The sequence below is a fragment of the Bactrocera tryoni genome, chromosome 4 (genome assembly GCF_016617805.1).
Source record: "Bactrocera tryoni isolate S06 chromosome 4, CSIRO_BtryS06_freeze2, whole genome shotgun sequence".
Classification (NCBI taxonomy): domain Eukaryota; kingdom Metazoa; phylum Arthropoda; class Insecta; order Diptera; family Tephritidae; genus Bactrocera; species Bactrocera tryoni.
Window position 1 is genome coordinate 67,672,516 of NC_052502.1, and position 72,089 is coordinate 67,744,604.

At 35.8% G+C, this 72,089-nt stretch overlaps 2 protein-coding genes across 2 annotated transcripts in view; both read right to left on the bottom strand.

The window, feature by feature from the left end:
- The window catches only part of LOC120775076 (sodium-coupled monocarboxylate transporter 1), a 13,150-nt gene extending 12,030 nt beyond the window's left edge, over positions 1–1,120 (bottom strand). Inside the window, exon 1 of the mRNA XM_040105067.1 lies at positions 879–1,120. Within this exon, the coding sequence (XP_039961001.1) occupies positions 879–1,120 (242 nt within the window). The remainder of the gene's footprint in view (positions 1–878) is intronic.
- Positions 1,121–6,047: 4,927 nt separating this feature from the next.
- Positions 6,048–18,875, bottom strand: LOC120775402 (probable multidrug resistance-associated protein lethal(2)03659). The gene is made up of 7 exons (XM_040105565.1): positions 18,796–18,875; positions 10,488–10,718; positions 8,514–10,415; positions 7,815–8,130; positions 7,605–7,755; positions 6,595–7,546; positions 6,048–6,527 (listed from the first exon to the last, which is right to left on the bottom strand). Exons 1-7 carry the CDS (start codon positions 18,873–18,875, stop codon positions 6,254–6,256), a joined length of 3,906 nt encoding a protein of 1,301 aa, XP_039961499.1. The 3' UTR covers positions 6,048–6,253.
- Between the last annotated feature and the right edge of the window lie 53,214 nt (positions 18,876–72,089).

Sequence of the window (72,089 nt, forward strand, 5' to 3'; positions counted from 1 at the left end):
TAGCTGCAATATAATTCAATCGTTTAAGCGGATTTATGATGGGTTAAATTCACTTCGACCATATAAAATATGAGGTTAAAGATTGAATTAGGACGGACGGATTTGTCCAGAGCTACCTAAGTGCGAATTTGTGGGATCGAGAACCACATTTACAATCCGAACTAAGCAAATCTTATCAAATTTATGAGGGCTTAGATGGATCAAAAGAAGTTTTCAGAAATACAACGGATTTGTTTAGAGCTGTCTAAGGTCTAAGTGTGAATATGTGTGATTGAGGAGCAGATTTGGAACCTGAACTAATCGAATCTTACCTAAGTAAACACTGTGTTTTAAACAAAAAAAGTCAAAAGTTTTCAGGCTTCGAATCCCAGCCTGACTTCACTTCGGTACCGTCAAAGAAATAATTATTTTATATTTAAAAAGAACAAAAATTCTTGTTGAGGGATGTAACTATGAACTGTCTAAGAAAGTTAGAGGCCAAAATGTTTATAGAAAAAAATAATTTTTAGAGGTTTCACATCATATCGATACCAATATTCTATCCATAAGCGGTAAAGATAATACCTAAGGAGATCACGCTTGAATTAGTTTGGATCGTGCAGAGAGAGACTTCAGCTAAATATATTTATTTGATAAGGTCTCATAAATCAGTGTCTTCTTTTTCAAACCTCCAATTTGTGATTAGAGGTCAACGTTTTTTGCTTCTTGGACCATTAGTTTTTTTCTTGTTACATTTTTTTATAGGGCAATATGTCTTTTTTTGTTTAAGGCGCACTCACCACAATATGATATTGTAAGGACCAATTCTCAGAACCAAGTGCGTTAAGTTTGTGGTTAAAAGCCTGTAGCTTTCATTCATTTCATAATTTACCACTAACCTCGCTATCAACGACATGGCGATAGGGAAAATCTTCATATTTCTGCCGCCCACCAGATAAGCATCCTCGGCATCCTCTGTCGTTAGCGATTTGCGTGCCTTCGCCTCACGACGCATTTGCAGCGCAAAATAAATACCGATCACCGCACAGCTTGTTAACATTAAAACGAACACCACATAATCGGGCCAGCCGAAGCGCTGCAGGCTAACGCGCACTTCGTCCACATTCATTTTAGGCAGCATGCTGAATGGCTTACAAAAGTTGAAATAGCATCTATTTTTGATTAGAAAAAGAACATAAAAGTTTCTTTAATTCCCGTTACAAAGCACTACACAAACACTTTTTAGTGTAATTTGCTGGTAGAGTCCTTCGAGAATGTCCTTTTTCCAGTTTTGGCACACTTCCACTTTATTCAGCACACGATCACTATATTAACCACGAGCGCGACCGTTGGACCGTTGCTTACGCGTTCGCACGCGAATTATAACTGATTTAACTGAGACCGTTACTTTGCATCTTATTACCCGTTAGTTCTAAATTTATACTAAATAAACACATATGCTGCGACATCATACGTAGTTCTCGTCGAACGTCGTCTAGATTGTTGTTGCAGTTTTTTATACATATATTTTTTATTTTTTGGTTTTTGCGAAGTATTACGAACACAAATTAGCCGCTAAACACGGTTGCATATTACTAAGTGGCTCGTCAAATGCTGATCAACGTACTTGCAGCATGTTGTTGACAGCAAGTTGAACCTGAGGGTGTCAATTTACGGTAATTTTACAGCTATTACGTTGTATTATCTCTAGACAGCAAGTCTTGCAGAGCTACTTGGCATTTCTAAATAGTTTTATACTAATAAGAATTAGCTTTGCTTTGATCGTATGCGTTCTTTAGGGGGTTTGTGAGATTTGCTCATATTTGAAGATATGGCACTCATACGAATAAATTTTGTTCATTCGGTCCAGTGTTGCTTACTAGCGCATGATCACCCTCAAACAGAGCGCACAAGCTTCATATGCTCTTTAAAGTAATAAACTCTCTCGCGCATAGGCATATATAACAGTTTGCGTGCGCTCTCTGCTTGGCGCTCAGCAGTTACTACAAGCTGATTGGTCATTCGTTTGTTTACAGTGCGCGTCAAACTGTTGTTTAATGGAAAGCAGTAGATAAGTGAGTGTTTCTGCAGACTTTGAACTCTTGGCTATTCTTGACGTATCTGCAAATTACCAGTAGCCACTTATAGACTCTTATGGATGTAGGAATTTATATACACCCATATGTAGGTTTAATAGATATACTTATGTACATAGCTAGTAACAGTCTAACTCATTTATTGCAAGGAAATGCTTTGAAGCCTGCTTGCTAAGTTCGCAGTTTGTGCGCTAGCGTTCATTTAAGTAAATTAAGTTTTATTCCAGACTTGATATACATACATAGGTATTAATAAGCGTGTTTACAGTTACATGTGCTAAAGAGATAAAAAAAAACAACTTTGAAGATGCAATTCATAATCATATGGTATCTGGAATTGCATTACGCAATGTGACAAACTGAGCGTCAGAAGGCAAAGTGGATGAGATTAGCGGTTTATACGAGTCAGTCTTGAGCCGCGTCATATTAAAAAATTACAAAAACGGTATGCTAGGTCCAAGGAATGACGACATGTGTTAAGAAAAAAGATGCAAAGGTTAGCTTGAGGGCTGTGCCAGTCGTCTGTATGGAATCTATACTGAAAGTGACCCGTTTTAATTGTTTTTTACTGACTAATTCTCACAAGGTTAGATCCTAAAAGTAGCAGCCCTTGGTTGAACAAATTCGAGTAACGTAGTATCGACTGTTGCGGGAATTGCTGATTTTCTTCAAAGATTCAAACTTCAGAGCTAAATTGTATACCAATATTATACCAGACAGAGGCCGGACTGGCCCAATGGCTGAAGACCTGACTTTGTCAGTTGAATGTGGAGTTGCTTTGCAACCGGGTGCCGGACCCAAAGCACGGCAGAGGTTTTAGATGGGCCTCGAACTCTACCAAGGTGGTTAGTGTGTCCATTCCACACTGCCAATTGGTACTGAAAATGCTTTGCATTCTCAGGGCGCTGATCAACGCATTGATTTGATCCGCTGTGCTTTTGAGCGCCGTGGAGTAAGGCTGTCGTCAGCAGGTGCCCACGTAAAACACACCGGACGTTGGCCCAATGGCTATTGGAGCTTTCCGAACTACTCCAATAGTAAACATATTAGTCAAAGCCGGATCACCTGCCTTAGAAAGCAGGTTACTCTTGTTGTTGCCATTACATCTCCCTTAAAACTTATAATTATGTATGTATGTATACCTACCGTTGCCACAACTCGAACTGACGTATGGCGCATTTAACGTCGAGATCTTAAATTGAAAGCATACAAAACACAGCTTGTGCAAGAACTGAAGCCGCTAGACCTTCCCAAGCGATATTGCTTCGATCTATTCGCTTATGAAAAGTTCCAAGAAGATCCGAAGTCCCATTTCTGACTCTTACCCGTTGCGCAAGCAAGCAAAATTGCCGCATTTGGGATGAAGAGTAAGCTGAAAAGATTAAAGAGCTGCCATTTTATCCAGAAAAACTAAAGGTTTGGTGTGGCTTATGGACCGTTGGAATCATCGGTCCATATTTATACAAAAAAGATGTCGGTGAGACCGTAACCGTCATAATAACCGACTATTTGAACATGAAATTAAAGTTCGCGATCTTGGTGACATTTGGTTTCCACAAGACGATGCCACTTTTCACACATCGCATCAATTAATGAATTTGTTGAGAGAAAGCCTCGATGAGAAGATAATTTCAGGTTTGGGCCGATCTATTGGCGACAATGATCATGTGATATCACAACGTTAGACTTTTTCCTCGGGGACATGCGGACAAAAACAAACATTACTCGTATCATTCGCTCATTATTCGGATAAAATTTTGCACTGATAATTCTTTTACAGTATGCCAAAAAATGTCCAAATTCAATTAAAATTGCGCAAGCCTCTAGATCCCGAATATGTGAACCCCAGTATCCATAGTTAACTTTTGACCGAAAATATCGGGTATACAATTGATATTCAGACAGAATCCTTTTCTGACAATATTAACTCTGTGTATCCAAAATGGATGGAATCAAGTCAATTTTCCCTTAGCCCCATATACCTAATACAGAGACTTTCGAACTTCCAAGTGACTTTATGCCGAATTTATCCTCCAATATTTGAGTTATCTCAATGAAAATGAGAGAGCGTTTTTTGCTTATAATTGTGAATATTTTGCCTCAAATTAGGCGAAAACTTGACCTGGTGCCGATATAACTAATAACAGGATTTTCGAACAACCGGCTGACTTTACTCCATGTGATTAATGATTGTACGTGTGGTACCTAAATGAAACTCAGGGAACATTGTTTAAGTATAGGATTGCTTGGATTTTGATCCTCTGGTTAACAGTTTACACCTTAAGATATTTCTCAGGCTTTAGTTCCTGCCAGATGCGAGAGTATATAATGTTCGGTTGTAACCGAACTTAGTTTTTCTTACTTGTTCTTTTTATCGCTAAATCTTTGGTTGTATATCTAGTTGTTTTTGTCTTTGGAAAAAAGTTTATCAAGTTGAAAAAGCTAATTTCTAGGATAGATTGAACCCTTTGATGTAGAATAACCTGCCTACATTGACTGACAGTAGCACTGTTAAAAGCGTTATGACTTTTTGTGGTTGTGCGACTAAGATCCGATTGGTTGCTTGCCTTGTTTTTAAATTATAAACATATTTGAAATCTCTTAAGAGTAGATATGTTAGTGTCTCAGTTCGCATACTAACTTCCTATATACATATTTCTAAGAAAGCTTTAGATTTTCAGAGATTTCTATGAAAAACTGCCGTTGAACTCACGTGTAACTATTTGTATACCTTTAAAAATGCTTTGTTTTCTTTATTCCCGGTAAAAAAATAAATCATAGAAAAATTACTTTGCAGTTTCGTAACAATTGTAAATTTAAAACTGAGAGAATCCACGTCGCGTGTACGCCAATTATTTAATAATATAGGCCATTTTGACAATTGTTTTGGTGCTTAATTTATGAATTCAGATTTATCGAGAAACTCGCTTACTCGTTGCTAGATTTTGTAATGCTTTCGCTTTGCTGAGTAAGAGCTTATAAAAGGTGCACCATTTCGAGGTTTCCTACTTTCTTAAAAAAACCACAGAAACCTCAAATTTTATGTTGAATGTTTATTATCATTCGAAAGAACATTCTTTGGCATTTATTTATCTTAAAGTTAATCGCATTCAAATGTTGGTCGCGGCTACGTCTCAGATGGTTCATCCGTTGAGTCCAACTTTCGATGACTCATTCGTGCATTTCTACCGGTAACTGGCGAATGATATGCATGATCCTTTGATCCAATGCCTGCACCGAAGCGGGATTGTCCGCATAGGCTTTAGACTTTAGATGTCTTCAAAGAAAAAAGTTTAACGGTGTGATATCACACGATCTTGGAAGACAATCGACTGGTCCAAAACGTGAAATTATCTGCTCGTCAAAGTGTTCTCTCAATAAATCTATTGATTGATGCGATGTGTGTGGCGTCGTTTTGTTAAAAGCACATATCGCCGAGATCACGAGCTTCAATTTTAGGCATCAAATAGTCGGTTATCATGGCTCGATAAAGGTCGATATTGATAGCTACGTTCTTACCGGCAAAATTCTTACAAAAATATTGATAGGCGATTCCACCAGCTTAGAACACACTCAAACCGTTGATTTCCGGATAAATTGGCAGCTCTTGAATCCTTTCAGGTTGCTCTTCGTCCCAAAGAACGAAGGACTATTGAGTCAGAAATGGGCTTCATTGCTAAACAAAATTTTGCTCGAAAACGTCGGATCTTCTTGGAACTTTTCAAAGGCCATAAAGCGAAGCGCTCTCGCTTGGAATGGTCGAGCAGCTTCAGTACTTGTATAAGTTGTATTTTGTATGCTTTCAATCTCGACGCAAAATGCGCCAAGTCGTTTTATACGTCAGTCCGAGTTGCAGCGAATGGCGCCGACTCCCTACGCTCCTCGTGTACACTCTCGGCGATGGCTGTTTATATAAAAAAAGTCCAGCCTTCAACTTTACTACACCTCACCTATCAATCAAACAACTAAAACTACTCGAAAGTCGTATTTTATTTTTTTCTTTGTAGAAATTCAATTACAAAAATTCGCAATTCTTAAATCTAAGTTTTTCCGCTTAATACCAAATACGAATATTATTGCATAAATAATAAAAAGTTAAAATAAATTCAAAGCTTCGTAAGCTTTTTACCATCGCAAAGCTTAGACGCTTCAAAAGCCCCCTATCACTCTAGTTACGTTCACTCGCTTTTACCCACACGCTTTATATAGCTTTTCTCCGCCACACGATGCAGAATTTCCGCCGAGAGTCTACCGGTATTCTGCACTAGTTTGTAGAGAAAACCATTTGTATCACGTAATAAATCATATGGATGACCGAATTCGACCAGGTGACCGGCATCAATAACCATCACTTTATCATTATCCATAACGGTATTAAGGCGATGGGCAATAGTTAGGACCGTACAATGTTCGAAATTTGTGTGAATAGTCTCCTGGATGAGCATATCAGTTCTGTGAAAGAGATTGAGAAAGTATATTAGTATTACTGTTAAGAGCTGCTTTAAGGGCGCGAACTTACTCTGGATCCACATTGGCTGTCGCTTCGTCCATGATTAGCAATTTGTTATGCCTCAGTATGGCTCTCGCCATGCAGACCAGCTGCCTTTGACCCATACTAAAGTTCGTACCACCATCATGCAGCCGACAATTTAAGCCACCCTCCAAAGTTGACACATAATCCTTCAGTTTGACGTCTTCCAAAGCGCGCCATAACTCTGCGTCCGCCTTCTCCTCCAGCGGATCGAGATTGTAACGCAGTGTGCCGGAGAAGAGCACCGGATCTTGCGGTATAATCGACACACGACTGCGCAAATCGTGCAAACCCAAGACGCCGATGTCAACACCATCAATAGTTATGACGCCTTCATTCAGCGCTAAGCGAAAGATAGCTTGTATAATGGAGGATTTACCAGCGCCGGTGCGACCCACAATGCCGATCTTTTCCTTCGAATTGATGGAGAAGTTCAAGCCCTTAAGTACTGGCTCGCTTTGCTCCGTGTAGCGCAAGTAAAGATCCTTAAACTGTATTGCACCACTGCTCGGCCATGTTTCAGGCAAGGCTATGACTTTCGTATCGGTCTTCAAAGCGGGTTCTGGCGGTAGCTCAGCATACTCGATCACACGCTCTACGCTCGTCATATTATTTTCCATTTCGGCAGTCTGACGCATACCCCACTGACACATGATTATCAGTGTCATGGACTGGGTAATCGCGAGACCGACGTCACCGCTGTAGAAGTCGCTATTGATTACCAAAAAGCTGAAAGTAACCGCGAGTATATAAAGCACGCAAATGAGATCGGTCCAAAAGGCAAAAGCGCGATTAACGCTGACATAGAGAAATAATGCTGAAGTGTTGGTGTTCTGATGGTTGTGGTACTCCTTATCCAAATTGTTGGTGGCATTGAGTGCGCGTATTGTAGTGAGACCTTGGAAGGTCTGATTTGTGTGCGAATATATGGGACTGCGTGCTGTAAAGCAGAAAAAAGGTGAGATCCAAAGCAAACCCAAGTCATTATTTGAACTTACTCAAGCTCTCAATGCGTTTGAGACTGCGACTTGCGTTGATGTAGAGTGCTCGACAGAGGAATAGCAGCGCGATCACTACGAACGCTGGCACTAGCAGCCAATAATTGGCAAAGGCCACGATCGACAAAACCGCAATGGTGTTTATATAAAACTGTAAGAAATGGTTAAAGATGACGAACTTAATTACAAATTAAACTGAATTGTGCTCACCGAGTACGAGTCCAGCATGGCCTGCGGCAGTGCTATATCAATGTTACTAATATCACTCGAGAAGCGATTGAGTATGCGGCCGGAGGCATTTGTGTTGAAGAAACGCATGCGCGCTCGTATAATACCGTTGAAAAGATAATCGTGCAGGCGTAATGATATCGCCAGACAAATGTAAAAGAAACCGAAGGTGCGTACCACGTATAGCAAAAGTGTTGCCAACATGAGTATCGTATAGATGATTACGATTTCCATGCGCTTCGAAGTGAACTCTTCATTTGATTCGTACAGCTGCGGTTGAGATTCCTCCCAGGTGGCCCTGTAGGATGAAAAGAGTTAAATTATTGTTTGGCTGAAAACATTGAGATATTTAAGGACTAATTGCGTATAAGTATGAGGAATGAAAGCGATGCTGTCTAAAGTTACTAAATTGCTAACTAAGTGATGGAAGGAAGCCTGTTTTCTTGAGATCACATCGAATAAAAATAGTCTTATATTGTGTTCTTCAGGTTCTGCCACATAATATTCAATTTATAGGGCGGAATAAAGTCCTTTCAAGAATATATTGAGCTCAATTCAATACATACCAAATTTAGTGTTCCCGTGAATAAAAAAGGAGAGTCAGTATCAGGGTTCTAAGAGTGCTTACCATCACGGGTTAAAATGTACCTTAATTTTTTTCAAAATTATCACCTTACTCACCATCTCGCTATGAATACATCCATGCCGGCTTGACAAGCCCGCGCTGAGATGAACAACATAAATATCACAACTATCAGCCAAGGCATGCGGAGTGCATGGAAGTAGGCCATATATGTGTGAAACCGCACCGAACCTTTCATTTGTTGTTCCTTGCGTTCCGAACCTGTGTCGTTAGGCAATTGGACGCTCTCATGTTTTTCCTCCGTCGGCTTCACCAACATGCTCTCGGCATGCAATAACTTGGGACGGTTATTCACTTGTTCTTGCGTTAAGCTTAAGCGCTTGCTGATTTTCTGCTCAAGCACTTCATAGGTACCTTGCACTTCGATAACACCCGCTTCCATTAGTATAACCCAATCGGCCTCTTTCAGGTTATGCACACGATGTGTAACCATTAAACGTATTTTGGTACTCAGATATTGTTGGAAACAATTACGTAATAGACGTTTAGCTACCTGTGCATCGACCGCGGAGAGCGGATCGTCGAATACGTAGATATCGGCTTGGCGGTAGACAGCGCGAGCCAAGCTAATACGCGCCTTCTGACCGCCACTCAGACTAATACCACGTTCGCCGACTATCGTGGAATCGCCATAGGGTAGTAGCTGCAGGTCGCGCTCGAGTTCGCAGGCATGTATGACATCCTTGTAACGCTGTGCGTCGTAAGGTTCAACGAAGCAGATGTTGTCGCGTATGCTAGCTTCGAAGATCCACGCCGCTTGTGGCGCGTAACTGATGCGTCCATTTATTTCGACATTGCCTTTGATGATCTCCAGCTCACCGATTATGGCATTCAGCAGTGTGGTCTTTCCTGCGCCAACATTGCCAACAATACCGACGAATTGCCCTGGACGTATGTTGAAACTGATGTCGGAAATGTGATGCTTACGTTTCTCAAGTTTCGGCGAGTCCCAGCTGACGGTTAGATGGTGTGCCAATACAGACTTTTCAATTGCGCGTGGGTTATGTATACGTCCCGAGAAGTTACCTTTTTCTTCCTTATCCACAACGGCGCCAAAGTTTTCAACGCCACCATCTGCAGGATTTTCATTTTGCATTAAGAATTTGACTATGCGACGCGCACACACAAAGGTCTCCGCCCAGGTGGTGACAGAGAGTGGCCAGAAGTGCAGCAGCGAGTCGTTGAGTGCATCGTAATACGAAGAAATTATGAAAACCTTACGCGCCGAGATGAAATCGCCGGTGTATACGTAAGCCACCAGACTGACAAAAAGCGCAAACTTCGAGATCATGTTCGTGCATTGCATGCCCGCATAAATATTCATTGAACCCTTTATGGCGCGTATTTCCTTTTTTCGCGTGTTTGCTATCAGCTTTGCGAAGGACTTCTCCCATGCATACATCTTGATCACCTGGATCGCCGTGATTATCTCGTTCATCAATTTCACGCGATCATCACCGAACTCAGCGAAACGATGCCGATACTTAGCGGCCGCCTTTGCTGCCCAGGCTTGTAACGGTATGAATATCGCAATCGCCGCAATACCCACAATAGCCGGCCAGCCGATCTCCCTGTACATTATATAACCGAAAACAATCGCCTCGCACGGTCCCTTCCATAGATCGTGAAAGAAGTAAAAAGTCGTATCAAACTGCGGCAGATCTGTGGAAAGCACTGATATCGCAAAACCGCTCATACCGCCATTGTCCGCGGTCAACGAAGAACGCAGACATTTACGATAAATTAGACCACCACAAGCGACTCGTATGGCTGTGCCGGTTTTGAAGAGATAGAACATAAACGGATGAAAGCATAATGAGGCGATGAGTGCGCATAGCACAATACCGGTGGCGGAGAGATAGGCTTGCTTCTTGGTAATGTCAGTTTGACCCTCAGCGAAATAGGCAACGAGTTCGCCGAGAAAGAGGGGCTGGAAGGTGCTGTGGATTGCAAGGAAACGCAGTTATATATTGTTAGTGTAAGTGGTATATTATGTCGATATTTTTACTCACTGCAATGTGATCTCCAATAACGAATACACTATGCACATCGGCACGAAACGCCAGCCGTATGCTCTGAAGATCATATGCAAGAGACTGGGCTTCTTTCGACGCACTTCCTCTTCCCAGTACTTAACGAGTGAGCTTGTTAATAGCTTGCTATCTAAATAAGGCACATGGTCGTAGATATCATCTGGTCCCAACTTTTCTTGGTAGCCTTTCTTGAAAACACCGCGTGTCCAACTGCAAAGAGAATGAGAGACAAATAAAAAATTCGTATAAAGTTAGAGCTTTCAGAGGCATATTAAATCAACTACAATATGGCACGGCAACATTTTGTACTGTGCTTGTGGATTAAAATTTTTTCACCAGACTCCTAATTGTTGATCTGACGGAATGACTATGGCGTCCATAAATTGGACGTAGCGCTCTTAAAGTTGAGGCCACTGACTGCGAATTTCGGTAGTAAATGTTACTAATTTCGACTCGTTGTTGGATTGTCTATCTTTCCATGATGAAATGGCAAACCTCATTAAAGAGAAATGCCAAAGAAAAGCCGCTATTAATTTTACTATATTAATAACCTGCTTCATGTGTGGTCAAATGAGAATGGTCATCACAAACCGGTGTTCTCGAAAAAAGGGCTTGAAGAACGCATACTAATTTTGGTCTTTTATGATGTTTAAGGGTTCCAACGTAGGTAATGTACACAATTTCAGATATAATGGCTGGGTTTAGTAATGATTCTTGGTTTTCTTTATTGTCGTAGACAACACTTATGCGGTTTTGGTGGAGTATTAATTACCAGCATCATATTTCTGACAGGACTTCTAAAATTTGTTGTAAGAATTGAGATATTGTCTGAATAGTGCAGCCAAGATTTCCGATAGTGCAGCTAAATTCCGAAGTAAGGCAAGCTTGTTTCACAATAAGCACTCAAAGAGTGGTAATAAATTTAATGAAAACAATTTGGTATTCGGTACTCCGCGGTTATAAGGAATGTTAATTGCTAGACAACAAGAGTTGTCTATAAACTCGAGTTTTTTTTTTCAGAAAAGAAAACCGAAAACTTTAGTTATATATCCATAAACTCGAAAAATTTAGTGTTTAAGGTGATTTTATGGATAAATTGTTATATTGTTTACCCAATGTTGGTCAGTATTGTGCCTTGGGACCAAAATTTGTCGGTAGTGCTTACTGTTAAACCCTGAAAATTATCAATAAACTAGAGTTTGTGTCAGAAAGTTAAAAACACCATTTTCGGTCAACTCGTGTTGGTATCAGGAAGGTAGGAACACCATTTTTGGTACGAAACTGAGTTTTACCTTCATAAACTTGAAATATGGAAAGTAGGTTTTAAGGTGAGATTATGGAACATTTTTTGTATTGTTTACTCAATTATTATGAGTAGTGCTTATTGTTAAGGACCGAAGATTATCTTAAAACTAGAGTTTGTGGAATGTAACAGTAGTGCGACAGTATTAGTTACGATTCAATTGGGTTAGTCGAGAAAGTGGGCGATGTGTACTCATAACAAGTGAATAACATACAAGTTGAAGAGCTTTGGGCCACCCTGTAGATTAAAACTCGAGCCTTCTTAAGTGTTCTTTAGCTTATGGAAAATATATTTTTAGATTATTATTATTTACACATGCGCCAAAATAAACACACTTAAGTGCCTCTTATATTATATAAATAGAACAAGAGGCATAGATGTACATATGTATACGTAGTATATACATATGTTTAACCTCTTAGTGCTTGATTTTTTAAAATGCTTAGCGCTTAAATATAGCATGGAAATTATTTTTCAGCTCATATAATCTTAATTGCTGTTTAAACATTAATAAAAGCTCAATTGATTATGCATTGAAAGCTCGATTAAATATACTTAATTCACAATAATCAGTAATAACTAATATTTATACGCAATAGAGGAATATTATTTATTATCTATTAATATTTTTTTTATATTTTTAATTTTATCAGTCAAAACAAAGATTTATGCATAATCACCCAAACAAATACAAAAAGCTCTAACATATACTTTACTATGTAAATAGCCCATAGGTAATTTATATAACAGAAGTGTGCTCAAGATAAATATGCGTTTATATATCTGGCCACAAAAATACGAGTACCACACACAGTTGTAGGCATTAGGGTGGTACTAAAAAGGGGGATACAACTTCTAGAATAATTTTTGGCATTACTTAAATGTGAAATAAAGCTTCTATAACCATTTCAGACCACAAAAATACGAGTACCATACACAATCGTGAGCACTAGGGTGGTACTTAAATGTGAAAAAAGCTGTTATATCAAATATCTAAACTCCAGCGTATATTTTAATGATAGTAGAGACCTAGAAAATCACTTGAAAGGTTGTTTAAGACTAACTCACACCGGCGAGGTGGTACGGGGCTCTAAACCTGATTTTTCCATGAAATTCGCATTTTTTTGTATATATCTCGTAAATGACAAGAGCTATAGAAAAATGTTCATCACAAACTTGTAGGAATTTTTATTTGCTACAAAAAAGGTCCGAGGTCAAAATCGCTATCATTAATAATTCTCGAGATATTCGCCTTTTTAAGTAAGGCTGTATGGAATTTTCATAGATTTTTTATTACATACCATCTATGAAAATACTATAAAGTTACGACACTGTTGCACTGGGTACTTTTGTAGAGTGAACAATTCTGAGAAATATGCGTCAAAAATCAAAGCGATGTCATAAAATACCTCTGATCTGTAGGAGTTTAAAGGCAAAAAATCACGATTGTAGTGTATTTTCTATGGAAAGTTTTTACAGGCCTTGGTCCAGTTCTTAATGTTAATATTGAGGGCTAAAATTTTCAGGAAATTTTTTTAGGGTATTTCCAAGGAAATTTCGTGCTGGTACTGAAAAAAATTAATAGTTCAAACAAAAAAAACACCCTAATGTACATACTTAAATGGTAATTTTGATCATCATTTCACTGCAGTGCGGCGAAAAATTTAAGAAATTTTTTCATTAAATGTTTTGAAGACCACCTTAATACATTTTATAATTTTTGCAGTCATTTTGATAATATGATGAAATAAAATTAAACATTATTTTTTCGAGAATTTTAATTATCACCCTAATATATTTTTTGCAGTCATTTTGAAAAATAAAGTTAAAAATTTGTTTTCGAGAATTTTAATAAACGCCCTGATATTTAAATACATTTTCTGATCAACTCTCTAATATGCTTTATATATTTTTTTTTATTATTTCTTTGAAAAATAAAACTTAAAAAAAATATGGAATTTTTTTGAAATTTTTAAGTACCAACCCAATATGCTAATAGTACAAACATTTTAGTTAGAATAACCGAGCAAAACGTCATCAACTGACAACAAAATTTTCTATATTTGTGATATCTTCGATCATTATATTACGGTAATGTGGTTCTTAGAACAAGCCTAATGTACATATTACTTTGTAATAAAATCACTGAGTACTTCCCGAAGTAATCTCTGCTGTGCTATCATAAATAAAAATTTAATTTTAAACTGTTATAGTATATTACTGTCGATGGACATTTAAAATTCCCTTCAAAAATGTTTAATCCCTTCAAATAAATTGACTTGTGACAGCTGACAGTTTGAGACAATAAGCCAACTGTCGAATAATTGCTGTGACATAGCACAGTTGTTATCATTTTGTCACTACAAACTTGGTAAACCAGTTAATTTGTTTCTATTATTTAATATGATGAAATTATAGGGAAACACATAAAAAGAAATTTTGTTAAGAACTTTGGTATTTCATTATCGGTTTCAAAATCGAGAATTGAAAGAAACCCAGATATTCGAGTTTACACCATAGTTTGAGAGAGCTAACCATACTTACTAATTTAATACTAAATACTCGTTCATAATTGAGGGTTCTAGACCGCCCTTGAATGGCTCATGATCAACAAACTTGCTGACATTTCGCGGCTTCTCATTTAGCAGCTCACTGCTAGAGGTATAATTTAGATGACTAGCAAAAAGTTGCTTTAAGTACTTTAAAAGGAATAAATTTTCATAAAAAAAAACTAGAAAAGAAAGAAGGAACTATAGTTAAAACTTGGAAAATACACAGCTCTTACTAAAATGATATAATCCCTGACTCGGCTAAGTGTGCGCAGCTTATCTCAAGATCTGAGTATGACAGAAGGGAAGAAAATAGAAGTTTTCAATAATTAGTCATTGATATAAACATATTCCCAGTAACTGGTGTCTAGGGACTCTAGTGCATTTGTTTTAAAGAATTTTCACAAGTAATGAAGAATAGTCCATACTCTCATAAACTTCCGTTCCCTCGATTCTACATAAACTAAAAGTACTTAAATTCTTAACCAACAAAGAACTGCTAACATTTTAATATAATTCCATTTATGGATTATTTTATGCCGCCCTTCAAAAAAATCTCAAAAATTCATATATCGAGTATTTCTGAATCTACAAAATATACGATATAAATCCATAAACTTCATTAGCGACCCAAGGTACCAAAGAACTGATCAGTCTGCCATAAAAGATCACAAGGAAAGAAGAATACTTAGAAAAAACGAATATCAATCCTAGCATGTTGTTGTTGTAATGGAAAACATTCCTCAATTTCCTTCGTTGAGATAAACATAAAATATTCCTCATTTGTTTTTTTTTTTTTGGAACTTGGTTGAGGTAAAGGTCTCTCACCGTTTGAAAGGATGCAATTGCTTCGGCAATACATTTCCTACGACACCGTTCATATCAATTAATTTCTTTTCAAACTTGTGTATTACTTCTACTAGACAATACAGAGGAAGATTTCTGTTAAAGTTACGATCTGATACAGTTCTTTATAAGACCATAGTTCTGATATTGAGATTCGAGTAAAGGCAAGAGATGTAAGAATTTGTTGTAGAATTTGAATAAGACACTTTAGAGGATCTATGTAAAACGATATTAGAAAGATTTTGACAGCTGAAATCTAAAACAAAAGTGTACAGCAACCAACTTAAATGGTTGGTTAAAAGAGTTGAGAGGTTCTGTGTGCCTATATATCAAGACTATCACTGGAGGGAGAGAGCTTTAGGCGGCAAACATAAATTTGAAACTGGTTTTCTAGCTTTTGTTTTAGACCTTTGAATGTTCAAACTAAAGCACTTTTTCAAAAAGTAACTTTACAATAATCTGCATAAATTTTGGTGAGAATTCAAACGCTCTAATTTGAACCGTATATAAGCCAGTTCGTTTCCTTAGAACATCCAGAATGAGCGATAGGCCACTAAAGTAGGCAACTAGTTGAAATTCCTTAAATGATATCTCGTTAGACATGCTGAATTTATCCCCTATTTCTATGAATTTGACTCCATAAGGTAACTGCTATTGAGAAGATTGTATAAAATGAAGACAATTTCTAGAGTTTATGTTTGAGATAGCTTTTTAAAGGTGTCTCCAAAGAAGCAATGAGTGCGGTATTGGCATGAATTTTCAGAGCGATTTTATGATGTATCGAAAAGTTAAAGAGGCACATGCGTTATACCTGAAGCCGACCGTTATTGAATGCGACTGCTTTGCAGATGCTTATATTTCAAGTGATAACAGCTAGTCTCTTTAGAAAATCTTTCAATTTTGCAATACCTCTAACATTATCGAAAACTCCAACTCAATATTCAGGCACAAGTGGATACTTATGTTTAGGTCGCCTCCGCTTTAAAGCCAATGTTTATATACGCACTGAGTGCATTCGATAGTGGCACTTACCGGTGTCTATAAGCTAATTATGCAATAAAAGAGAGCGGTAAATATAGATAATGCAGTGTATTAAACTAAAGTGCGTGCTTTGTTTACCACTACTGATTCATGCCACTTGAGGCTGCCATACAATTTTTATTACCTAAGTATAAAATAGCTCACTGCACCACAAAAATTTGAACAAAAACGTTTATGACGTATTATCAAGACGTCATTTTCATTTCTTATCGGCATTCTTCAATCTCATTTCTGATTTCGCAAGTATAGTACGTCTACGTGAAGGTTATTATCGCTGCTGTTGAGTCTTTGTGACTTAGTTCCTAAACAAATTCGTGCATGTATCACGTATGTTTACCTAGGAATTTCTAACTTCGACATTAGAAGCTTATTGCATTCTCTCGGGGTGTTCTGTGGCAATGAAAAATGCAATTTTGATTTATTTGGTTTTATATACAACGACATTTTTAGATAAAGAATGTGATAAATTCGATTGGGGTTATAAATTTTAAACAATCTTTATTGCGTCCACAGATGGTTATGAGTGTAGACATCGAAGAAGCATTTCTTGGTCGAAAGCGTTTGGTGGAAGAGCTTGACAGTTTGAGTAAACCATGATAGTAGTTCGATTTTATGAAAAACTACGCTAGATATATTTGTGTTTTCAATCTATTAACTACTTTCGGTTCAAACAAGTACCTCAAAGTGCAAAATAATAAAGAAAATAATGTAAATACTTCTGAAATGTTGGAAACCTCTAAAACCTATACGTATCTGGCTTATTAGACACCTCTAAAGAGCACCTACAAATCTCTAAGCGAGTTGCCCAGCTTAAGACCCACCCTTTTATCTGAAGGTTCTGTTCTCTTTCTGTGTTTTCTTTTTCCGATAGTGTATAGTGGTTGACACAAAATATCCAAATCAGATATAGTTACTGATACTTCATGCAATCGACTTTGTATTCTGTCGTGAAGTACATATATTTTCTTTGCTGGAGCCAACAATAATGATTCATAAGAGAGCTTAATTATCTAATATTGGGTGAAAATTGAGAAGACTTTATCCAATCTTCAAACACATTTTTCTCAGAATGTTGTTTTTCAAAACGGTTTCCACTCTCAAAGGAGAAATTTTGAAGATATCTAGTTCCAATTTCTATAGCGCTATGGAAGCTTTTACTATTATTTTTTTTTAATCTTCCTATTTTTTTCTACGAAAAACTGTCGAAAAAAGGACCAAATTCGTTACATTTCGTTCAAAGAACCGCCATTCGCCGCAGGAAATGACATAAAGGTATCGTTTTCATTTCTATGCGAGGCGCACACAGCACAGCTGCAAAAAATTTTGCGAGCAATTGATAAAAGTTTTATACAAGTTAAGGAAAACTGAAGTCAAGCACCATGAAATTCGTGCTAGAGAGTTGGCAAGCGAGTTCGACATCTTTCGCGTGTCCGTTCGAATTATTTTGGTGCATATTTTGAGTACGAAACACGTTCTTGCTTGACTTGTTCCGAAGAAGCTGATTTTTTTTCAAAGAAAGTACCGTAACAAGGTCTCTTTTGACATGTTTGATAGTGCAAATTCTGATTCCACATTCATGGCAAACATTATAAATGCCGATGAGACATGAGTTTATGAGTTTGACCTGCAATCAAGTCAACAATCATCGGAATGGAAAGAAACAAACGAGCCGAAACCCAAGCAATCACGCCAAAGCCGCTCAAATATCAAGGCTATGCTCATTGTTTTTTTATGATATTCGTGGTTTGGTGCATCATGATTTTGTGCTGGAGAGACAGGTGGTCAATAAAGAGTTCTATTTGGTCGTGTTGTAGGATTTGCGTGAGAACATCCGTCGGAAACGGCCGGAATTGTGGAAGAACAACACATTGATTTCACACTACTTGTATGATAATGCATTTATGGGTCGCATCGAGCTACGATTGTGACCGAATTTAAAGCCTAAAATGCAAAGATACGATCAACCTCCGTATTCACCAGATTCACCACCAGGCTTCGTGTGATTCTTTCTTGTTCCTCAAACTGAAATTGCCGTTCTATGGAGGGTTTTCACTTGTCCAAAGAGATAAAACAAAAATCCGGAATTGGAAGGAGCTGAAGGTCGTCCCAAACAGTGCGTATGAAAAGTGTTCTGAGGACTTGAAAAATCGTTGGCATAAACATATTACAACTGGTAGGGATTAAATAATTAAATATTTTACGTTTTATTTGCAATTTCCGCTACTTTTTTGTCACAATGTATATATCCCAGCCACAGTAACGCGCGGTCGGAACTACCAGCATTTGTATATGCATTTATTAGTATATAAACACCAGAGCAGCAAATCAAGTTGATAATTTCATTAATATCATATATGTACCGTTATAACGTATGATTGTAATAACAGTATTGACCGAACGCTTTTAGTTCATTATTGGTGAGCTTGCGCCTACCCAGGATGATATTTATTGTTGCTTCTGCTAGGTTTTTACATATATGGATATTTTTTTTTTTACATATTCACTGCATATATTATTGCAATCACACTTTTTACCTAAATATACTCACATAAAAAACCATTTCGTTAGAAAATTCGATGAAAGTATAGGATTCGGTTTGCGTTTCACACTCTCTTTGGATGAATTCATGATACCTCGTCAGAACATTAAGGCGAAGCCGAGTTTTTCTTTCTCTTTTTCTTTTGATTATTTTTTTTTTTTGAATTTAAAAAAAATCCTGTCTTTTTGGTTTGGCTTGATTTTTTTGTTTTAATTATTTGAAGTTTTTTGAATTATCACCAATCTTTTATAAATAATTATCGAAATTTGTTTCGAGAATTGTGTTGAATTGTTAAGAACATATATTTTTTTAATATTTTATTTATTTTACAATTTTTTTATTTTGCATTTTTTCTGAAATAATTTTTCCAATTTTTCTAAATTTTTAAATTTTTGTAAATTTTCAAAATTTTTTCTTGTATATCCCAGCAATATATTTTGGCCTTAAACTTTGAAATTACACATAACACAGTTAATTTTTCGAGTAAACTGCGCACGTTGACCACTTTAGCCGAATCGTACTGCCCGTTATGACTAGCGCCCACTAAATGTTCATTTATACATTTTCAATACGCGTCTTAAATTGAACTGAATGGGTTTTTACATGCTATCGAATTTATAGTACTAGACAAAAACTTCATATGAAGTACTGTTATGAGTGCATACCCGATATTCCTCTTGATATGATACCATGGCACTCGTATAACATATTTTATCTAAATCCTTGCTGACAGCTACGCGTCAAGCGGTTAGACAAGCAAGCGAGTGCTAAAATATAACAAAATAGAAAATATATAAAAAATTAATAAACGACGTGTACAAAATGCTAATAATATTAATAAATAAACAAATAATTATCTTAATATATTTATTTCTTGAACTTTCATTGCATAATTTCAACATTTTCAAACAAAAATGCGCACACATCGCTTACTTGCTACCACTATCTCTCTCACTCTCTGGCTCATTATGGCTAACAGTTATTAAAAAAAATTTAAAATTTAAAAATTACTTGATTCATCCTTTGCTATGAATTAGCGCGCTCTTAACCGCCATTCTTCACCGGTCAAATACGCTTCTTTGCCAGAACTGTGTGGGCCATGCGCAAAATATGGCAAGCATTGACGAGCTGATGTATTTGTTTAGTAGCAGTTGATAGCGCGCTGATAGGAGTATCTTATCGCAGGCTCTCTATGATTATAATTAAAATAATTCGAACGAGTTTGTTTTACACGCATTACTTGGTCGCTTACTAAGGTAGCGTACACTTATATATACATATATATGTACATATATATGTATTATCAGGTGAAGTTGTCGATAGAAACCTATATACCATATATACATTATATATGTCAATATGTAAGTGATTCTTCCAAATTGCCGTTCAATATTACTACAAAAACATATTATGAATGAATTTGCGATTAAAGAAATGCCCAGTAGGAAAATCGTCAGGTAATAAACTAAACGTTTACTGGCGTATTGCTCTACTTACAGCAGCCTTTGCTTATTTGGACAATCTACTATACATTGTGGCAAAAATATTTAATTACACTGTGATAGTCAAAAAAAAAAAGACAAGCCCAAATTCGACGGTTCCCCCCTATTTCGGGTCCTACGAATCGAACTGCATCATTACTTTTTTGAGTTACAATGATGGTTTCATACAAAAATTTTTGTTGAAGTTTTTCATCAAAGTGGCCCATTGTAAGAGAAAGGCACATTTTTTTTTTTTTATTATTCATTAATATTTATTTTGTCGCCTTCTCTTCAGCGAATTTTGTTTTATCTCTTAGATCAACTGAAATCGGGTTCCATGGAGCGGCAATTTCAGTTTGGGGAACAAGAAAGAAGCACTCGGCACCAAATCCGGTGGTTGATCAATGGTATTCATTGCGTTTTTAGCTTTACATTCGGTCACAATCGTTGCTCGATGCGATCCATAAATCCATAAATTTTTCTCCCACAATTCCGGCCGTTTCCGACGGATGTTTTCACGCAAATGCTTCAATACGGTCAAATATCAATCCTTATTGACCGTCTGTAACTCCTTAACAAACTCATGATGCAGCAAACTACGATTATCTTATAAAACAAAGAACATCATCTTCATTTTTGAGCGGCTTTGACGTCGTTTTTAGGTTTCGTTTAGTTGTTTCCTCCATTCCGATGATCCGATTCATAAACCCATGTCTCATTCGCAGTTATAATGCTCTCCATGAAAGTGGGATCGGAATTCACAAGATCAAGCATGTCGAAAGAGACCTTTTTACGGTACTCTTTTTGAAAACAGTCAGCTTTTTCGGAACAAGTCGAGCAAGAACGCGTTTCATAACCAAAATATCCACCAAGATCATTCGAACGGACTCGCGAGAGGTGTCGAACTCACTACACTAGTCTGACGATTTTCAAGCACTATATCCTTCGCTGTTTTAATATTTGCATCAGTTGAAAAGGTCAAAGGTCGACCAGAACGACGTATGTCTTCAACAATGTCTCGGCCATCTTTGAAGTCTTTGTACCAGGTACAAGGGTTTATGTTTTTGATAAAAGTGAAACACCGGAGACCTTCCTCAACATTCGTTAAGACTCCGCACATTAAATTTCATTAGAAATACAAAATTTCAGACATATTCTTTGTTGGACATTGTTATCTATTGTAAAATCGCAATGGACTGCTGAGGTGTACCGTTAATAGTATAGACTAGAGCAGAAACCTCTGAAAATAGTAAAAAGTGAAAAAGTCATAGATAGAAAGATACAAATAAAAACCCCATTTTAGTCGAAAAGTTCAGTCACAAAGGTTGAAGGTCTTTAAATTACCCAAAACTTTTGTAATAGAACTTTTTTTCTATAGGACTCGTCGCTTTACCGGAAATCGAATTGAACCGTTTTTAACCCTTAAACATTCATTTCTTCTTTACTAGTTTATCTTTCGTTTTCTTTGGGGGTCATCCAACTACGATTTTTGTGTGCTTTCAAAAATATTCTATGCAGACAACGTCACCGCATGTGAGACTTCGGTCTGTCAGACCGAAAATTTTGTGAGAAATTCGAGAAATGATAAATAAAATATATAGAAATGAGCTAATTTAAAAATCTCTCTCCTCTTAAAAAAAAATTGTAGTGGTGGTATTAAGAAATTGTACTCATAACATCACTCACTTCCGACTAAAGCAAGACATGGGATATATATCAACCAGTAAGATGAACTTGTCTTCCGGTCTTTCTCAATATATAAAACCACCCGCTACTATTATATTTAAGCACAGTAGGGCAACAATCCTCACTCTTTCTAGCTGTCTTTCTCTCTCCCTAACTATCTCTTTCAATGTTTTTCCGTCCTTATCGCTATACCTGTTGTTGTTGGCCGTATAAAAACAACAATCTACGTAACTGGAACGGACCCGACCGTCGTGTCTTTCTCTCCGCATATTTCAATATTTTCCTTTCCAGGATATTCTAGTCTATAATTACCATAGAACACCTTTAAGAAAGAGGGGGAGAGTTCATAACAAATTCATTATCATTATTTGTAATACATTTTTCTGATATTTCTAGACCAAATTTCGTGGTCTTCCTGGGGTGTGTCACCAAAATAGTTGACTGGGTCATATTTTACGAAAATTCAACGTCTCTTCGAAGCAGAATAACTGCGTACTGAGCTAACTTGAAAGCAAAATCAGAGAAAGTACACTTAAGGGAATAATCTTGCAAATAATAACTGGATTTCTGAGGCTTTGATCGCCGAACACGGCAGCCGAAAATTGTGAGCGAATTCCGAGTCCAACGATAAGCTATACTCAAATCCAAAATTCTATTATTATCAGCAGGTTAGATAGAGATGTGGTGTCTCTGAAATTAAGAGTGTTTGTGGGGTTTTGTTTTCAATCCGAAAATAACTGAGATAGAAAAAGTTTTGAAATTAAAAAAAAGCTGGAAAATTTTAAAACTATTCGATATATAGTAGATATTAAACTATAAAAATAAGTTGGAAGGGATGTATTCAAGTTCACAGCTTAAAATCCCAGATAAACTCCATCACGGAATAAAGCACCCAACTATGACCATTTCATTACTATTAATACCATTAAGTACTAATATTTCATGTTTAAGTTATATACTGCTTGCCAATATTGACTAAGTATCTGAGCTCTTTCGAAGGTGTTCCCTATCTACAACCGATTTTTTTCCAAATCAAATAAATTACATATACCAAACAATTTGTTAATGCCACAAAGCGTTCTGTATTATAATAAATACCTGATTTGTAATTACTCGTTGGTGACATTATATTCACTTAACTGTGATTAATGGGGTCTTAGCAGGTGTTATATCTACTGTTGTTGCGACATGAGTGAGTGCTTTATCATTGTTCGATAGATTGAGTAGTTTCATTAGAGGTGAGTAAAGATCACCTTTGGTTTAGCATGATTTTAGGCTTATAATAGAAAGCGCTGATTCCAGATGCTAGTTATTTCAAGATAATAATATTCCGTAAAGCTAAACAACTTGATATATTTAAATTGAAAACATAAGCAAAGTTTGGGGACATAATAACAGTAATGATAAAAAGTATAGGGTGGTTCGTTTTAAGTTTTTATAGAAAAAATTGGTTTGTTATAATTTGGGGACAGGTTTACGAAGCAAATTTTGAACCCAGTCCTATCCAACACAACTTATTGAATGCCATCCATGTTCAAAAATTAGGAAGGCTTTTCGTTACTTAGTTCATTGATATCTATGGGTATATTTCCGGTATTTGCAGCACCAGTTTAACATAGACTTTCACGCCTGTGGATAGAATTTCTTCCTTTACTTAACTGACTGGCTTACAGATCAGAGATCTTAAATCATAATTTATTGTTCGGATTGGATCGAACCTACGTAAGGCACCAGAAAAAATATCTGCCATCCTCTCTTTACTGTTTCGTAGTGGACAATAATTGTTCCGAGGAAAGTTAATTGATAATACAATTATCAAACTTTTTATATGAAATTCCGAATGTGGCCTTGATCACCATTCCGCTAAAACAGAATATCTGTTTAATTAAAAATAAATTTTTGATGCCTTATAGAGTTCATAAATAACTATGATAAGGATTTCTGGTAGATTTGAAAATATAATGTTCCGGCCGCTTCAAGCAGTTGTCAGTCGTTTCAATGATTTTAGGTTTTCTCATTCTTAAATCCATCAGTGAGGGAAAATCTGTGTTTTTTCATTCCTAAATCGGGCAGTTAAACAAAATTGTCTTCTAATACAATGTTTTCGTGAATGTCTGACATCTAAACCTTGTTTGGTGACATGTAAGCTAAGTAATGTCAGCTGCGCAGCTGACTCATAATGAGAGACTTCAGAAAGAACTGTTTCGATGAGATTTGATGGTAGCGAGAGAGCTGTTGATGAGTTGGTTAATATCAAGCATGTTATCATCGCATACTGTACTTATGTTTAAGGTTGGTCCACTTCTATCGAAGCAACAGATTGTCTGTCATCAGTAGCTGAGCTTCTGACGCTTTCTAAATGCTAAGTATTTCAGAAAAATTGCCATTTGGCATCTTTGAAAACTTTGGAAGTTCCATATTCTTGTCTGCTGCATTCAATCTATTCCATTTAATAGCGTGAACATTGGGTGTTTCCAACTAGTTTACCAATCTCTCAAGCTTTTCCACAAATTTCGCTAAACTACTCAAATTTAAGCTATAAATTTAGACATCTACTTTTACTTTACGTTATAGAATTCACTAAACTCTCGATAAACAATGTAGCCTAGATGTAACGAGTGATCCAAGTAGAGCTCCTTTTTTCAAAAACCTTTTTTTGACATATCACGAGTTAGTTGTGCCAAGTTGTCATGTTATTTTTGTTCAGTATTGTTTGGCATTTCATCATGGACAACGTGTACAAATCGTTTAAATTTATTACGAATATTCGGGTTCCGCAAAGAATGTGTTTCGAGATTCGCTCACATTATGGTCAACATAAATGGCCTATTGAGCGTAATATTTACAACACCATCTTGACACCCAGCATTCATTATTGGATAACATTCGACCTAATTGACCACGTCCAACACGCAGTGATGAAAATAATAGCAGCCGTAGCTGAAAATATACACGAAGACCTTGGAGACTCAATTCGGCGCCGTTTGCAGCAACTCCGACTGGCGTATGGAGCGGCTTGTCGCATTTTACGTCGAGTTCTTAAATTGAAAATATAGCTTGTGCAAGAACAGAAGCCGCTTGATCTTCCTAACCGATATTGCTTCGCTCTAAGGTCACTTGAAAAGTTCCAAGAAAATTGGATGTTTTCGAGCCAAATTGTGTTCAGCGATGAGACCCATTTCTGGCTCAATAAATGATTAGTGAAAGTGCTTTCAACAGCGAGCTAAAACTTTAGCATAATGAGTATTCTTTTTTACTTCGATACATAAACCCAATCTCGAAATCCTTTTATAAAATTTAAAAGCACAACTCGATTTTCTTAAAATCATAATTTATTTGATTTTTCATTTTAATAAAAATATTCTTCAGTTCATTAGTTTCAACGAAAACACATATATGTAGCTACAGTTTCTGAGATTCTAACAAGGCAAAACGATCGTTTTCAATAATTGTACAGTTTGATAGACGCTGTACTTCTTTTAAGTAGTTTGAGTAGTATACTTTTAGACTGCTTTTAAAATATATTGGGCTTTTATTTACACTTCAAAATTTATCCAGTATGCACATAATTTGAAGATTGGCTAGGCGGGTAGGAGATTTTATTGAAGACTTATTTTTGTAAAGATTAGTTTTTAAAATAGAATGTATAATTTTGAATATTTTTTTCACAATTTATCCCTTTTAAACCCTGTATGTCCGTCTATCTACCTGTATATATGCAAACTTGTCTCTTAGTTTTGGAGATATCGATCTGAAACATTCTTTTCTCCTCAAAAAGGTGTTCATTGATTGAAATCGTCTATACTAGGTAGCCGCCATACGAACTGAACGTCGGAATAAAGTAATTATGAAATACGAAATTTGGCATGTTTAGGTCTACGGCGCAATCTCTGTTATACAAACTGACCGATCAAAATCAAAATAAATATTCTTTTACACCCTTTATGCTAAAAAATATTAAGCTGTAAAGGATATTATACATCCTTATTTATTTTTTCTTGTTTCTAAACATATTATTTCTGTATTTACTTATATTTGTTGGAATACAGTAGGGGCTGCACAAAAGTGCCATGAGCCACTCAATTCGCGTTTGAGCACCTAAAATAGGGCAACTCATCGCAGTTGGCTTTGTATATGTGCAAATAGACTTAAACACATTCATACATATATATACATATATATACATATGTATGTATATCTTCATAAATCGTGTATATACATACATATGTACATATGTACATATGTAGACATATAATCACTCAAGTCTAAGTGCCTGCAATACTTCAGCAATAGTCGAAGCATAAAATGAGCAATGAATCGCTGGGCTTGCACTTGTGGCAGGTGCAAAGTGCACTGCTTGTTGCAAATGCGTGCACATACAACGCCATCGGAGGTGACAAATCAAAAATTACACTTTTGCAATATGTTGCAAAGGAATAACTGTACATATTATACTTATAGTGCATATATGTATAATGAGCGTGTGAGTTATGTAGCAGAGCAAATTAATTACTTTCGGTATGTTGCGTTTTCAAGGAATGCATGCAGCTTTTTGAGTGATTTTCATTTAGTAATTCAAAGAAAAATATAATAACGGCATATGTACATATGTATGTATGCATATATATATGTAGGTATATATTTATATTATTTTTTTTTTATGTAAGCTGGCGGCGGAATTCATTGCAAAACTGAAGTACGCTCATTAATTTCAGCAAAATTATGCGCTTGTATATATGTAAATATATTTGAATAAGCTTATTATTTTACTAAGCATAAATTTTTTTCAGAAATTTTTATGTTTTATAAAAGCTCAAAGCGATTTTATTCAAAGCATATAAAGCGTTTATGCGTATATTTGCAGTCTGAGGCATATAAATAAGCGCAGATGCGAAGGTACATATGTGTATGTAATTAAATGTAAATATATTGCTACGATTTCTAGTTTACTTATACATAGCTATATAAACATATATAATACACACACATAGTTTCTTCCATATGAAAACTCCCTACCATGTTGCTCCACAGCTTCGAGTGCACTGAGCTAACTTAACAGTTGGGCAGGCACTGTAGTACCTTCAAGAATGCATACATTAACTGCTATGTGCATGTATACCCAGTTATATATAATTATATGCATATATTCATATAAATGTTAAAATAACCATTAATATTCAGCAAATATTCAAACATTCCAACACATTCTCAAATGCTGCACTTAGCTGGTGTCAAAGTGGTCATTAGGGTGGGGCAAATATGGTTCTCAAACGTTGCTGGTGAAGGTGTTAGAGAAGGATTACCGCTGATTTATGTCCCTGTGAAAAAAGTTTAACTATTACAAGAAAGTTATAGACTATGTAAAGTAAAAAAGCATCGAAAATCGTAAAGGGAGTAAGAGAGGAACGCTATATAGTTTGTATAGAATTAAGCTTCTGTTTAAACATTTTATTTTTTGGTACTTTTGACTATGACAACTAAATCATTTGCCCTTCTTAAGCCCTTATTGCAATAGCTAAAGTCAAAGCTAAATCAGCTGAGGGAGTATGTTTTTTGCCTGATTATGTCCAACGCTTACTCAAAAGAAACCTCTTTCCATTAATTTTCCAGAGTTTCCGTATCTTTTTCTACTTTTATGGCGTTCGGACGACATGACCTAGCCAGCGCAGCCCCTGGCTCTTAATTCGCTGAACTATGTCAATGTCGTCGTATATCTCGTACGCGCATCTTTCCAAGGACTGCGATATTCGCCGTTGCCAATGCGCAAAGGACCCTAAATTGTTCGTAGTATCTTTCTCTCGAAAACTTTTGACTTAGATACCTTTGCGAACATCTTCGAATGCTCCCACAATTGTTTAGGAGTTCTTTCTATACTTAACGGTGTCATAAAAGCAGTTGTATATCCATCTATCCGTATTTTTTTAGTTTCACGATCATCCTGACTTAATTTTCCTAAGAAACTATGGGACTAAGCAGGATCGGATCTGGTCAGAGAACTTTCAGTCAATTGAAAACGGCTTCTAAATAGCTTTCCCTAAGGTGTACCAAATATATTTATATCGACGGTAAAAAAGTAGAAAAAGATCGATAGAAAATCTGAGCTCAGATTAGATATTTCAACTAATGTCCCCAAATTAATCCTTATCCAAGGTTGGGAATATAATGAATAAGATCAAATTTTCATCTAAACGCAGATTATTTTAGCAAATTGATCATTGAGCTTTGTGGTCGAAGCTTTTATCTCACTCCTTTTTAAAATGAATACAAATATTTTTTTTATTTTGTCGTCTTTAAAGGGAAACTGAGTTTGGAGATGTGAAAATTTACCTTTCCACCTCAAATCTCAACCGAACTTTCACGCGGTATCACCTGTTTATTAAGGAGGAAACTCCTACGCCTCTGCCAGTTAAGGGACCATACCGGGGACTCCGAACCTAGATTCGGATACTAGGAACTAATCACCTATCCATCTTTAAGGGGGTATTCTGGTCTATAAGCATGAATTTCAGGTAATTTTTAAAGTGTCGTAAAAAAAGGCAGTTAATATTTTTACTATCCATTTTTTTATTAGTTATTTGTTAATTTTAGAAGAGTACAGAAAAAAATTTAAAAAAAAGTAAAAAATTTCAAAAATTATGAGCTGACGAAGTGGAGGTCTCTAAAAATTTCCACGTGACCATACCCATGATTTTAACCCTCCTAGTTATCTGAAACCAAAGAATAAAAAGATTATTAATCTAGAACAATGTCGCAATGGCCGGAACTACGGAAAAGTGAGAAATTTTTTTTTCACAAAATGGCGACTGCCTGAAAAAAAAAGTTTTTTTGGATTACTTTTTCTGACTATTTCGAATTTTTTGAAAATAATAAAAATAAAAATTTGGGGATGTGGTTAGTTCCAACCATAGCCTATAAAGAAGACTCTATACAAATTTCAAGTAAATCGGTCTAGTAGAACCTGAGAAATCGTGGGTATCGTTCCGAAAAAGTCAGTTTTGAGAAAAACGCGTTTAAAGTTTCGCGTAAAGTCTTTTGTTCGATTAGTTCCGGCCGAACCAGTTTGGATGCCGGGTCAGAAAAATGCCTATATCTCCGAAAATAATTTGAATTTTGAAAAATCCTGTTGTACACATATTCTTGAATAGTTAAACTTTGAAAATTTAAAAAAAAAATCGATTTTTTTAAATTTGTAGACCAGAATACCCCTTTAAACTTCTGATTACCGAAATCGAAATGAGCAAAGTAACTATTAAAATGACATTAACAGTTCCGATTAGTAAAAGTTCAGTTGGAGTCCTCCCAAAACCTGTTCTGCTTGTCTTTAAAACAATCAAGTAATACAGATTCGCAGCTTTTATACCTCTTAGTCGGAAAACTTTATCCAACCCTTGAATATTTCAACCTTCATAACATTTGAATTTTAGAAAGAAAAGCTGGTAAAGGTGAAGGTTTGTACAGAAATACATATATGGATTGCATACTCTCGTCAAAAAAACCTGCCTGTATGGCTTGTGAACTATTTTCTTTCCTAAAAAGCCTATCCTATGTTTTCTTGCTGAATATAAGGCAGTTAAAACCTGACGATAAATATAGGGAATACTACATAGATATTTTTCTGAACTATTTACTTGATTTATGAGCCGATTCTTCGTCTGCGAGTGATTCAAACACCCGAGTAAATTTTTTTTCCACATAAATTTGAGTGTGCTGTAAGAGATAGAAAGAAAGCTAACTAACAGCTGTCGGTCTGATTGAAAGAGAGTAGTATTTGCAACTCTCAAAGCTTCAACCTCAATACGCGCTAGTAATTATATTGTTTTTCCGCTCTTAACCAAGTGACGTGATAGCTTGATATATCTATAATCGCAAAACAAATCGTATGAAACCGTTTAACCTTGGACCTGAAACGACAGAGCTGAAACCTGTTAAATGAGCTGTGAAATAGTACGAAGTAAAATAAATAAATGTTATATTGTTTTGGTGATTGCAGTTAATATTCTGGCTAATAATATTTTAATGCACAAACAAATTTTGTTTCAAAATCCGCTGACTATTTAAGGAAAACAAGCTTAGATTTTTTTACAGTGAGTAACCGCAGCTGTTTTTATAGTCAACCCATTCTCGAGGCATACAAAATGTGGAAGGAGTATAAAATTGTCATTTGTTTCGCAATGTTTGCACTTTTTGGAGTTACAGTTAAGCGTGAAAATTTTGAAAATTGTGGATTTTTAAAATACATTTTTTTTTAATAGTTAGCGCGCTCGGAGCCACAGATTCAAGCAAAATTCATTGAGCTGCAACATACGTTGAGAGAGTTAACTACTTCTGTACTGAAACTGAACCCGAGTGGCGGTGAGTGGGTAGTTGGTGGGGTTTAACGGGATTTCAATTAATAAAAAATAAAAAAAATATATATTTCCTTTTAGTGACGCTTACGAGATTAACTTTCCATTAATATGCTCTTTTGTTTACAGAAAATACATCAGAAAATGATAATAAAAATCCGATGGACTTTGAAGACTTTAAACATATAACAAATTTCTAAAGTTTAAAATCAAAGTAAAAACTTTTTGAAGACTTTAAACATATAACAAATTTCTAAAGTTTAAAATCAAAGTAAAAACTTTTTGAAGACTTTAAACATATAACAAATTTCTAAAGTTTAAAATCAAAGTAAAAACTTTTTGTTAATGTAAAGATATTTATAAAAAAAAGTTGGAATGAAAGTGAATGTAAACAAAATGTTTTTTCTTGCTAGAAACTGCCGTTTAGTCAATTCAGCAAACAAAAATTACCATAAATTCTAGCTGAATTACAACCAGCACATTAAATTGTATTACATTTTACATAAATAAGCAAAAGTATTTATTTTTTCTTAGCTGAATTGTATTCAGCACGTTAAATATCCTTCACAATAAACTTATGTAGATAAGCAAAACATTACCTTGCTTGGAACTGTCTTATTGTTTGGCTGAATAATAAATTTATAACATGCTTTTATTTATTTTTTATTTGATAAACCTTACATCGTATATATGAAATTTAATGAAATCAATACTTTTATTAGCTGAATTATATTCAGCGAACCAAAAATGATAATAAGTTTTAGCTGAATTATAGCCAGCACATTTAGTAGTCTTTACAATTTACATAAATATGCAAAACTAATTATTTTTTCTTAGCTGAATTGTATTCAGCACATTAAATGTAAATAAGCAAAGCATTAACACTGTTATAATTGAACTCAATTGAGCGCTTTGAATACAATATTAATTTTATATGAATTAGTAAATAATATATAATAGTTTAGCTGAATAGTATTCAGCACAAGAAATAGTTTTCAAATCTTACTTAAATATGCATATTAATAATATTTCTTATAAATCGAATATTGTATTTTGTTCGGCACGATAAATGGCCTACACATTCAACGTAAATAGGCAAAGCAGAAATTTTAGTTTAGCTGAATTTTATTCAGCGTGTTAAATAGTACAAATATTTCCCAATGTAAGTAAATGATGAACTTTGTTTTAGTTGAATGGTGTGCAGCACATTAAAATGCTCTCAGATTTTACATATGTAAATAATTAATTTCTGTGTTATTATTGCATGTTCATTTGATATTAAAGCAACAAAATGCTGTGTAGACCAATTCAGTCGTGACTAATTGATATTTTCTTAGAAATTGTAAATGTTTTAAATGAAATATGGCTGCTGCAATCCCTTTTCTAAATCACAAAAAATGCGCTTTTATTTTTAATTACCTACTATTATTATTGTATTCAGCGCAGATTAATTATAACAGTCGCATTTGTAAATAATAATAGCTATATTACACATCCGCTACCTGAGTGACATTCACAACCAAACTCAAAATTATCACAGCTTTAAAATACATTGACTGTATTTACTATGTGCTTTCAGCACACGTGTGGATTCCAAATGATACTTTTAAGTAGCTACCAATGCACAACAAATCTTTCTATAGTAAAACCGAAAATAGCAATACGCACAATTTCGCTGCTGAATTCTATTCAGCTCGTATCAAAAACTTAAGTAGTTAAAAATCATAATAATACTCGTCTAATACTCTGAATATTAGTTTTTGTTTAGATCGCTATATAGTATACATATGTGCTATATACTTCTCTTTACTGGTTCACATTAAATCACTGGTAAAATTGTATTCAGCGCTTATAAGCAGCTTTATAACAGCAATATTTAGTTCATTTAATGTTTTTAATACGCTTAGTTTATACCGATAAGGAGCTGTATACTATTCAGCACCCAAAAAGTTAGCAATTTAAATTTTACATAACTCCAATTTGTCACAATGAACGTTATTTCATATTTTGGCTTTTGTTTATAAAGAAACGTAATACAGAGGATTTATATCGCTACATAGTATATATTTCTTTTCACTAACACACATTTTCATATATAATATTTCTATTTCTCAATGTAAAACTGTATTCAGCGCTTATAAGCCGTTTTCGGAAAGCAATATTCAGTTCAATTTATGTTTTTAGTATGCTTAATTTATATATAATGTGCGCTGAATTCTATTCAGCACCTAAAAAATTAACAATATCAATTTTACAAAACTTCAATTTGTCACAATGATCATTATTTCATATATATAAATTTTTTTTTTGGATTTTTAGAGAACCGTAATACTACTGTAACACCATATGACATTTGGCAAAAAGTAATTTAATGAGCACACAAAATAGTTATTTATTAGTTTGCTATTATACGAGTCTAAAACCCCCATTGAATATAGAATAACACGCTTCACTGCTTTGAAGTTATTAATTTTTAGCACTTTATTGTACCTAACACCTCTGCGCTCAATTCGTTATAAATGCGGTACTGTGACATTAGATCACATTTGAAATTTTGAATTAATTGCAGTGGTAACTAGCAGAACTTGGAAAATGTTGCGTTCCATAGTTTTCGGTTTGCTCATTTGTGTGAGTCTGCATTTGGTGGTGAGTTGCTTCAAGAAACAATAATAATTCGACTACTAATCATTATGTTTTTATTTTTTCTTTAAAATATTTCAAAAATTTTTGCAATATTTGCAATTCAGCTCTCTGGTACCGTTGGCTCTTCAGCTGCATTAAGCTCAGCGCTTAAAACCTCCAGCTCTTCACAGCTTTCTAGGAACGCGACTGGCATTTCGCATGCAAATTGTATATCTGTTCAAATTGGTACGCCACGACCAAGCAACACCACAACAGTTGCCCCTGCAACATAAATCTGAATAGGGGAATTCAATTATTAATTAGTGAAAAATGTATCTTAGAAAATTATTTAATATAATTATGCGTGAAAATATTTGATAAATATCATTAGAAAACTCTGAACTAAATCCTGAAATAAGCTAATAACAATGTCACGCTATTATTGATGAAATTACTTAAATCCGAAATATATTAACCCCTGGCGGTCAGTTTTTCAAAACATTATAAGACGAATTAGAAAAATAGCAAATAAATTGCCGGTGAAAAGCTAGAGGAGTTTTGCATTATCATTGAACTACTAAGATTTGCAAGCAAATTTTTTCGATGATTATGGAATTACTAAGTTTCTTATGGAACTTCTAAAGGGACTCTGGAAATTTTTGTTTTCAAACAAATTAACCGCTATCAGTAAGTTTGCACGCTTTTTTATCAAAACTAGCTGTTCTAATCTTAAGGGGTTACATGGGTTTCCTCGTGTAATCAAAACAATCCTTCAACAATTTTTTTCCCCTAAAAGAAATGAAATATTTTATTAGAATTTTTTACTGTTACAAACATACACAATTAAAAAGAAATTCTGAAATTTTTGGAAAAAATATTTTAAACTTTGACCAATTCCTTTGATTCCTCGGAAAACCACGTTGGCAGGCTAACTCAGTACAGTATCTTCTAAGGTGTAAAAAATAAATATTTTAGCTGAAACCTTAACATAACACCATAACATAGACGAAGGAAAAAAGAAACCGAAAATTGTATTTTTGGTAGACAATTTTACAAAAAAATTTAAATTTCAGTAAAAATTTAACGATGTTTTTCAAATAGTTGAAATCAAAAAAAAGTTCTTCGTCTAAGTGTTTAAAAATTGTATCTCGAAGACCTGTATAAAATTTCATGAAGACCATTGAAAAGTTCTCGAGAAGTTTTGCCAATCAACTTCTAAAACATAGTTTCGAGACAAATGCGTTTAAAGACGACACACTTAGCCTAGCGACCCTTGAGCGCACAGTTCTCAAGGCTGAATCTCCGAAATTAGTACTCGGAACAACTTGAGAATATAGGACAATATTCAAGAGAGTGTTGTAAAATTGAATAGGACTATTAAAAAATCGGTGTAACCCCTTAAAGTAAAGCATTATTTATTTCACCTTCAAATTCTGTTGTTTGCTGTCTCAAATACTCCATCTAGGTGTGTTCCTTTGTATCTTTGTTCACAAGGTTTAGTATAGTTGATATTATTCATACTCTTATATTATTTTTCCATGAGGTTTCCTAAAAATCCAAAGCCGCTATTATTTACGGTTCTTAAATAGCTTCCAATAGATGGTCTTTTTCTTTGAGGTTGAATTTTGGTGGTGGGCGATTGTTTTGTTTGTGAAGTTACTGAAGGTTCCGGTAATTTTGATGTCAAAGTTGCACCATGTCCTGAAAGGTCAATTGTTGAAAATATCGGAAACACAATAGGAAACGTTATCATCGGTTGGACCGAAGATATAATAACAAATACAACTTATTTCTTACATGGCCTTTGGTCGGTCAGTTTGTCTGGCAGCTATATGCTATAGTGACTAGATCTGAACATGAAGGAACATCAAATTGACAGCCTGTTAAAAACATTGTGGGACACTTAATATATCCTCTACATGTTCAGCGTATAATAATCAAAATCGTCGAGTTCAATCCACATGTAAGCTCATAAGACTAAAGAACCGAATTTGCGTCTGCGTGTGGCTGCTAAATCGATCAATTTCCGAAGCGGATGGTTACTGGGTCACATAGTACAACGAATATGATTTTAGTCGAATGTGGTGAGACGGCGCAAATTACCATGAAAGTTTCTCCAAGTGTTTGGTGAAATTGGCGGAATACATCTAATATGAGCTGTGCCCCTATGGCTAAACTCTTAATTCAGATCTGTACTGCACAATAATTTGACCGTCTGAAAAAAAGCAATCGCTTTGGTGAATTGGAGAGTCCGTCAGAGCAATGTCAGGCCATACATTTTCCCTGTCTATGATTATGAAAATCGACTAATCCAATTCGTTACTAAAATGAACGAGTGATTCTATGAGACAGGTTTCATGAAACTATCTTCAAAAAAAAATAAAAAATATCGAATAAAACGGTGCATATTAGATCTACATCGAATAGTTCTAACCAAATAAAACCTTCAATTTAATGAAAAAATAATGGATTTCTTCTTGCTGGACTTCGCAACGCAATTTTCTTCATATAATCTTTGCAGTATTATTTCTGTTTCTATATCTACATAGGTAAATGGCTTACAATTTTATAAGCAATATTTCAATTCAGCTAGGTAAATTTGTATTCAGCGCTTGTAAGCAACATTCTGACACCAATTATTTACCATATTTCTGACTGTTTTAACAAATTACAGTTCCTGCATTGCATTCAGCACATGTATGAAAGTAAAATAGTACTTTAAGTTGCAACCAATCCACAACAGACTACTTTCAGCAAAAATTAAAAGCAGTGTTATGCGCGAATCGGTTGCTGAATTCTATTCAGCTCGTATCATCTCAAGAAACTTGCAGTTATGCTTTTGTTCACCTAATCTTATCGGTATTTGCTGCTGGTTCTATCTCTATATACATATATTTTTGTTTATTGGCTCACAATTTGTATGTAATATTTGCATTCAGCCAGCTAAAATGTATTCAGCGCTTGTAAGCAGCATTCTGATACCAATTATTTACCATATTTACGACTGTTTTAACAAATTACAGTTCCTGAATGGCATTCAGCACATGTATACATGTAAAGAATACTTTAAGTTGCAACCAATCCACAATAGACTACTCTCAGCAAAAATTGAAAGCAGTATTATGCGCGATTCGGTTGCTAAATTCTATTCAGCTCGTATCATCTCAAGAAATTTGCAGTTACACTTTTGTTCACCTAATCTTCTCGGTATTTGCTGCTGGTTCTATCTCATATATAGTATATATTTCTGTTTACTGGCTCACAATTTGTATGCAATATTTGCATTCAGCCAGTTAAAATGTATTCAGCGCTTGTAAGCAGCTTTCCACCAGAAATATATTTGGCTTAGTTATATTTTAAAGCACTCATAAGTTGCTTTTAAAGCAAAAAACGAACGATATTCGTTTTGCAAAACTTCCGTTTGTCACTAAAACCTATACTGAGCTGTTTCTTCAGTGAAACTTAATGTAGGGGTACTAATTCTAGTGTCATATGCAATATCCCTATATCTCTGTACAATTAAATCTTTTTGGCAAAAAGTAATTTATCAAGCAAACAGCAACAGTTATTTATTATATCGCCATTATAGTTATGAATCAACGAAAAAGTTCATATGTAAAGTTCAAATACGTTTACAATTTTTTTGAGAACAAAAAGTCCCATTGGTTGTAAAACAACACGCTTCACTGCTTTGAAATTATTTGTTTTTCGCACTTAATTATACTTAATACCTCTGCGCTCAATCCGTTATAAAAGTGGTGCTGCGACGGCAGATCGCAATTGAAAATGTGAAATTGTTGCAGTTCTGGCTAGAAGTTTCAGGAAAATGTTGCGTTCCATAGTTTTCGGTTTGCTCATCTGTGTGAGCCTACATTTGTTGGTTAGTTGTCCAGAGAAAAAAGAGAAGTTATCGAATAATAATGTTTTTCGGAAAATATTTTCTTAAATTTGTGCAAAATTTTCTATTTAGCTGACTGTTAATGCTGGCACTTCAGCTGCAGTGAGTTCAGCGCTTCAATCCGCAAGCTCTTTTCAACTTTCCAGCAAAACCGTTGGGCATGTAAAACATGGACGTGGTCAAAGGCGCAATGGTACAACAACCACCACCACAACAGCTGCTCCAACGACATAATTCTGTATAGAGAAATTCAATAATCAAATAGTGATAAATTAGAAAACTTTATTTTAGAAAATTGTTTAATTTATTATGTGTCAAAATATTTGATAAATGTCAATATAAATTCTGTGCTAATGACAATGAAGAGTTAATGAAAATGACGTGCGGGTTCCTTGAGTGAAATCCCAACTTTAATGCTATTGTTTTGGAGTGCAGAAGTTTCCAACAACTTCTAGATTCCAGTTTTTCAAAGGATTTCAAAGGAAAATAAAGCTAGCAAATTTCCGTTGAAACGCAGACGCAATTTTAAATAATCATTGGCCTGCAAAGACTTTCATGAAGCACTCAAAGTCACCTTAGAATTTTATTTGGAGAATTTTTCTTATAATTCGAAGCCAGGCAAGGCCTTTCAGTACGATTGGGTGTTGATGTGCCTTACCTTCCATCTGCTTGACTAATGCGTTTACTACAAAATCCTTATAAATTGAATTTCCGAATCTTCGCATCGCTGCTAAATCGCAATAAAATTTGTCCATTTCGAATGACCCGAATAATCATTGGTGATGAAAAGCGAAAGTTTGTCCACAACGTCAAAAAAAGACGGTGCTTGCTGAATAGCTAAGAGCCTACGTAAATCTTTAATGAGCCAGGATTGACGAGCAGGAACGTTTTGCTATGTGGGATTGTTTAAAAATCATCTACTATGATCTGATCATCTACGGCAAAACTTTCAATCCTGATCTGCAGTTTCAAGAATTAGACCACTTTTTCGATCTTCGGTTGGTATTATAACATACAATAACAGATATTTACGGTCATTTCATTGTGAGCATAACATTAATTGACACACGATTTGAACGATCCCAAACCCGCGTTTGAAGAATGCGCGACTAAAATTTTATAGCATAAATTCTACAATTTTGATAAAGTTTCACTTAAATCGAATATGCCTCTCAGTAGGCAATTTCAGAATGCTCAAAAATTCCATCAGGTGGCTTTAAGGCTTAATTATCCTCAATGTTTGTAACATTAAGAATGAAAAAAACGACATTTATTTGCCTTAAACTCATTTTTCTTCTATAACTCGCCTTTACTCGTATAGAGAGAAACCTACGAAAACTTTGGCACACCTGAACCATCGACACAGAAATTGTGCCGGTCGTTCAGTTATATTTCTAAGAAATATTATGGTGTGAGGAGATAAGCAAGCGGTGTTGCAGTTTCAGCGCCCGTCGAGTTAGTTCTTCTTCAACCGGGAGTTAAACTGGCTTTTAAAGTTTTTTAACTCTCCACTTACCTTTTAATTTCTCGGAGCATTCCTCGAATTCCGCTACGCCCACGTTAATGATGCATTCGAACAATCAATTATGCTTTCAATTAACCGCCGACACATGAGCGAGCACACAATGCATTGCCTTAAGCGGTGCAGGAAAAAAACGCTAACTAACTAACTAACTAACTGACTAATACATTTGGTGGGCTGACGTGCATAATTTCAGGCGCTTATCAACGCCATCATAATAAATAGCCGAAATTAAGGTGTGGAATTTTAATTACATAATTTGATGAGTGCCAGCGCAACAAGAAGGATAATGGCATAAGATGTTGTTGCAATTGTTGTTATTGTATAGTATGCACTAAGCAGGTAAAGCTGAATTATAAAGAAATTATGAAATTAAGCGAAAAGTCAACAAAAATCGAGTGTCTATGTTTAACTAGATGTATGTGACTGTGTGTTTGCATGTATGTGTCTGTGCGTGTTTCATGTATATGTATGTGTATAATTATTATGAAATAACTGTGTTGGAAATCAACGTTAACCCAAAAGTAGATAGAACAGATAGGCCATCTTAATAGTAAAACGCACGCGAATGATTGAGTGAGAGTGAAAACGCGCGCACACACACGCACATGCCACACTGTACATGTGTAGTGGGTGCAATGCCGGGCAAAAATGAAAAAAAAAACGAAACAAATGACACTAATAACAATAATTATGAATTTTATCCGATTAAAAAGGTAAACATTAAATGACATCTGCACGCATAACACCAACAACAGCAACAAAAAACTGAAATATAACAACAACTATAACGAAAAAACAGGCGCGATCAGCGACTAACGAGCAAGCTGACAGCAAAATGTCGCACTAAAACTACAACAAAGCGGTTGCTGTTGTTGTTATATATTTTTTTTCTCTCATTCTTTTCCTTGAAATACGAAAAGATGCGTGCGCGCCAACAATTAATCCTTAACTAATTTACTACACACAGTCGCATACCAAAGGATACACAACTACACATTCAAATACATCAAAACTTATGTTAGTATGCGTATGCATGCCGTCAAGCATATGACGCTTCAATGACAGCAAACGATGCGTGTCATAACGCTCAATTATTGTGACACCAGCTAATTATCCTTTGCGCCTACATTTTGGTGCGTCTTCAGAAAAAAACGAATTTCTACACCCTTCAACCGCAAATTGCTAAAGCTTACACCCGCTATGACTTTTGTTATTTTACAGTTAATTCAATTATTTAATTTTTTTCAACATTCATTTTCCATTTTTTATTGGGTGCGCTCCTGGCTGGCACATCACACCCTATAATATAGGCACATTTATGAATTTTCGCCTCGGCACTCGCCAACGTTTGATAAAGCCTAATTTATAACGCTTTATGACATATACGTACATACATATGTATATATGTGAGTTGTTCTGTAAGCTGTCAAAATATGACTGTCATTTTTAAAAGTAATGGTCATCTGCCGACACTATCAGACTTGGGCTGGCGTCATTTCGAGGTAGGACTCTCTTAATCCTATTAATTGGTGAATGAACTTCTTGCTACTAGTATATGTAAGTTTGTAGTATATTTAATAGAGTATAATAATAATGAGAGCCACAGCGAACATTTTGAGTAATTTTCGGCGGTCAGCAGGACTTTATTTTGATCTCACGATTGATCGACTTATAGCCAAAAAATTCCAGACAGGATTGTTTTTTTTCATTTTCGCCAAAATATCCCGCAACTATTTGTGATCAAAGGGTTATGACCTTAACTGGAATCATTCTTCAATCCATTTAATTATCATTATAGTGGCACCATCATATTTAAAGACGAAATAGCGGCCTTTTGCAGGAAAAGAAAATATCTTCCCTTTACAAAAGACATGTAGATTATTCTACTATTTCCAGTCATGAAAGCAAAGAAATCTCAAATTGCAAAACAGTGAGGAAATCTAAAATCTGAAAACAAAAAAATCCCTGGTAAGGACTTGATTACTGTCGAGGTTCTAAAGTAGTTTCTTCCAATAAGTAAGTAAAACAAGAAAAAACGTTAACTTCGGCTGCACCGAAGCTAATATACCCTTCACAGTTGCATTTCTTTTAGTAACTATGTGTTCAGTTTATATGGAAGCTATATGCTATAGTAATCCGATCTGAACAATTTTTTCGGAGTTTTTATTATTACCTTAAGCAGTAATCCATGTCAAATATCGTGAAGATACCTCGTCAAATGCAAAAGTTTTCCATACAAGTTTTATATACAAGAACTTTTTTCTGATCGTGCAGTTTGTATGGCAGTCACATGTTATAGTGTTCTGGTATCGGCGAAAAAATTGGCAAAAAGTGGTTGATCAAAATGTTAATTTATTTATTACTATAAATATAAAACAAAATAAGTTGAAGTTTGATTAGAAATACGAAAAAACTTTTTCGACTACCAAAAAAATTGGACCCTGTTAATAATTTCATTTCTGTAAACTTTTATGAAGGGTTGCCAAATATCAAAACTTAATCATATAATTTTTTTAACTCATTTAATTTATTATTAATAAATAGGTAATCTATTCTAAAATATTTGAATATTGACTTTATTTGATATTATAAGACAGAATACTAATTTTTGCCTTTATTGCTAAACAATTTCACAACAAGTTTAATAGGGTTGCCAACGAACAAATTAAAAAAAAATACAAAATGTGTTTCTTTCATCTCATTTTTTTTTATTTTTTATTTTTTGGCCATTTCGTTAATATTATAATTTCTACACAATTTTAGTAGGGTTGCCAGCTAACCAAATTTAAGCAACTTTTATTAATTTTTTTATTATTTTAATTTTTGTTGTTTTTTATTATATGATGTATTTTGTGCGTTAGCTGGTATTAGTTTTTAATATTTTTGATTCAAAAACTGTTTAGGTGGCAATCCCAGTTGAAACAAAAATAGAGCAAAAAATTTTTTGAAGGAAATCGTTTAGTTTCTTAATATTATTTAGTATTAGAAATCATAATTTTGGTTATTAAATATATTTTCGTTTAGGGTTGCCAGCTAAGAAAGTATACTTGTCATAATTTTTAAAAGCAAATAATTTCATCTAACACTTTTATATCACATTATTAGAGAGAAAACGGTGTTTGATCAATAAAATTGCAAACTTAATGTGCGTAGGGTTGCCAGCTTAAATATTGTGAATTATAATTTTTGTCTTAAAGAAACGTAGTTAATTATATTGTGCTATTGATATAACTTTTTTTCTATTTAACATTTTTTGAAAATTTGTTGAAAAGGGTTGCCAATATTTTATTTTTAATTTTTTGTTTCTATAATTTTTTAAATTATTTTAATGAAATTTATTGTTTTAAAGCAATTTAGTTAACTGTGTTGTGTTATTAATATAACATTCTTTGAAAATTTATTTGAGTAGGGTTGCCAATGTTTTATTTTTTATTTTTTTTATGTACATTTTTGCTTATGTCATTTAGTTTTTCTGTTATTTATATACAATCTGTGGGTTTCGTTTGTTAAAACTTTTTTTGAAAAGGGATGCCAATGCTTAGTTCTTTGTTTTATTTTTATTTATACATATATATTTCTAAATTTACTGTTTGTGTGCTTAATGTGCTATTGTTTTTGTATGTTAATGCGTTTTTTTAACAAATTTGTTTGAATAGGGTTGCCAATGCTTAACAATTTTAGTATTGTTTAATTAATGAATTAATTAAAGATCGATATTTATAGCGAACATGAAAATATTTAATACTATTTAGTGAAATTAATTTAAGATTTCATCTACGAAATATTTTTTTATATTATTTTTTGGCTTTTTCTTAATATTTTAGATTGATTGCTATTTAATATTAGTAATATTTTTATATATATACTATATATGACTAAAACTGCTTTCGTTTCGTTTTGATGACTGCAAAAGCAAAGCTAAATGTGCTTGAATTTTCTTTCTTTAAGCTCTGTGAATGCATTAAAATTAGTTAAGCCTACTTTTAGGCGCTCCACAATAAACTTGGTGCTCTTTGTATGCAAATTTCACAAATCTCACTTAGTCATTAATCAACTTCAAATCAATTACGGCAATTTGTTGCCGATATGCAAGCGCATGGAGGAGTTAAGCTTGCAACAATAACAACACACATGCATACAATGTAGATCTCTCCCGCATTAAATGCAATGCAACCAAATAGAGGCCACAAATCTGCAGCTGTCAAAAAGTATCGGTGACAGTCGAAGTGCAAATCCAGCCAAACAATTCAATAAATCACTTAACCCAACACATACGCACTGCAAAGAGCGCTGGCGAGGCTTTACAGCAGCAGTAGCAGTATATGCAAGTATGTGTGTGTGTTTATGTGTGCGTTGACTTGCATACAATGGCTGATAGCTGGTCATAGTTCAAAATTGAAAATTGCAACAATCAATTGCATAGCTAGCTTTGTTGCAACTGCACTCACACACACACACTGGCATATGAGATGGCAAATAAATCTCGCTTGCATTGGTGTGTGTGTGAGCAGGACATATGGCCTGTGATGGCACTTCGCCTTCAATTTGGCGTACACTGCTAATCTGTAATCTGTGATTTTGGCAATTGTGCAGACAAGTGTCATAAATCAATAATAGACCAATAACACATGCAACAAACAATGGCCACCGAGGGGACAATGAAGATTGTCAGCATACACACAGGCGCAGCATGCAAACATACAAGCAAAGAAACAAACAAACAGTGAGGCGAAGCAGATAAAGCGCACGCAGCTACTCATGCTACAACAATACAAAACAGAAAATGTTCTTCTTGTTGTTATTGCAGCAAATGCAAATTCCGTAGAAAGTCTGCGCCTACGCAAGGAAAGTGGACCACAGCACCGGTCGAATTAAAGGCTAAACTGCAATAAGTGCACTGCTACAGTTGTTGTTATTGTATTTCTTGTGCTGCTGCTGCAGCAAGTGTGAGAAAAGCCAACGGATATCCGGGTGTATGGACAAAATGCAACGTTGACGGAAGCGCAAAGCCTTATCGACTAGAAGACAAATGATTGACCGTATAAAGCACTGTGTGTTGTTGTAAAGTAGGCGGGGTAAGCGCCGTTGTAAGATTGCATGTTGCATGTTGCATTTGTACAAAATGTTGCAAGCAGTGAGCAATATAAGTTTACAGTATGATACTTGACTCAGACTCTTATGAATGCTGGACGCATTTGGTATTCGTAAAGCTCTGACTCAGTAATTACTCGAAGTGGTGTTCGATTAGAGGCTTAGTTCAATGGGGGGACCAGTTGGAAATTTTCAAAAGCTAAAAGAACAATAACAAAGTAAATGTAATGCTTTAGAATGACACTCAGCTCTGGTTGCATCTCTTGGGTGACTCTTAGTGGTGCTTAATACAAATACGGGATCGGTAGGAAAGAAGAAGTATCATAGATCCTTAATAAAACGTACGGCAGCTTTGATGATTCACAATAAAGAATCAGAAACTCTTCGAAGAAAATTATATGCTAATCCTGAAGAAGAATACCTGATAAATGTTATGCAATAGAGTTTAAGTATAGCCAATTGATCTCGGTACCCAATTCGTACTCTAAAAAATTAGAAACTCACAGCAAAACAGGAAACCCCAACGAATTGTTCGAGTTTTTCACTTCAAGAACTGTGTTGTGTTTGTTATTCGAAAGACATAATAAATGTTCCCAAACATTTTTTAGAAATGCTGCCGTTTAACAGCCCCTAGTTGGGTAAAAACTTAGGTATGCTACGGTGACATAAGCCCTATTACCGTCGCAAGGATCAAATGACTCTTCGTGATCTCTATTGCTCCACGTAACTAGTATATATCAGAGCTTATATATTATTTTGTGGGTGATGGGTGGAAAATGCTTTCCCAATTATCAGAGCTGTCGTCCCACCAACGGTATGTGCCCCTTGCCGGTCACTAAAGCCCCGCTTTAAGCAACCGGATCCCACCCTGGAACTGCGTTTGCATTACTTCAGGGTGGCGTTCCATTTTTCTCATTCAGAGATTTTTATCTGCGTCCTGGTCTCACTTTTTTCGGCATAGCAAAATTGTTGCGTCTTTTCGCTCGCCAGCATGACGTCGACCTCTCCAAAATTGCGACTTGTCCATAAGTTTAAATCTCTTTCAAGTCTGGCCGTCCATATGCTGTGATCCTCATTCTCCCAACTTCGTTGCTATACGAGTATCATGTTAGTTTTTATTCGGTCAATAGGGTTCTTGTTATTTTTCATCTGTTTTCTTTAGCTCCCACACCAGTTTTCTTTCACGGGTTAGAAGGTCGTACGCTATAAGGTCTTAGACTATTTTTGCTTCACCCAACATAGTTTGGTAAGTTGCTGAGGATTGGGATGCGCTGCACTCTGGCCAATACCTTACGCCGGTTTTCCTTTTTTAGCACATCTGCCCAAATCTCTGCTCCGTATAGTAAGACGCTTGTGGTTGTTGACATTAAGAGCTTTCTCTTTTCCTGTCTGGGCCCATTTATGTTGGTCATTGGTCATTAGTCTGCTAAGATTTGAAGTGATTTCACTGCCTTCCTGCGACGTGCTGGATTCGAACCCAGAAGGTTAATCTGGGGTCCAATCTTACGCCTAGGTACTTCACAGCTTTTTGTGTCCTTAAAATATCATTAATCGTTTGCGTGCTTATTAAGAGATGAATTTGCTTATTCGTCAGCAGTAGTAACTCTGTTTTTCCTAAAACGAGCTGATGGTTATGTAAGTGAAGCCATGTTGGCGTTCGAACCATGACTTAATCATCTTTCTTCGAGCTGCTTCAGTGTCTTGGATGTGATTACCGCTGTTATGTCGTCCGAGCTCATATAGTCGAGAATTGAGCATAACTCTTCTTTACCTTCATAGCAGTACATCTTTCTAAAAGAAGATCAAGATAACACTATTTAGATCAGGTGAGATTAAACAACAGCAGGAACCCAATTTTCTGACAGTTCTAAACATTTCCACTGTGATAACCTAATTCTTTATTAGAGAAAAGCTTAAAACGCTAAAGCAAAAAAATTATTCGAAATCAGGATTGCCAAATTGAGTGCTAAATGATCTCAAACTTAGTTTCGCAAAAGCGGAGCAGTATAGGAGAAAGAATCAAAATTATTTTACTTCACCATTCTCATGGGCAATCAGATTTACTACGGAAAGAGTTATTTCACTGAAAACAAAAACTACTAACAAGCCTTCTACGATTCACAGTAAACCAGTAAAACTTTCTGATGATACAAGTACCGGCAATTACCCAGGGCTTGATGAGCTTACGTGGTGCTTATCCTACGACAAGGCATAACTCGAGGTTGGCACTTTTCGTTAGACAACGGAAATCCTAATCACTCCTCATTTGGTAATAATGATACTGGACTGTCTTTACAAAAGCCCACAAAGTTTCTGGCTATTTACCCGGTAGATAAATGGATATCTGTGGAATTTTAGTACTCCAGTTTCTACAACAGAAAACGAAACCCATTTGATGTGTTTCTATCTAAGAATATGAGATCTTGAAACTTTTTAAGGATGAAATTAATTTATATACATCAGACCTTTTAGTTTCTATACTTCAATTCTTAGAATAAGAGCTCGGTCCCCGTACAGGGCAAACTTAAAACTAATCTTTTTCGCATTAGGGCAGCAAGTCTCAATACTGCTGTCGTGCTTTTGCCATAAAAATGCTCTTAATGCAATACGTTTTTAGTTTGGACTCTACCAAAAGCTCATAGATCCTTCGATTTGTGAAATAAAATAAAATGGAAATGAAATATTATAAATGTCACAAAAATGCCTGTAGTCAACTAAACTGTTTGGAAACTTTCTTTCAGAGCACAAATTATAGGCAAGAGCTCATCTTAAGTATTAGATTAGACTACATTGGTCATGAAAAAGCACTTCTTAAGAACTCTTACTTCTGGCTCAATGGGTGTATAGCAAACTGAAGAGATTCAAGAGCTGCCACTTCATCGAGAAAAAACCACGATTTGGTGTGATTTGTGGGCCGTTGGAAACATCGGTCCATATTTCTTCAAAATTACCAACTATTTGATGTGCAAAAATTAAAGCTCGTAATCTCGGAGACATTTGGTTTTAATAAGACGGTGCCACTTGAGAGAAGCCTTCGGTGAGCAAATAATTTCATGTTTTGGCCGTTCGATTGGCTACCAAGATCGTGCTATATCACACCGTTAGAAGTTTGATATAAGTATGCTCCTCTTAAATAGAAATTTCGGATTATTTTCCTACTTCTTCTTTACTGGCGTAGAAACCGCTTACTCGGTTATAGCCGAGTTAACAACAGCGCGCCAGTCGTTTTTTCTTTTCGCAAGGTGGCGCTAATTGCAGCTTCCAAGCGAAGGCAGGTTCTTCTCCACCTGGTCCTTCCAACGGAGTGGAGGTCTTCCTCTTCCTCTGCTTCTGACCTAGCCAGCGTAGCCGCTGTCTTTTTCCTACAGGGTCTCTTAAAAACCAATTGCAAATTGCAATTGGTGAGCTAAATCAATCAGATTGGAAGGCAAATAACTTTGAGCCTTGAGAAATGGAACTGTGGCAAATTGAATGCAATCGCAGACGCACACACGCACACAATTATAAACACATACACATGTAGTGCTATCTAGTCTCCAAGCAAGGCAAAGCAAAAGGAAGCGCCCATATGCGCCGAGATTAAACTCAGGCCAGGCAGCAAACATGAAAGCAAAACACTTGAAAGCGCATTGTCAAAGGATATATGACAGGATGTTGCATTAAGTAAGACACAAATCATCATAACAACAATACCGAAATTGCCACAATAAAAACAACAACAGCAGCGATGATTTGTGTGTATTTGTGTGAGACAATAATAGCTGGAATTTATAGCTAACGGTAAGCAATAGAAATAGGAAAATATATGCGTTGGCATGCATTTGAATCGAAGGACTCAAGGATGTGGCAACAAACACACATATAAATTGAAACTAATACACGCACATATACATACACACACACATATACATAAAGGAGCAAACGGAAATGCGAGATTTTCGAAAATTTGAATTCAATTGTATTGATACCGTTGCAGCAATGCAAGCATTGCAGGCGACAAATGCACTAGTGTAGGTGCGTATGTATGTATGCGTGTGTGAAGATTTATAAATAAATAAATCATATTTGGGTAAATAAACTTGGCAATGTGTGTGAGCGCACGGATGTTCCTGAGTGCAGTTTAAGTTGCAGGAGCCTTAGTGCCAAGATAGTGTGCGAGAGAGAAAGAGAGAGTGAGGGAGGCGAGGTAAAAGATAAGAGGTAAGAAAGGAGTATCGAAGCGGCAATTGTCCCGCTGCATAAACATAGCCATATTTTCCTTTAGGCAAATAAATAATGATAAATACGTTGACAAATGATAAACACAAACAACAATGGACCAAATACTGCCTAAATTCGAGAGTATACAGATGAAACAACAACAGCAACAGTTTATATGCAAGTTTTCAGAGCTTTCAGAAGCGGACTTGCTATAGGCAATGCAAGAATGCTTAACAATAACAGCAAATAATGACTACAACAACAATAACAAAAACAATAACAACAACATATAATAATTACAACAACAATAGGAGCACAATAACAACAAAAACAGCAGTTGTACGAACGACAAATAATTACAATAACAACGCCAACAACAATAATTAAAGCAAAAACAACAAAGACAATATCAGACAAAGTAACGACAAGAGCCCAAGAACTTTTAACAACAACAACAATAATACATAAAAAATACAACAAAACCAACAACAACAGTAAAACCAAAAACATAAAAATTCAAAACAAAATAACAACAATAACAGCAAACACAGAGATGGAAATACAATAACAATAACAAAACTAATTCTAGTTGAAGTTATAAAATATCCAAACCAACAACATCAACAGCAAGCGACAGCTACAACCAAAGTAACCATAACAACATATGAGTGCATTACAACAACAACAACAACTACAACAACAACAAAAACAACAATAACACATAAAAATTACAACAACAGTAACACATCAAAATTACAACAACAATTACAACAAACCCAAAAATTCGAAATGAAATAACAACAACAAAAACAGTGATAGAAAACAAAAACAACAACAACAAAAGTATTTATGACATCAACAACAAACAGCAGCAACTACAACAAAAGCAACGATAACAACATAACCAATTCATACCATAGCGCCAGCCAATCGCTTTGTTCTGCAGTAAAATATGAAAATTTATGCGCACCAAACATTGGCAAATAAATTTATAAATCATATTGGCCAGAAAATTTGTAAACACTCAAGGATATCCGTTATTTGTAGGTACGTTTTCGTTAGGCAACGGTAAATCGAATAGAGTTTGCAGCAATAATTCCATATGTCTTTTGTATGATCTTCATTGCAGCTTTTGCAAGCGACAAAAGGCCACACAGACCTCGCAATGTGGTTGGTTGTCGAGCAAAATTTATTTCCTGCTACCTTTTGTATATTTTGGTAATTGAAATTTGCCACAAATATTTATTGAATTGCGGAAATATGCAAATTAGAGTAGATCTTATATACAAAAGCTCGATTTACAGGTTAAATTTGCGTGGCAAATATATTACGTAAGATTTCTAGAACATTTAAAACACGAATCCACTTCAATTAGATGTGTTTTTTTGTTTAAACCTGAATGCATATAACACAAATAAACTCGACTTTTTAGCTCAAAATTTTAGGGTTAAAGAAAATTTTGTGTATACTGCTAACTTACTTTAAACTAATAAACTCGAGTTTTTGGTTTTAAGATTTTAGGGTTAAAGAAAATTTTGGCCTGAAATGGTGAGTTTTGATTTTGTATGTACTGTGAACTTACTTGAAATCAATAAACTCGAGTTTTTAGTTTTAGGATTTTAGTGTTTAATAAAATGTTGGGCGTAAATTGTGAGTTATGAGTTTGTATGTACTGTTAACTTACTTCAAACCAATAAACTCGAGTTTTTAGTTTTAGGATTTTAGTGTTTAATAAAATGTTGGGCGTAAATTGTGAGTTATGAGTTTGTATGTACTGTTAACTTACTTCAAACCAATAAACTCGAGTTTTTGGTTTTCAGATTGTAGAGTTTAAGGAAGTTTTGTGCTGAGATAGTGAGTTTTGATTTTGTATGTACTGTGAACTTACTTGAAATCAATAAACTCGAGTTTTTAGTTTTAGGATTTTAGTGTTTAATAAAATGTTGGGCGTAAATTGTGAGTTATGAGTTTGTATGTACTGTTAACTTACTTCAAACCAATAAACTCGAGTTTTTGGTTTTCAGATTGTAGAGTTTAAGGAAGTTTTGTGCTGAGATAGTGAGTTTTGATTTTGTATGTACTGTGAACTTACTTGAAATCAATAAACTCGAGTTTTTAGTTTTAGGATTTTAGTGTTTAATAAAATGTTGGGCGTAAATTGTGAGTTACGAGTTTGTATGTACTGTTAACTTACTTCAAACAAATAAACTCGAGTTTTTGGTTTTCAGATTGTAGAGTTTAAGGAAGTTTTGTGCTGACATAGTGAGTTTTGATTTTGTACTTGTAACTTTCTTGAAATCAATAAACTCGAGTTTTTGGTTTCCAGATTTTAGGGTTAAAGAAAATTTTGGCCTGAAATGGTGAGTTTTGAGTTTGTGTGAACTGTTAACTTACTTGAAATCAATAAACTCGAGTTTTTAGATTTAAGATTTTAGTGTTTAATAAAATGTTGGGCGTAAATTGTGAGTTATGAGTTTGAATGTACTGTAAACAAATTGAAATCAACAAACTCGAGTTTTTGGTTTTAAAATTTTGGGGTTATAGAAAATTTTGGCCTGAAATGGTGAGTTTTGTGTTTGTGTGAACTGTTAACTTACTTGAAATCAATAAACTCGAGTTTGTAGTTTGTGATTTTAGAGTTTAAGGAAATTTTATTTTTGTATAGTAAGATAGACAATGAGGAATATTACTAACTCACTAATAAACACGAGTGTGTAGTTTTGTGATTTTAGAGTTAAAGAAAATTTTGCTTTTTATATTATATCTTTGGCTTTGTGTGTATTGTAAATTTACTTAAAGCCAATAAACTCGAGTTTAAAATTTGGTGATTTTCGGGTTTAAAAAAATTTTACTTTTATATGGTAAGCTGGTCTCTTAGGAGTACTAGTAAATCAATTAAAATCAATAAACTCGTGTTTATAATTTTGCATTAAAGAGTTTAAACAAAGTTTTTGTTTTTATATTTACCTACCAGCTTGTAAATACTGTGAACTCACTTAAAACCAGTAAACTCGTGTTTGTTGTAGCGATATGTTCATAAAGTTATTTGAGAGGAAATCAATTAAGAACTCTATAATTGTTTTCCTCTCAAGTACTTTTTGAGTATTTTTTCTTGTAACTACTTCCTTCCTTCAGTACATTGGTAACCTCTTAGTTAAGCAAGTAATTAAAGCCTATCCTAGCTGGTGTAAAAAATAACACAAAAAACAATTCAGCGAACTGTCACTGTGGCATATCCTGTCATACTTCTATCCTTTCTACGTAATTTTACTTGGTTTCAGTGGTCGCAGACAAATTGCTTGCATACATTTGAGGCAGCTAAAAAATGGGATACAGATGTGGTGGATATTTATATGTATGTACATATAAACGTATTAACATATGTACTACCACTTTTTTCAACGCTAGCCGCAAAACTTTTTGATTTCTTTACTTTGGCGGAAACCATTAGAGTAATTGTAGGGATTCTGACAACATAACCCTGTAAGAGTATGAAAGGGCTGTACTAAATATATCTGAAATCTGAATCTATCTGAATTCATCGTAGTTTGTTCTGCAACCGGTTAGGTCCATTATAGTACTTATAATGGTTATAATTTTTTCCATAATGTGGATCAGATGTGGGAGCTAGACTCGGCTGAGCGCCTTATACTCCTTTTCTAACTCGTTTTAGAGTAGTGAAATTGCAAATCTGGCTCACCATGAAAGTAGTCGAACCTACTGTTCTTCCTCGGCACACTGCCACACACCCAGCCGCACACCCAGCCGCACACACATGCATATATAATACAATTACCAGCACTTGACAGCCGTCCAGTCAGCTTGTTGGCTGCTGCGTTGCGTGCATATTACAATAATTTTTAATTACCGGCGTAAATGTAATTATGAATTTTTATTTCGCTCATTTTTTTCCCAGTGAACTAGCCTTTTTTTCGACCACAAGCTTCATTTTTTATTTTTTAGTACTTTTTCTTGCAGCGCCACTGTGTACATATATATGACGCTGACATGCATAAAAAGCGGTCAGATTTTTTCTTTGTTTCTTGGATTTTGCTTTGGCTTCTACTTTTACTAACACGGCTACGAAGTGTGTTGTCAACCACATGCGAGCTGCCGACGTTGCCAGATTTGTTAGGTACCAGCTTGAGGGATTTGTAGTTGTTCAATTGTTTGGTCATTTTAAAGTTAAGTGGTTCCAACGCATAAACCGCACTAGTTCTATGTAAGGAAAATTGATCGGTTTTGTGATCAGACTAACAGCAGTACCGATCTCAAATTTTATTGTTTTCAGTGCAACAGATCGGATATTTAATTTCTCATTTATATCAGTCCTAAATTGTCGGTAATCGGTACGATCCCGAATTTCTATAAGTCTATAAGCCGGTAGTATTCCTCAATATTTTATGGAAAATATTTTCCGCCGCACAACGGCCATCAGCAGTAGGCCGAACATAGTAAGATCGCGCTTTCGCTGACTGCGTTCGGTGGGAGCTAGCTTGCTAGCCTCAAGAAAACGAAGCTACGAATTCTAACTGAGGCATACCACAAATCTCTTTTATAATTATTCATGCTGTAATTTTTAAAACCTTTAGGAAACTAAGTTTGTTCATGGTGACAACATTTTTTGTCTTGATGTTTCGCGTGCTTACTTTATCTCATTTTTTTTCTTTGTTAAAACTTCAATTACTGAGTTGAGTATCCCATAAGGCTCTCAAGGCTTTTTTCTTCTTCTTCATGATTGGCGTAGACAGCGCTTACGCGGTTATTTCCGAGTTTACTACAGCGCGCCAGTCGTTCTCCTTTTTGCTGCTTGGCGCCTTCTCCATCTGGTCTTTCCAACGCAGTGGGGGTCTTCCACCTCCTCAAGGCTTTCTAGCTTGTCTTATTTTTATCAAAGACATTTTTTTTGTTATTTTTTTATACTAATTAAATACATTTGTATGTCTCTAATATACTTTACATTTAAAATATTTAAACGATTTTTAGCTAAGTTTTGTCTCTGACATTGTAAACGGTTCGACTGACTCTGGTAAATAATGTACATCCTCAGGGACGCGGTACAGTGTGTATCGAAGGCGGTTGCTGTTGTGGAGCAGAGTATCGAAGAAGACCTGAATGAGTTCATCTGCCATCGCTAGCAACGACTGGAGCTGTGCCCATCCACTTTATGGAAGATTTTGTCAAACGATCTTGGTTTGTGGACTTATACTCCACATATACTAAAGTCCAGCTTGTTAAAGAACTAAGGTTGAATGACCACCAAGCACGTCGCACGTTCGGTGACTGAATCCAAGACTAGATGGCCACCGATCTCAATTCTCACAAGTAAATTGTTTTAGATATAAAGCTCACTTTTGGTTAGAAGTAAGTCGCCGGTACTTCCACACTGTTTGATCTGCTCTGGGGTAGAGGGAATAAGCGATATATCTTCAAAAATGACGCCTGGTTTAATGGTATCGTCATTGGGAACGCTATAGCAAAACATGGATTATGTTGTGTGGATTATGTGAAGTCGCTTGTCTATATAGATAAGCTTGAGACGATTGGCGGCTTGGAAAGAATATTCGGCACGTCATTACTGACATACGGACTCAATTGCTGCAAATAGTGGTCGAAAATTGATCCTCTCATCTGGAATTCATTAGAACCAGCCGCGGCGGTCACTTGCCAAAAATCATTTTTAAAACATAATAGCAAGCCTTTATCTTCAAAGTGAAGCTAAATTTTTGAGCGTAGTGTTGAATTGTATGCGTTTTACTACGTCATGAAAGCCACATGTTTAAAAAAACACCCTTTATATTATTATATATCGGAAACTCTTTAAGTTCCTGCTTCATTTTATGGATAAGTAGATATCAAAGCAACATTCCTTCTTCCGAGGAAAATTTCACAAAAATTTTAATGAATATTCTGTGTCGAAAGCTCTCAGAGCTGGAGTGTTTTTACACATTCGCTTGACAGACGATTTAAGGCGACTATCGAGCGATAATTCCTTTGCTTACTCTTTTTCGTGCTTACAGCTTCCGGAGCGGTATTGAATGACTATCATTCTTCACGACGAAATATACCTTTTTTATTAAAATATCTACACTCAGAGCTGGAGTGGTTTCATCCAGCGTAGCCGCCGTCTTTTTTTTCGTTGAAATATATCAAATCGACGTATATCTCGTACAGCTCATCGTTCCATTGACTACCGCATTCACCGTTGGCAATGCGCAAAGCACCATAAATCTTCCGCACAATCTTTCTCTGAAAAACTTGTAACGCCAACTTACCAGCTGTTATCATCGTCCATGCCTTTGCATCATATAGCAGGACGGGATGATTAGTGACTCGTAGAGTATTTACTCGTGGAAAGAGGACTTTACTTTTCAATTGCTTACTCAATCCAAAGTAGCAACTGTTGACAAGAATTATTCTGCGTTGCATTTCGAGGCTTAGTGGTTCCAAGATAGGAGAAAGTACAACTAACATCGGAGTTGTTGAGTCTAATGATATTTATATATCACAAGCTACTGCAACAGCTGTCTACTCTTACAGCAGATGGTAACTCAAATTAGTTTTTCCAAGAGTAGATTGCAGAAGTCACATGAAGGAAGTCGTCTGGTCGGAAACCTCGTTTGGTATCAAACAGCTTGGAGAGGTCCTTCGCGATCCTGACGGAGCTTTTGTATTGCTTAATGTCAGTTTACTGATCAATATTAATTTTGCGGGAATACTAAATTCAGACAGCGGCATAAATTCGTGAACATCACACTATGTAAATAATTTTAAAATAATTTACTTGTATTTCCTAAAATCAAGTAAGACGTCTGTTGAAAGTAATACACTGATGATGAATGCAAAAGCACTGTGTTCTGATACCTATAACCACCCTAAGTTAAGTCGAGTTTTTTTTCGAACATTATACTCTCTAACATAGAAAATAATACTTTTTTATATAAATATTTTTACATAATTTTTGAAAAAGAAAGTAAGATTTCTTTTTAACCCACGATGTTATTACGAAATAAAAAAAATACCCAACCATCATCCTCATCACCACAACCACTTAGAACGCTCCTCCCCCTTAAAGCGCTGCATTACGATTTGAAAATTGTCAATTGCATGCCGAAAGTACTTAGATATCCGGCGCGCATTAATATTTCATTAATGAAATGCAAAGTAACAAGCAAAAAAAGTAGAAATCTGAAGTGGCTTGGACCAGAGGAGATTTGCAGACGAAAAATGCTAATGGAAAAAAGCAACATTTATGCGACGGAGCTTGAAGTTTGATCTTCCGCATCAATGGCCTGTAAAATTGACTTATCCGTGCAAGCGAGTGAAGCGTTTTAAACTGCCAACAACAACAAAGCAAAGTGATATCAATAGCAACAAACAGTAAGATAATAAAAATAATGGCGAATATTAGATGTGCCCAATAATGAGCGCAAGGAGCTGACAGCAGCGCTTTTGCTATATAACAACAACAACAACGACGCAGCGCAACTTCACAACGTTGCTTATACGTGATTAATTTCATTTCGTTTAGTGGCGCGCTTGTTGTTGTAATTGTTTAATACGCCTTTGCATGCGCTTGATATGGCGCGACGCGCAGCACAGCGCCTATAAAGGGACTGACGGCAGTGGTGGCGTTGCGCGTTTGTGCCTTGCACAGCGCGCGCTCACCCCAAATTTATGCAAATTTCGCGCGCGCTTCGAAGTCGATGCTGATTATTGCTTCCTTTCAAGCGCGTTACTTACAGCGCGCTCTGCTATGCTACGCGCCTGATTATGATTTAAATCCACGACGGCTGTTGTGGGTTTGCGGCTTTCATGTAATCCGCGAAAATGTAAGTATATCAATTTCATTGAGGCTTTTTTGCAATTTTTCAATTTGAGCGCGTGGTGGCGCGCGGCGCCTAGGCAGTTGGGTGGGTGGCTTGAGTGCGCCCATTAAAAACAGCGCGTCAATTATTCGATTTTTGTGGCATTTGGCAGTTCAATATTTCATTATGCTGTGTAGGCCGAAATGTATGCCAGCGCGGATTGACTGTTGTCAACTGGGGATTTGCGCGCGATTTTTCATTGCCTGGCGAAGGCGCGCTTCGTTAAAAAAAAAGTAATTTGCAATTGCAAACGCGCGCCGCTGTGTGTTTGTGTGCATATGCGCCCTACATGTGTACAGTTGTATATGTGCGCCATATTTGGCGCAAGGTCGGTGGGCGCAAAAAACAATAGCAACAACAACGGCAAACAGTTGTGGCGTAAAATGAGAAATTGCGATGTGCTGCGTGTAACCGCGCGTTTGTAATCAGCCCCGCGCGTACTTTAAACCGTATTTGGGGGGAAGACTTCGCGAAATTTTTGCCACTTTCCCCTAACACACATACACACGCATTGTTGTTGCTGCAAGGAAACAAGTAATTTTTTGCGTCAGCGCTAAAGCACTTTGACCTGTGCCACTACACCCGCCGCCGGGCAATGTTTGTTGTTTCACATGCTTGTTGTTGGCAAATATGTTGCCAATTTTGCGTTTGCAGTCTTTTTTCGCAGTTCGCAATATTGTTGCTAACAAGCCTTAGCCGGCTAACAGCAAACTCCACCACCGCACTCATTCGCCTGGCAATATTTGGCGCTCGAGGCAATATCCGTGCGTTCGCCTTTATGTGAGTGTGTGTGTGCCGGCTTTGCGCCTCATTGCCGTTTGCCTCGTGGTAGCAAGCACGCGTCACTTTTGACAGCAACAAAATGTTGCTTGCCACAACAACAATAGTAAACACATGCCAAGCGACCGAAAATTATAATGGGCACGCGAAAAAAATTCAATTCAATATTTTCGTGTAATTTTTCAAATATTTGTTCAATTTGCGAAATTTCCTGTGTGCGGCAGCTTATTCGCGCACCCTTCAGCAATTTTTTTTTTTGTATTTTTCAGCCGCCTAAAGCGAAATTTAACGAAGCGTGCATAATTTAAGTGGCTGTGGGTGCATTAAAAATTGTTGTATTGATGCTGCAAGTGATTTGGAAAATGTATCAAAAATTTAAATTATATGCTTACATAAATTAATAATTAATTATTTTCTGAAAAAGATCTAAATATACCCACATCACATTCAATACACGAAATGCTTTAGTAAATTTAGTTATTAAATATTAAAAAAAATATTGAATTTTCTGTGCATAAAAATGATTAAAAATTTTCAAGCAAGGTGGCAAGGTCATTAATTTAGTTTTAATACAGAACAAAGCATTCATCTCATACTTACATACTTACATGCATTTCCACATAATTTCTTCAGTTAAATTTTTTAGAAATTAAATAAGTGTGGCAACCTCTTTTCATATTCTACTTAAGCTTTTGCCTACTGTCTATTTAATGCCAATATACGTAATAAGTAACAACTTTCAAAATATTTTTAATTTTTTTTTTATTCCTAATATCTGTTAACAAACAGGTGGCAAGCTCGTAATGTCGTATTTTATGTATTATATAAATATTATTAAGTTCATGCCAAATTGAATTTTTTGAATTATATTTTTAACAGACAAAATAAGTGTGGCAACGTCGATTCATATACATACTTAAACTTTTGCCTTGAAAAACACAATATTTCCAATATAAAACCTATATAATCTACATTTAAGTGTTAACATCAAACAGTCATGAATTAATTTTCTTGCTTATAATTTTATTCTTATAAGACTTTTTAGAAATAGCATACATATTAGGGTCGAATGTTAAGAATCGATTCCTAATCGACTTCGACTACTGAAGATCGATTCCGAAAAATCGATTATTTTACGAGAAAACTCGATTCTCGAGTAAAATCTCGAGTAGAATCGGAATCGAGCTTACCATCCCTACTGGCAGCCATCGCGTGCACATATAATAACCTCCGCACAATAACCACCACAAAAAAATGATTTTTTTTCATGTTATTTATATGGAAAATAGAACATTTGAAACAGGCAGCTCTTAATATTAATATTAAAAGCTCATCTTTTGAGTGACTTTTTTGTCTCATTCTCGAAAGTTTTTAGCCTGTTTTTCAGTTGAAAAAAAAAAAGGTTGCCTCAGAATGATACACCCTTATACTGTATATGTTAAGGTTTTGCCTCTGAAAACACAATATCTTCACTATTCAAATAAACAATATAAATTTAAGTAAAATGTCTGTAACCATTTTCAAATAATTTGTATTCTCAAGGCAGAAAAGGTGGCAAGGTCATACATACATACATATTTTTTTTAGAACACTTCTTTAAATAGTATCTTTTTCAAACGCATATTTAATTATTTCACTTATATGTTTAAGAAAAAAATTTAAAAATATGGCAACTCTGTTGCAACTTTCAGTTAAACTCGTGCCTTTAAAATCGTCACAACTTCACTTTATATACACAAAAAGCATTTAATTAATATTTTCCGAAAAAATTGTAACTAATGTTAGGTGGCAACCTCGAAAAGATATTTACGTGTTGATTGTTTTTGAAATTTTTTATATGTTAAATGCATTCCTTTCATATTTTCATTAAATTATTGCAGTTATATTATTAAGAAATTTGAAAATGTGGCAACTCCGTTGCAACTTTTAGTTAAGCTCGTGCTTTTAAAATCGTCATACTTTCACTTTATATAGCCAATATGCATTTAATAAATATTTTCCAAAAAAATTTAATTAATGTTAGGTGGCAACCCCGAAAAGTATTTTCGTATTAATTGTTTTTGAATTTATATATCGTTTTCTTAATATTATTAAATTTTTTGATGGTGTTTAAAAATAATTAATAAAATCATATGGCAACGCTTATAATTTTTTTTTTGAAATTTTTCTTCATTTCCTTTCTTCACATTATTAAAAAAAACGGATTAAAATTTTCTTGTTTAATAACCAGTAACTTGAATTTAAATGTACAAAAGAAGGCTTCAGCGACTGAAATCCTGGCATTTTCCGTAAACAAAAATTTGAGCTTTTGTGGTGGCGTTCAAGCATCATGAACCCAAAACTAACCCCACAAAATATTGAAAGTTCTCTATTATTCAAATGCCAGATCTAAAACTTGAAGAGCGAAATATTGCCTCGGAATTTTGGAACGTTGCTTTTCTCGTAATTTTCATCGACTTTAAGGTTTCCGACGATTACGTTTTGGTTTAATAGCGTATTATAGCCGAGAAGCCGAAATTTTATTTGTTTATTTTTAAACTAAAAGTACACAAAATCAGTTTAAAAAATTCCTTGTGTTATGCGTTGTTGTAGTAAAGGTGGAAAGAGGTCATGACTTCGTCGCCATGATTTCTGCACTTGTGGTTATCTGAAAAATAAAACAGCTACAGATTCTTGATTATTACGACAATCATTTTTCATAAAATCTCAAGAATAAAAGTAGATTATTTCGCTAATTTTTTGGTTAGAATAACGTATGTAGCACAATAAAGTCATTGTCGGTTTCCTTCAATATTCAAATGAAATTTCTTCTTCCAAACACTTTAAGATTTCCTACCCAGTACAATCACGTATGGATACATCCATACTACAGCTGTCAATGCCTTTCCGAAATGCGCAAATTGCCACTAAACCGTATCGGCAACACATTTGGGGTTTACCAAAGATGTTAACCACATTCTAAACAGAATATCGGTAACTGTAATATGAAAATTTCCAAAGTGTTTGGTTGTGACGCCTCGACACCATAAGTGACAGAAGACAAACAACACCAGCCAGCATACACCAAAGCTAAGGCGACCAAGGAGTTAACGTTTCACTGATTGACTTAGAGGATGTGGCTCCAAATGCCGTTACTTACGCATAAAGACACCAGAGAGTGAGCCATCAAAGCCACAGCTAGCTCGGCAAGCAAATGATGTGTAATGGCTCGAACAAGTTGCTGTCGATGAAGCCGGCAAGAGCACGGCTGTTGGTATGAAATATGCAGCAAGGCTTACAATGTCGATACCAGCAACAATTGAGGAAGAGCTAGGTGGCATCAGGACAGGGTTATCGATGGCAGTCACCGCACAAATACGCTGCAAGCTGACGATTGAGCAACGCTGTTGAACGAGCTGTGGTGCACCAGAAACGAGAGGTAGGTGCGTGCGGGCAAAAGTTAAGTTCAAGTGTAAATTTTTGTGGACACAGCGTCGGTTGTATGCGCGTGTGTTTGTGGAGGCATGTTTGGGCATATTATCGACACAATTACACATATTGAATAACGGTAAACGTTTGACACTTGGCAACTGTTTGCAACAAGCAGCAGGTTCGGCAGCAAGGGGCAAGTGCTGTGCGCTGCAGTCAATGCTCTTTGACATTTGCTGACAGCAAGCGAAGCCATAAGGTTAGAACGGTGCTTCATATTTACCGTTAGCTGTGTATGTTTGTGCGTTTGCTGTTTGCTTGCGCCTTTCGATAAGCAATCATCTGTGTGCCTTGTGGTTTTTGGCATTTTCTTGCTAAATGACGCTTACAGTGCGGCGAGTTTATGTAACTTATGGTACAAAAGCATCCAAAATTTGAGATTCTATTCGTCTTTGATGCACAAAAAACTATAAACGGGCTATTTTATGTTATTACTGTACCTAAAAGTATCTCAAAACTTCAGGGAGCCACTGACCCCATAGCTGAAAACAAATTTCAACCTAAAAGTAAAGTTAGGTTAGGTTTCGAAACTTATTTGAGACAGAGAATAACTCTAGCCAAATCGCCCAGTTCAACGAACCTATGACAAGCGAGCTGACAACATATTTCAACTTACAGATAAAGTTAGGCTAGGTTTCAGTACTTATTTGTGACAGAAATCGGTTATTTTCAATACGCCCAGTTCACCACGAATAGTTGAAAAACTTGGTATTTAGTTGTAAGAAGTTCGATCGAGGTCGCTAAGCTTCTTGATAGCAAAAATCTCGTTCAAGTGGATGGGCTCCATCGCTAAATAGTGTAAGTTATTTAATCAAAACATGACTGTAGTGCCTTTGAGATATCGGAAACAGATCTCCTACAATTCGAATTCGGGTAATTAAGCTATATTATACATAAAACTCAAATACAGTTACTTTTTGTACAGAGTGTAAGAATGACGTTAAAAGGTTTGTACTATTGCTCAAGTGCGAAAATCTTCAATTCAAATATCAACTCGGAGATGTGATAAGTTTTAATTGGCTTTGAGTGGTAGGAAGGTAGTAGTAAGCAAAATTACAAGGGACCTTCGATAAGTCACATGTCTATTTTCTATATATGCTTATTCAAATGTAGAATTTTGGAGTGAGATCGAAGGCAGTATGCTATTTAATCCAAAGTAAGAAAGCAATGTGTACCGCTTTTCTCCTCGGTTAGCTTATTGACTTCATACGAAAGCACAAATATTGACAATTCTGGCTTATGGTTACTGTGATCTAAAAAATACATCATAGAGGTAGTCGAAGATGCGCCACGCTCCGGAAGGCCTGTCGTCGAAAATTGCGATAAAATCGCTGAATTGGTCGAAAGAGACCGGCATAGTAGCAGCCGTAGCATCTTTCAAGAGCTGGGCATGAGTCATCAAAAATTCATTTCAATTTCAAAAAAAAAAAAAAATTCAATAAAAATACCGCAAGACTTTTTTGACAATCCATTATTAGAGTTCGAGTTAGAGTCGGAGTTAGATAACCTACAAAGAAGTTGGATACTCTTAATACTTAGTTCGATATTTAACAAATAACTTTCACAAGCTTAGATCATCTTTCCCTTCCGCCTTAATAAGAAAGAAAAGGATAGATAATTGGAACAGGATGGCACAGAAACTTAGATAAAAAGCTTACTGAATCCAGACGATCTGTACTATAATAATTTTGGTGGAAGCTTTTTAATTATACTTACTTAGGTTTCTTGGTCGGAATGTTCATAACTCGAGAACGAATTCCAACGAAAAATCATTTCAAGAGATTTAAATTTGTAAAAGTTAGACTAGTGGATATGTAGGTAGGTAGGTAGGTTGGAGCGCAGCCCAGTTGTCTATCGGGCTCAATTAGCACTTGATGTGCCATTTTGATACACTATTCGTAGAACCTCCTATATCTGCTATTACGTTTCACCTTCTCTCTCAAACCATTTTGAGGTTTCGTTGAAACTACTTATGTCTGATATGCTTTTAGTAGAAATCCATTCAAGGTTTGGTGCTTGATGGATTCCAAGTGTTTTGTGTCGGATCTGTGCTGGGCATTCACAGAGAAAGTGGAAAATGGTTTCCTTGTTCCCTGCTACTCCGCAGCCTCGGCAGATGTCGTTGTAGGTCATACCCATTTTAGACGCATGTTCCCCAAATGGCCAGTGCCCTGTTGTGGTAGCTGTTACTCTGTAGATACTTTTCCTTGACCTATTTAATAAGTTGTTGGTTCTTTTCCTGTCATATGCTGGCCATAATTGTTTAGTTATGATGCAATTTGTAATGTTTTTCCACCTTTTATTTGCAACTTGTTGAAATTGTCTTTTGTTCTCTCTTTTGATCGATCCTAGCGGGTTTGGTATTAGCTCCGCCTCGGACTCGTTGCGGAAAGCCCCTGCCTTTGCCAACTCGTCTGATTTTTCGTTACCGAAAATGTTCCTGTGACCAGGAACCCAGATCAAGCCTAGTTGGAGCTTGTCTTTTATCTAGTGGAAATGAGTTGTTAACTTTTTTATGAGTAATGTTTCACAACCCATCAATCGGACCTTTTTAATCGTTTCATATATTCCTAACTGGCCTATGATGGAATCTAAGAGCAACTTTCTAGGTTTGGTTGGATTTATTAGTATAATATATATCAATAATTGGCAAAATTTACACACAAGGACTACGCGATTATATTTTATAAGCATAGAGTTCTGCATAATTGTAGCAGTTTCCAATCGAAAAGCAATATTAATGCTTCATTCTGATGCCTTCTTACTGTTAAATAAACCTAAACTCGAGAGAGAGGGTGTTCTATAGGCGCAATTTTTGCTTCTTAGAATATCACGCTACTGACGTTCCCTGTCTGGAAAATGAGTGAAAAAAAGTTGTCAAACGCACTTGGGCGGTTACTGGGGCTTATGTGAAACTGAAAAACTCTCACCCAGGGGATTACAGTGAAAGGGGTGACTGAAGTTGGACAGCTTATTTCTATGGCTTGGAATTTTGACTTGGCTGCGATTGGAACCAACGTCTCATCGTTTAATGGTCATCACGACAATGCTTAGACAAAGATAAATGACTTTAAAAAGAAAACCTAATTTCGTTGAGGGATCTATAAGCTACAATTACCGGTTTTAGAATATCATGGTGCTGTCATTATAATAGAAGTGGAACGAGCCAGATTTTAAACCACTTTCAGACGGTTGTGAGACTTTATGATTGGTTTTTTCGTGACTGAAAAACTTTCATCCTGAATAAAGCGTGACCGATGTAGGATAAATGGTTTCAATGACTCAGATTTTGCCTTGACCAGAATTGGAATCAACGAAGCACCGATTCACAGTCATTATTTCAAAACTCTATATCAATGGCATAATAAAATAAATAGTTTTCTTGTTGGATGATGGTTGATTGAGAAATCATTGCATTCCATCATCTAATATCCGAATCAAATTACTTAAAATATTTTTACTAAGAATTATATATCAATAAGTCTGCTGCCCAGCTTTGTGCTGCTCCATTATTTATTCGTTGATTTTTGGTGTTCAGTGCGGTTTAACAGCTCGTAAGATATGCCAATAAAATCGCTTCGGAGGGGCACTCAGCCAAAATGTGGGGGTTGAAGTGATTTGAATTTTTTTTTTTATAATATTTCTGCTTATGGTCGATTGTCAGCGAAATAAAGAGGCTGTGGTCGCCAAATTTTTTGCAACACCGTGGTTTGGGCAATAAATCTGTTTATGAAAGGAAGTGTATGTGTGTGTGTAGATACTCTTTATGATTTATCAATGCTTTTAGTAGCAGTCGCTGAAGCGCCGTCTATCGGGCAAGCAAGCAGTGCCTATACAAAGCAACCCTGTCGCTCTTACAGTGCCGCTTTTGCTCGCCGGCTGCAAAACGAATCGTAAAATTTGCATAAAACCGCACAGCGCCAACATTTTTCATTTCTCGCTGATTTCTTTTTAATTTATTTTTTACTTTCCTCTTGATGCGGTCGCCTGAGATACTTATGTCTTATTAGCTTCTGTTTGTGGATTGCAAGATTTCTTTTTTTTTTGAGGAAGCTTCAAAACTACGGAAAATCCGAGGCCGAATTACATAGGTATATACAAATATAAATGCCGCCCTACGAAAATGTCAATTGAATGTGACGCGAAATTGCGAAAATCTTGTCGCGCAATGATTGATGACGGCTGCAGAAATGTGCAGCTACTCATTGCTCCGCTGTTTTCTTTTGCTTCGTCTTTTTAATTTCAACGTAGACTTATTCGATCTTGCAATATGATTTACCGATCAGATTAGAGCATGGTGGGAGTAGAAGTAATAAATTCTGTTATATATACATATATGACTAAGTATATCTGTTGCTTTATTTATTCATACGTGAAGAATAATTATAAAACAAGATAAAACGTTAACTTCGGCTGCACCGAAGCTAATATATCCTTTACAGATTACATTAGTGCCTTAGAAAATAATTTATACCAAATTTCGTAAATATGTATATCTTGTCCAATGCAAAAGTTTTCCCTACAAGATCTTTATTCCGATCATTCAGTTTATATGGCAGCTATATGTTATAGTGGTCCGATATCGGCAGTTCCGACAAATGAGCAGCTTCTTGAAGAGAAAATGACGTTTGCAAAATTTCAAAAGGATATCCTAAAAACTGAGGTACTAGTTCGTATATATACAGACAGACAGACGGGCAGACGAACATGGCTAAATCGACTCAGCTCAACATACTGATCATTTATATATATACTTTATATGGTCTCCGACGCTTCCTTCTGGGTGTTACAAACTTCGTGACAAACTTAGTATACCCTATTCAGGGTATAATAATTATAGTCGTGTAGGATTCTTTGATAAAATATAATTACTTATATAATCAAAAGAGAGAGATAAATAGAGTAGAGGCTGGCATCAGTTTTTCCTTACTCGTCAAATTCCTCTCAACAATTTTTCTGTAGCAAGTAGTATGGACTACTTAGTTAACTTTCCGTTACAACATTTGATGATAACCGCTTTAAAAGTGGAAATTCTCTCACTGGCTCAATTTAGGAAAGGCTTCTTAGTTTCATCATCATCTCAAGTATTACATCAGTCATTTCCCGTAGAGATGACTGGCAGTTTAATAGAGTCGCCAAGATGAATATAGATTAGTCAGATCTTAACATCATTTCGAGTAATTTGATATATATAACTCTTAATCTAACTAATTTATCCTACAAACAAAGTAAAAAAAAAATCAAAATACCGGGATTTCTAAAAGGATGATTTCTAAGTTTCGTTACGACCAATTTTAATATATCATGTACCATATTTAATATACTTGTATCTGTATTTTTTCATTGTATCAAGTAATGTTTACAATTTCATCATGGAATGATAGTCAGTTTTCCAATTGCAACTTTTCGTGCGCTTTTGTCAGTCATCTGTGCTCGTTATTCGTCGATTTGTTGGAAATTTCGAGCACACATTTTCTTTACATAATGTTCAAGTGCCATTAAAACGAAGAACCGTTCGGAAGTAATGAAAATATTGCTTCCGTTCAGGCAAGTGGTGCTGAAGACCGCAATTTCCCGATTCCAAGACGTTCCCAAGCATTGGGACTGTCTCAAACCACAATCTGGCTGATTTTGAGAAAGGAATTGGGCTGCATACATATCACTCAAGAACTGAAGCCATTGTACCGCCGTAAACGTCGTGAATTTTTCAATTTTGGAAATACTTGAAAACAACAACTACTTTGTAAGAAAATCATTTTCTAATGAACAACCATTACATTCTTCTAAATTGACAGTTTGGTGATTTTTGCTCTGGTGATTTCATCGGTCCGTACTTCTTTCTAAATGAAGCTGGTGACACCGTTATAAACAATGGAAAGAGGAATAGATCGATGATAAACAACTTATTATGGCCACACTTGAAAGAAGTTGATCTTTACTACATCTACCGTTTCATTGCGAGAAAAGTTTGGAGATACGATTATTTCAAGAAATTGTGACACTGAATGGAATCCAAGAAGTTGTAATAAAATGATGTTAAGCTATTTTCAGTTTGGTTATTTGAAGTCTTCGTGGGTAGGTACACCCATAGCAGTTTCGCATACTATCAAACTTTCATTTTCAAATAATATCTCAGTTTCATTGACAATTTTTATATGATTATTCTACTTTTTTTTCTTGTTTTTCAAAAGTCTACAGGCTTCACTATTTTTACTCTAGATCGGTATATAGCGCTTCTTGCACTATTTGCTTGACTCTTGATTAAAGTTAAGCCCGATTTTTCTGTTTTTCTAATTGAATAATTATAGTCTTGTCTTTGTCATAATACAGTGTTAAGACATCGATTATAGAGATTAATTAAAACGACGATAAATTCAAATATTCGACCTGTGCTAGAAATTAGGACAAAAAGAAAAAAGTAGAACCTTCGAACTAAGTGTACTTTCTTAACTTTTCCTCTCTTGAGGTTAGAAAACACTAAGAACTCTCATCTTGACTAAGGCTTTCGAGGTCAATCGAAAGCTCCATAGCATCTTTCTTGACTTCATCCATCTCGTTTTCCGATGTTGGGTGGTCTGCAACATCGGCGTTTTACTTGTAGCTCATTTTTTTACCTTGGTGCATTCATTATTGATTTGTTCGCTACTTTTTGCCAGCTATTCGCTCGTTTTCTTCGTTAGTAATAGCGGGATCTACAATGTGGTCCTCTTTGTCTCCACACCAGATCAACAACGTTTAATCTTCGCCGGTAAGCAATTGGAAGACGGACGTATCTTGTCCGATTACAACATCGAAAAGGAGTCTGCGGGGTCCTTGATTGTCAGTTTGAGTTTCAAGCTCTAAAGAGCTGCATTATCTGTTACGGCTGCGATTCTGTATGTATGTCCCTAACTTCGGGATGTAACTACCAAATCTTGTCTATATGTGCTTCAAAGAGTTGAACCGATCTATCGTCATCGCGCACAATCATATTGTTTGACTCTGGTATCAGCCGGCATCTGTACATGACGGTGGTGCACCCGGATTTATTAATAGAACTGCCAGCACCACTGTTGTTAGCGCAGCTGGCACCCACTTTCATTGGTCTCTGGATATTTTTTCTTAATGTTCTCCTTCATCCGCATATCAACGATGCGGTTTCGAGGCACATCAGCACACGATTTAGACTGACAGCTTAGCCTCTTCAGCTGGCTTCTTTCTCTTGACTGCCGCTGTTGGCGGTTCAATATTAAAATTGGTTAGAACCGCTATCAATGGAGTCCGGGAGCTGCTCTCATTGAACTTAAAAAATGATCATTCTTTTGCAGATGCACTACAAGCAGCTACAGTTTTGTCTTCTCTTTTCATTCCTTGCTTTGTAGCTATACTTTGGTTACAGGATTGGTTCTGCATACCACTGATCTTGCTGCTTTCAGGGAGCTAGACTCCTGTGACCAGCCCGTTCCTGCCGTTGCCGTGTTAGCATATCTGTTACCAGTTACCATCTTTTCTTCTAAATTCTGTTTCATTCCTCCGCATTTGTCGTAGCCGCAAATTTGTTCCTCAGTCTACATTACCCAATGACATTGGTTTAAATGCTTTTTTTTAGAATTCAAAAATTTATTTGAGTAAAAGAAATGAATTTGCGCTTAATTAAGTAAATGAAAATATATACATACATATATGTATGTTGCCGATTTTTTACACGTCATTCAAGTAAATTTTTCTTCTAGTTTTGTACTAACGCATATGAGTTCTGCCAATATTCCAGCATCATATTTCACCATAGCAAGTTCATTAAACTACAACTTCAGTGTATTGTATGCAAATAGTCCCACTGAACCTAGCCAAACATAATAAAACATGCAACAGAAAGCCTGCCATGTCAACAGCGCATGCGCAAACTGGCCGCAAGCCAAAAGTGGTCAATAACATTGATCTTTATCGGCTAACAATAGCGGAAGCGCTTGGCATTGTGCGTAGACGCAATCAGTTAACCAAAGAGCTTGCTTGCATAAATTGCAAAAAGAACAAAAATACCAAATTCCTTATAAAGCTAATCAACTGGCAGTACATAAACAACTTGTAAAGCATAGCCAATTCTCTGAGCGCATAATAAAGCAGCATCGGGGTCATAACGAATTTGTAATCATTTGCCAGGCAACACCCAAAAGTGGTTAAACACGCTGCATAATTGCTCGTAGGCGATGTTTACCTCGTGGCTAACTGCAACTGCCGATTTGCATATGCGACATTTGTGCGCAATCCAAAAATGGGTCAAACAGTCGCTCGTTATGGACGCATGCCAAGAAGCGGGCTTTATAGAAGTTCAATGGCGTTGTAGGGTAAAAAGAGCTGGAAAAATGCTTCTGCAATGTATAAAGATATTTTTTTGTTTGTATAGATTTTTTTTTTTTTTGCTTGGTGAGGAGACGATCAGTGATATTTGACATGCTTTCCATTACTTTTTAGAGACAGTAAAAATTTCTTATGAACTTCAGTCTTAAGTGAAATATCGAAAAGGAAAATTAAGTTTCCAGCAAAAATTAGTGAAATTGCTTTCGACAAAACTTCGGTATTATAATTATATCATCTCTGACTTCCCACTCCCACCTATCCGCTACTCAAAAAAGAGATATCTGACCAAAAATTTGCCAGTAATATTCACTTCGCATTATGCTTCGGGCCATATGTTCTTTGAAGGTTCAAAATCGCTTTATATCTTTGTCCAACGAAGTGTCGAATATGTCCGTTCGATACACCTCAAAGTCCGTTTCGAATAACAACTTAGACATCTATAGAAAATAATCGAGCGTGTTACCTTTAAAACAACCGATACCTGACCACCAAATGAGTCTTAGATTTCGGCTTATATCGAATTCAGATTTCCTCATCCATATGCGTATAAATATGTATTACATGTTCCGTCATAACACGTACGTTATACGTACATCACCGATCTTCGGTAAACTTCGAATAACTTGACTCTTGAAAGAAAAGAGACTCACTTAGAATTTGAGTTCGTCTAAAACTTTAAAGTCTTCCATTTGTGGGATAATAATTATAAAGACGAGAGCCCTATATAGAGCAGAAGCTCGTTCAAACCCGCCGTGACAATTCAACCAATAAGTAAAAGATCAAACTTTTACCAGTTTCTTCTCCTAGTTGTATGGAAAGACTATTAGAATTAGTGAGGAACTATCTATAGATAATTCCTTTATTTACTGTTGTCTCTACTTATTGTCTTGAAGTTGTCTTGAAGAACTGGAATTCCTGAGGACGAAATGAACCTTCTCATATTTTCAGTTAAAGTTAAAAGAAAGAAGTTAAACATTAACATTCCTGGAAACATTAATGGAAAGACTCTTAGAATTACTGAGATTAGATTTTGGAGGCGACTATCGGTCGATAATTCCTTTATTTACTGTTGTCTCTACTTATCGTCTCCGGAGTGGTCTTGAAGAACTGGATTTTCTGAGGACGAAATGAACCTTCTTATATTTCGAGATGAAACATTAACCAGTTTCTTCTCTTAGTTGAATGGAAATACTCTAGAAATTAGTGAGGTTAGATTTTATAGGTGACTATCGATCGATAATTCCTTTTTTTACTGTTCATACGTCTTCGGAGCGGTCTTGAATGACTATAATTCCTGAGGACGAAATGAACCTTCATATATTTCGATATATGCGAAGCGAATTCTAAGTCTGCTAATCAAACTCAGAGTGCTCCCCTGAATAGCTAAGACAAAGAAAGCGAAGAGCTGCAACCGCTGTTCTGCTAAAGTGGTGCTGGAAAAAGGGAAGTCGTGAGATTATGTATCCTTCAATACAATTTCCACATAAAAGACCAGTCATAGATCTTAGCTTTACTAAAAATGTTGGGGAAAGCTTACTAAAAATATAAAATAAGAGTATTCTTTAAGAAACTGGCTTCTTGCATCAACCATCATTTGAAGTTTGCAAGTATATTGGCGCCTTTTTCTATAATATTAATAGTAGGCTGTTAAAAATTGGATTCCAGAACCAAGCAAGCTCTCCATGATCCAAAGTTATTCTTAAAGCTTCTATGTTTTACGTTAATCAGATTACGGAAGTGACTTTATAACTGCAGACGGAGGTGGAGTCAAAGTTCGCGATTTCATTTCTCGACCGGGAATCTCTTATGGTTTTTCCGAAACTCTCGTCATTGATCCAAAAGGCGTTTCTTGCAATATATTCATTAACTTGTTTTTAGTCAGAGGCAATATCGGTTGCTCAACGATAAGCTTTCGCTGTATAGCGACATGACCTCACTTCGTTTTAAAAATCTACTCACTTTCATAGCCTAATCCCTAAAATCAAGACACAAATTCAATTCCAGCTCGCAAAATAGTTTCAACAGCAAAGTTCTTGTTCATAAAGTTGACGCAATTGTTGAGTGTAGTGTGTCCTCCTTCAATTATACTTTAATCAATTAATTTGCTTTTACACCACCCGCTTGTACCAAAGAGCTATTATTAGACTTTGATACGAAAAGACATTCTTCGGCAACTCAACTACAAATCGAAAGGACATTGGCTGACAAGCATCCTCAGAGCAATTACGCGCGCAGAGTTGACAGCACCACAGCGCCGTTTCCAGAGTGCTCTGCCGGCGAGACTCGAGTATTCAGGTGGCAGCTAGCTTAACAAAAAGAATTAAAGGTGACAGCAAAATGTACAACAATACTTGTAATAGTGACACTTGAAAGAAGAGAAATAAAGTCAACTGCTGATTGAAATAGAGTTTACCGTCAGTTTGGACGCTGGACTGAGCAGTCAGACGATGTAGCTTTTGAAGTCAATGGACCATAGACGCTGTGTGCTCCTGCGTAGAAGCAGTGCATTTGCAAGTGAAGGCAGTTGGAGCTGGGTATAAGGCTGCAGCGATGTTTGTGTAGCTTCCGGCCTCACTTACAGACGCTTATTTACGCAACTCACGTTTCCAGCTGCCCAACAAGGCGTATCCTTTTGCGTCAATTGTCAATTGAAATTAGGGAATGTCAAGAAAGCAGCAACGCGAGACTTACAATCGAAATGGAGATTAAGTAGCAATATGAGGAAGTCGTATTAGATTGAATAGAAACGCAGAAGTTGCGATTATATCAACAAAAAAGAACTACTTATTAATCGTGTTGGTTCGAAAATGGACAGCAACAAAGTCACAAGGTCTTACTTTGTCCATATACTATAGATAGTACTTTATCCAGCACATTATGGCGGTTAAAATCTAGTTATCACACATTGGTTTTAAGATTTCACTAACATGACTATTGCCTAGTTCAAGTTTATCCCAAATGCGGCGGTAAGCGTGTGTTTTGAGTTGAATCAAGCCTATGAATGTTGATTTATAAAAGGCTTGTGCAATGCTGGTTCATTAAGGTGCAGACAGGCCGGTATCACCCGGCTCACCCATGGATCTCCAGTTGAAAGAGCTTTTCGCTGAAGCATCATATTCCATGTTTAACTTTAGCCATGCTTCCATACAGCTTATACAATTCGGGTTCCATTTTCTGCGATACTCATCGCTCACGCGGACGGCTAGAAAGATCTTACGAAGAATAGTTCTCTGAAATGCTTTCGCATCTCGGGGCCAAAATAGGGCCAAAACTCAGCGGCACAACCCCATCTGTGTAGAAAAGTTTCGTTGGTCTCGTTCATATAGCGAGCCGCTTGCTCCAAGACAGACGCCCGCTTGCAACCGCGCCTTCTGGTGAACAGACGCTGCAATCTTGTTGAGGACTTAAGCCGATTACCTCGGAGTGGTCCCATCAAAGTTTCTTCTCTCATAGCCATGACCCTGAGGTCCAAACGGGTTGGTTGCCGCATCTCACTTAAAGTTGTTCACGTTGCCCGGATGTTCGACGCAGACGTAGAAGTAGCGTGTGAGTACGGCAGCTCAACTGTGGCTAGATACCCAGAGCAACTATCACACCCCATTTATTTCCTTCTCTACTTACTTGGTATCGTAGTTTGTATGAACCCAACCGCTTTAGAACTGAAGATATTCGAAAAGGTAAAAAAAAAACTTTTTAATTCAGAACAGGAACTCTTTTGTAAATCGATCAGTGTGTTTAAGGAACACAACAATGTAAATTTTTCGAGAATTTTTGAAAGTAAAACTGTAATGTTAACCTCATCCTCGTTTATTGAGTTTAACCAAATATGTGCGTTCAATAGCATATATGAAATAGTTTAAATTTTCATCATCATTGCTGGTAACGTCAGAGTCTAACTTTCTTGCAGTAACTCGCAGTTAGAATACCCACCCGAATTTAGGCTCATCTGATTCTTGAAAATACCTAGAAAAATTTATTTTCTTATGATCAAACTATGAAAGA

Coding starts and splice junctions, on each gene's coding strand:
- LOC120775402 (XM_040105565.1), bottom strand. CDS start 18,875: ATGAATTCATCCAAAGAGAGTGTGAAACGCAAACCGAATCCTATACTT. Junction 10,719..18,795: donor CTAACGAAATGGTTTTTTAT/GTGAGTATATTT, acceptor TTCTCTTTGCAG/TTGGACACGCGGTGTTTTCA. Junction 7,547..7,604: donor CAAACGCATTGAGAGCTTGA/GTAAGTTCAAAT, acceptor TCTGCTTTACAG/CACGCAGTCCCATATATTCG.